Source organism: Castanea sativa, chromosome 6 (genome assembly GCF_040712315.1).
Source record: "Castanea sativa cultivar Marrone di Chiusa Pesio chromosome 6, ASM4071231v1".
NCBI classification, from domain to species: Eukaryota; Viridiplantae; Streptophyta; class Magnoliopsida; order Fagales; family Fagaceae; genus Castanea; species Castanea sativa.
This window is the reverse complement of record NC_134018.1, coordinates 20,305,412-20,377,500: the sequence shown is the minus strand read 5'-3', so window position 1 is coordinate 20,377,500 and position 72,089 is coordinate 20,305,412. Positions and strand designations below refer to the sequence as shown.

At 33.8% G+C, this 72,089-nt stretch overlaps 5 protein-coding genes and 1 long non-coding RNA gene across 6 annotated transcripts; 3 read left to right on the top strand and 3 right to left on the bottom strand.

Moving 5' to 3' along the window:
* The first annotated feature begins 14,568 nt into the window (after positions 1–14,568).
* LOC142639614 (expansin-A12) lies at positions 14,569–17,195 on the top strand. The gene is made up of 3 exons (XM_075813766.1): positions 14,569–14,716; positions 15,067–15,379; positions 16,759–17,195. Exons 1-3 carry the CDS (start codon positions 14,569–14,571, stop codon positions 17,069–17,071), a joined length of 774 nt encoding a protein of 257 aa, XP_075669881.1. The 3' UTR covers positions 17,072–17,195.
* A 4,105-nt stretch (positions 17,196–21,300) lies between these two features.
* LOC142638102 (pentatricopeptide repeat-containing protein At4g21705, mitochondrial-like) lies at positions 21,301–25,608 on the top strand. Its single transcript, XM_075812099.1, has 2 exons — positions 21,301–21,738; positions 24,124–25,608. Exons 1-2 carry the CDS (start codon positions 21,466–21,468, stop codon positions 25,381–25,383), a joined length of 1,533 nt encoding a protein of 510 aa, XP_075668214.1. The 5' UTR covers positions 21,301–21,465; the 3' UTR covers positions 25,384–25,608.
* A 1,391-nt stretch (positions 25,609–26,999) lies between these two features.
* Positions 27,000–35,078, top strand: LOC142640536 (uncharacterized). Its single transcript, XM_075814670.1, has 8 exons — positions 27,000–27,693; positions 27,917–27,962; positions 31,812–31,861; positions 32,196–32,237; positions 33,308–33,421; positions 34,400–34,478; positions 34,574–34,645; positions 34,732–35,078. The coding sequence occupies exons 1-8, from the start codon at positions 27,080–27,082 to the stop codon at positions 34,777–34,779; spliced, it is 1,065 nt and encodes a 354-aa protein (XP_075670785.1). The 5' UTR covers positions 27,000–27,079; the 3' UTR covers positions 34,780–35,078.
* Positions 35,079–38,367: 3,289 nt separating this feature from the next.
* On the bottom strand, positions 38,368–40,073 carry LOC142641068 (uncharacterized). The gene is made up of 2 exons (XR_012845309.1): positions 39,231–40,073; positions 38,368–38,641 (listed from the first exon to the last, which is right to left on the bottom strand). It is a non-coding gene; the product is annotated as an uncharacterized LOC142641068 (long non-coding RNA).
* A 12,582-nt stretch (positions 40,074–52,655) lies between these two features.
* Positions 52,656–56,068, bottom strand: LOC142639033 (F-box/FBD/LRR-repeat protein At4g26340-like; the record flags this gene model as incomplete). The annotated part of the gene is made up of 4 exons (XM_075813124.1): positions 52,656–53,062; positions 55,150–55,452; positions 55,544–55,684; positions 55,835–56,068. Coding segments are annotated over 3 exons (633 nt in total), but the record flags the coding sequence as incomplete, so codon positions are not given.
* An 11,847-nt stretch (positions 56,069–67,915) lies between these two features.
* Positions 67,916–68,674, bottom strand: LOC142639613 (uncharacterized). Its single transcript, XM_075813765.1, has one exon. It carries the CDS (start codon positions 68,672–68,674, stop codon positions 67,916–67,918), a length of 759 nt encoding a protein of 252 aa, XP_075669880.1.
* Between the last annotated feature and the right edge of the window lie 3,415 nt (positions 68,675–72,089).

Here is a 72,089-nt window from a genome sequence, read left to right as displayed (position 1 = left end):
TGGAGCCAATGTTGTTTTTTGTTTAATAATGAATCAATGCTATTTTCTGTGAATCTATGATTGTGATTTTGAGTTGTTATTTTCTTATTGAAAAATCGATAACCATGTGATGTTTGAGTTGTTTTTTTCTTTTTGTGACTGTGAATTAGTGATGTTGACTGAAATCGAACACCGACCGAAAAACTGACCGAAACCAAAACCGACGGTGTTTCAATTATTTTGGTCGGTTTCGGTTGACAACTTTGGAAACCGAAAATTTCGGTTTCGGTTGGCCAGTTAAAAAAAAACCGACCGAAACCGAACCGAAACACCCCTACCTTAAAGCCACCCATTAATTGGACCATTTATTTATTTATATGATATATTAACTATACTATTATTATTTTAATAAAAGTTTTTTTTGGAGAAAGCATAATAGTCTTTTTTTTAATATGTTTTATAATATAGATTAATTAATTTAATGACTTATAATAAAGGGAAGAAAAGCCATATCTAGGTCCCGTGTGCAAGACTTTTAGCAAACTATAAGAGCATTAGTATTAGTGGTACTAAAAAGCTAAATTGCTAGTTTTAGCACCACTAACTACAAAAATAGAAGTACATTATTGGAGCTAAATGTATATATTTTAGCTTCTCAGCTATAGCACACAACCATCTTTGGCTGTGTACTGTAGCTCAAAGGTTAAAAAAAAAAAAGTATTTTATTTTTGCATTCACACTGATAAAGATTATTTAAATCGTTTCTTTTCCTTTTCTCTTTTATTCTTGTTCCAAGCTCAGTGCTCATTTGGTACATGTGTTTAAAAACTGAAAATTGTTGTTTGAAAACATTTATGGAAATACATGTGGGTAAAAAAGTATGTGAAAATACGTGTAATGTTATTTAAAAACTGAAAATTGTTGTTTGAAAAAACAAATCAAACACCCCCTCAGTCTCTCTTTTCCCATTGCAAGTTCAGTCTCTCTTTCTCAGATTTCTCTCTTCCTCAACCTCGCCTGCCCAGCCGCCAACAGACCCATCTGACTGCCCAGCTCCGACCACCTCTTCCTCCACTAGCCACAAACCCAAGCCACCGGTACTCTTCTCCCTTTCATTTTTCTTTCTTTCTTCCTCCACTCCTCACTGGCCCAACTCCCCTAGCCTGCCCCATGCCAACCCATCTTGCCCTCTTTGCTAACCCAAGCCCAAGCCCCAAGTCCCAAGCTGACCCACGCTGATCCATCTCTGACTCATCTCGCCCTCTCTTCTCTTTGACCCATCTTGCCCTCTCCGACCCTTCTCGGCCTCTCTTCATTGTTTGGGTACCACCAATTTCTTCAAAACTTACTCGCTGATCTATAGGTGAGTTATCTCTATCTTCTTCATCATGTAATGCTTAGGGTTTTTGATTTGGGGTTTTTGCTTCTAGTTTGCTAGAATTGGAATGATAAATTTTCCATGTCAGTTGAAAATTTTCTACTTGCAGGGAATTTATATTTGTTGATTCTAATGATGAATTTGCAAGGAATTGGAATGATAAATTTTCTATTTGTCCTTCTCGCCAATTCTCTATTTGTTGATTCTAATTTATTACAATAAATGTCATGTGGGAAATTGTTTTGGGAATTATCTGTTTGTAGGGACGTTTATGTTTTTTTGTTTCTAATGTATTGGTGTAAATGTTAGTTTGGAAATTTTCTCTGTGTAGGGAAGTTTACATTTTTTTTTTTGCTTTTAATTTATTGTAGTACATGGTTAGTTTGAGAAATGTTCTGGGAATTTCCAGTTTGTATTGAAGTTTATGTTTTTGGTTTCTAATGTATTGTTGTAAATGTTAGTTTATGAATTTTTGGTGTGCAGGGAAGTTTATATTTTGTTGTTTCTAATTTATTAAAGTACATGATTATTTTGGGAAATGTTGTTTCTAGTTTGGGAAATGTTCATAGTATACATATATGCTTCATGTAAATGATTGTTGAGGGGATGATAGTTTACTCCAAGATTACTTCCTGATGATTGAGAAATTTTTTAGGCAAAAAAAAAAGTGTATATGTATATGTGCATGTGTGTATATATATATAATTTGGGATTAAAAAAATTATCGATACACTAGATGATTATTTGCTATTATGTGGCAGCGGTGGTGGTGGTGGCAGTGGCAGTGGCAATGGTGGTTTTGGTTGCGGTGGTTTTGATTGTTGTTTATTGTAGTGCATATGTTATTTTGTATTAGTTGATATATTTAATTTATCGTGTTGTTTATATTATTTTATTGTATTGAAAGTTTTTTAAAAAATCACTAATGTTGAATGTTTTGTAAAATGAGCAGGTAAAATAACTAAAGTAGTTTTTTGTGGTGCCAAATAATTAAATTTATAGCTCTACCAATGTGGATGCTTTGGACGTATGGAGCGGAGAGAAAAACTTTGCTTTAGAATTTATGCACACACAAAAAAAAACACTTTAATTTAGAAGGAAACTTGAAGTGTAACCCACGAGTAGGACTTGAGCAGATTGTAATCACAAATCTGTGAAAAAAAGAAAATCTTATCTTTAGACCGTAAACTTCTTAAAAAATTGGCCGGCTTGTAAACAAGAGGAAAAAAAGAGAGATGAAGATTATGTTTCTCCTCATACTAGTTAGTTTGAAGATAAATCTTTCAAATTATTTCTATATTTTTTTATTTGATGTGAATTTTGAAAATCTAACTGGTTAGACTACATTTTCTTTATGTTCTTAATATGCATGTCAAATTTCGTTCAAATTGGATGTTATTTACTACTCAATCAAAAAACTTATTTTTTATGCATAATTTTATATTATAAAAACTTATATTTAAATATTAAATTGATGACATAGCTATTAATCTTTGATTTTTTTGAAATTTTGTAAGCATGAAGGATATAATAAAAAACATGCAATCTAAAGATTTTCAAAATTCATGTTCAATAAAAAGATATAGGAATAGTTTGGAAGGTTTCTCTCTAAAATAAAATGGCAAATGTTGTGTTGCACAATAGATCTTTAGGTTTTGGTCTATGACGCTAACAAAGAACTGTTCCAATGTTGGCAACAACGGTTGGCGCCAATGCTGGTTAGAAATCCCTCACCAAGCTGGCCAATGAACACCCTAAATCCAATGCATGCTTTTGTAGTCGATTAAGTTGACAATTGCTAATTTATAGGGGATAATTCTTAATATAATTGTTGGGAAGATAAATACCATGAGGCAAGATTGTCAAAATCAGGATCCTACGTAGGATTGCGGAAGGTAGATAGGATCATAGATTGTAGGATCGAATCGTGAATCGTAAGATCCTACCCATTTTTAAATTTTAAGCAAAAAACACATTGATAGTGACTTTGTTGAGTAATCACGTAAAATATGAAGTCATCCATTAAAAAAAAAAGATTTGCATCATATAATGTAATTTGCATGCCTTACATTGTTACATCTATACTAACGAAACAAATATATTTAAGTTTTGACACAATGTATCTTAAAAATTTAGTACATGTTTAATTAGCAACTAAGTACCAAGATATTATCAACACATATTGAAAATATTTTCCAGTTTCTAAGTTCCAAATCCAAAATAAGTTAGACTAGTTAGCAAATGAAAATTAGATTATAATATGAAATCCAAAATAGAATTCCCATTTTAAGGTAAACTAGCTAATTATAAATATGAAATCCAAAAAGCAACATCATTGAGAGTGCTGAGAGGTGATGGATTTTGGGGTTCTTGAGAAGAGGCACAACTTTGGGATTGATGTTTCTAAATATTTAGATTTCTTTTTTTGTTTAAACTTTAAACTTAAGTATTGTTGGTTTTTTTTTTTTTTTTTGAGATTTTCTTTTGGCAAAGATGTAAATTTAGGACTTCAATTTGTTATTGGCCTATTGATAACTAGTTTGGCTTGTGAGTTTAGTTGGATTATCTTAGCCCAAACTAATCCCATCAAAGAAAAAAAAAACTCAAACCAAAAACACATGTTTGGTAGGATCGATAGAATCCTATACGATCCTACAAACGATCCTACCATTTTTACTGTTAAGACATATGTGATTGGATGTTAAGAACATATGTCAATATTTTATGTATTGACTAATCTTTTGACAAAACGCATTTTACTTGTAATTGGGTAGATCTAGAATGTGTTTAATGCTTTAAGAAATAAGGTTTCAAGTTTAAGTGTTAAAGCCATGCAAGTCTGTCCAAGAAATAAGTGAAGAAGTGTTGTTCATTAAAACTCGATATCTAGTATTTATCGAGGTTTAAAAGAGCTGTTTCAGCCCAAGGCTCGACAGCTGCTCTACAGATAGGGTATCTATTGAGATTTATGAAAAACAGATTTTCAATTCTGATTTTCATTCAATCCGTGATTATGTGTTTGAGCTTTCTTTTCTTACAACCCTAAACATATATAAAGATTATTTTAAGGGCCGTATCAGATTGCACAATCAAGAACACAATTGCACAAGAGTATAATTTCTCAAGTGTGACCGGAAACTTAGTTTGCCCTAGTTCTTGAAGAAGTTGCTGTGTTTGTACACCATAGGGTTTTGTGACCAAGCAACTTCGTGATTTTCATCGGTTGAAGAACAGAAGAACTTTGCAGCCAATATCCTTCTCAAGTTGGTAATAAAGTCGCGTACTGGGATCCGCGCATCTTTTGGTTAGTCACGTACTGGGAGCCGTGCAATACAAGGAGACATTATCACTACAGAACAAGTCAAATTGGGTATTGGGGTAGGGGTTCAACTGTAAGTTGGCATAAAATACTGGGATTCCTTTACTTGTAACCGTTTGTTTTGATAATAGTGGATTCTTAAGAGTGGTGACCTTAAAATCAACTAGTGGGGTTTTTGTCGTGTAGGTTTTCCCCATTCGTAAACAAATCATCATATCATTTAATTTCCGCTGCATATTTAGTAAGGTGAGATCGTAAAATTGTGCGATCCTATAATCCAAATCGCAATTTTGGAAACCATGCCTTGAGGTGCTTCTTTAAATAATTAATACTTGATACAAATGCGATCATATAAAGACACACTTGATACAAATGCCAAAAGGCTTAAATCCAATAAGTATGTGCTCAATTATGTTATATTAGTCACTCATTCTACCAATGGCGGCTCCAGGAATTTTCTTGAGAGGGGTCATTAGGAAACTTAAATTAAACAAATTTTAATAAAAAGAGAACTTGAATATATTGTGTTATTGAAAAAACAAAACACAAATACATGAAATTTTATAGTTTCTTTGTACAAGTTTTCATATTTTAAAATCGTCACATGGTAGTTTATTATCAATTGTCATTATCTATTGTTAATGTAGATGTGATCATTTTATTTTGTTAAGTTTGTATAACATTTTTATTTTTATGTAGTTGTCATTATTTAATTGTTATTGTTTTTTTTATATAAATTATTGACCTTATATTAATTATTGTCTCACATAACTAGACTCATCTATATATAAATAATACATTTAACAATCACTAACTTTACTATTTTTTTCTTGAATCACTAGTTTCATAACAAAAAGTTATCATAACATGATAAATATACACATGTAACAAATGTACACACATTCTCTCTCTCTCTCTCTCTCTCTCTCTCTCTCTCTCACACACACACACACACACACACATACACACATATATATAATATAAATTTATAATAAAGAGAGTCATTCAGAACTCACAAACACTCACATTTTACTCTTAGAGTCAGAGATACATAAAGAATCAGATAGAGAATAGAAATGAGAATGAGATTCAAGAGAAAAAGGAAGAGTGATTTGTGTTGTTAATTAGTTTTAGTACGAGCTGATCTATGTTGTTTGATTTTGAGCTAAATTGATTTGTGATCAAGGTGTGCAAAATTTAAGCCAAATTGTGTAAAAATAATTTCAAAAGCAATTAAATTAATAATAAACATTTGATATATATAAATATTTATTTTTTTTGAAGTCAAGGGGTTCATTTGAACCCCCTAAATTACAAGTGCAGTCACCCTTGCATTTTACTCATCATTATTCAATGTAGGACTTTACACATACATGTATACCCAACAGTAATAAATCACTGCCTCCTATTGTAAGACATTTGTAAAAACACTCTCTATAAATAGAAACTAACTTTTCATTGATTGAAAAATGAATACAATGAATGAATGAATACAAAAATCACTCTACCTATCCTTATATACATAGTTATGCACAAAACAGAATAACTACCTCTCCGGATTCTATGGAGAAAGTTGTTACAGCTAATCACTACAACTATGACATGTGTACATCCACTTGTAATCACTAGTCCACTTGGCATCATTCCTTGTATAGAGTGTATGATCTGATCATGATAAGGAATGGACTCCAACAAATCTTCTAAGTCTTCATCACTTAGGCTTGCATCTCTGTTTTGCTTTTGATGCTAAGATGCCTTATGTACTACACTCAATTGCAGGCTTTCCTGCTCCTGTGATGCATGTTGAGCTGCTCCCTGATGCACACTGCCCTACAACTCCCCCTGTCATTTAGTGCTAGTTTCATACTTTCATACTTGTTGCTACTAAAGACAAGCACTTGATGTAGCATTACTTTTAATACTCCCCCTCAAGAGCACATCTCTTGCTTCTCCATTATCCTTAGCATAATCTGGAAATTGAATCTTATGACTAAAAATATCAATCACTCCCAGTTTTGACAATAACCTTATAAAACTTTCAGCTCCAAGTGTCTTTATAAACATATCTGCTAATTGATTTTGTGTGGATACATAGAAGGTTTTAAGTGTACCATCCAAGATCTCATTTCTCACTATATGGTAGTCAACTTCAATGTGTTTTGACCTTTCATGAAAAACTGGATTTGCTAAGATATGTAATGTTGTCTGGTTGTCACAGTATATCAAGGCTAGTTTATCATGTGGTATGTGTAAATCCCTCAACAAATACAATAACCAAGTAATTTCACAAGTAGTTGTGGCCATAGACCTATACTCTGCTTCAGTAGAGCATCACCTAAAAAGACACAATAACCAGTTAGGGATTTCCTGGTGTCACAGAAGATTTTCAGCTGCAAATCAGACTCTACAAGGAAAAATACTCCTTTACCAGGTGTGCCTTTAAGGTATTGAAGGATCCTGGTGGCTGTTCTCATATGTGGAACCCTTGGTTGTGCCAAAAATTGGCTAAGCCTATGCACTGCATAGGTTATATCTAGTTTGCTCAAGGTTAAATACATTTACTTCCCAATTAATCTTCTGAATTTCCCAGCATCTTTAAGCAACTCTCCATCACCTTTGGACAGCTTTAGTTGTTGCTCCATTAGTGTTCTAGCTGGTTTGCAACCAATCATACCAGCTTCCTTAAGAACATCAAGAGCATACTTCCTTTGATTAATACTAATCCCTTTAGGGCTCCTAGCAATCTCAAGTCCTAGAAAATATTTGAGTGAACCAAGATCCTTGATTCCAAACTTCTGATCTAACACCTTCTTCAACTTGTCAACACAAGCTAAATCATTGCTTGTGATGACCATGTCATCCACATAGATCAGCAATGCAGTGAATTGAGAACCATTAGAGTGAACAAATAAAGAGTGATCTGCCTGTGATTGGACAAAACTAGGAGCTAAGATTGTGGAGGACAGCTTGGCATTCCATTGCCTATAACCTTGCTTGAGACCATAAAGAGACTTAACTAGCTTGCATACCATAGGACTTGTTGCAATAGAATCAGAATTGGACTCCCCCTTACTGTGATAACCAGGTGGTAAGACCATATAAACTTCTTCATCAAGATCACCACGTATAAAGGCATTATTGATGTCAAGTTCATGCAATGGCCATCCTTTTGCTTAAGCTAAGGCAATAAGAACTCTCACTGTAACTGTTTTGGCAACAAGAGAAAAAGTCTCTAAGAAATCAAGACCCTCTCTTAGTGTATAACCTTTAGTAACTAGCGTAGCCTTATATCTGTCCACACTACCATCTGCATGCAATTTGATCCTATACACCCATTTGCATCCAATAGGTTTCTTACCAGGAGGTAAGGGAGTTAAAACCCAAGTCTTAGTGGCTTCTAGGGCTTGAATCTCTCTGTCCATAGCCTCTCTCCACAAAGGATCAAGAAAAGATTGAGAGAAATATTGAGGAGTTGAAGGACCCCTACTAACAGTCATTAAGTAGGACTTGTATGTAGGATCCATATGGGAATATGTCAAGCAAGCTGAAATGTCATAAAGTGAGCCAAAAGGATGAGAAGTGGCAGCTATGCTTGGTGATGCAAGTGCTGCAGTACAAGCATAATCTTGCAAATACACTGGAGTTTTATGAACTCTAGTAGACTTTTTGATTGGTGATGGATCTGCAAGGGGGTTAGTAATAACAATAGGAACAGATTTTGGCAAGGAAATGGAATCATTAGACAAAATATCATGAGCAAAAGGTTTTGAAATAAGTTCAGGAAGACAAGGATGATCAGATATGGGAAAAAATTATGAAGAATCAAGTGGCACATTAGGTATACTAACAGGAGTAACAAAAGTACCCAAATCACCTTCAACAGTAGTATCAACCCTAAGAATAAAATGATTTGTAAAATCAGTAGCTTGAGCAGAAAAAGGAAAAACATTTTCATGTTAAATCACATCTCTAGAAGTGAAAACAGTATTAGTGTTCAAATTAAAAACATTATAACCCTTAACACCAAAGGGATAGCCTAAGAAAATGCATTTCCTAGCTCTACGAGCAAATTTAGATCTATTGTTTAAAAGAGTAGAGGCATACCAAAGACAGCCAAACACTCTCAAATGATCATAAGTTGGCTTGAAACAAAAAAGCATCTCAAAAGGAGTTTTATTTGACAAAACTGAAGAAGGGGTTCAGTTGGTCAAGTAAACAGCAGTCATGATGCAATGCCCCCAAAATTTAAAAGGATTATTAGACTGAAATTTGAGAGCCCTTGCCACATTTGAAATATGTTGGTGTTTCCTTTCAACAATGGCATTTTGTTGAGGGTTTTGAACACAACTAAGTTGATTTAGTATGCCTTTTTTAGCAAAAAAATCAGAGATAAAGAATTCAGTACCATTATCTGTTCTAATGGTTTTAATCTTCTTAGAAAATTGTGTTTCAAAAATAGTGCAAAATTGCTCTAAAGTGGATTGTGTTTGAGACTTATGCTTGAGCAAATAAACCCAAGTACACCTTGAGCAATCACCCACAATGGTTAAAAAGAACTTGCAGCCAGCAACAGTAGGAATAGAAAAGGGACCCCACAAATCACAATGAATCAAATCAAAACATGCATTTGAAATATGAGTACTTATAGCAAAGGGTAACCTTTTGTACTTGGCCAATGGAAAATTTTCACAATTGAACACTTTATTAGCATTTTCAATATGTACATTAGTGTTCCTTATCAAGGCCAACTTGGCATTTGACAAATGCCCTAATCTAGAATGCCAAATTTCCTGGCTGAACAACAATATTTACAACAAAATTAACATAACTAGCAGAAGAAAAACAAGTAGATGAGGTTGATACACTTGCTTGCAGTAGATAAAGCCTTTGACCTCCCTACCCAGACCAATTGTGTTCCAATGAGCAAGGTCCTGGATGAAACACATGTTGCCAAAGAAAATTAGACAACAAAGAGTTGTTTTAGACAATTGACTAACAGAAAGAAGATTAAAACTGAATAATGGAACACACAATACATTGGTAAGAATGAGGTTTTCTGAAATCCTAACAGTTCCTACATGTGTGACTAAGGTTGTTTCACCATTAGGCAAATTAACAAAGGTGTTTACAGTAGCTACAATAGTAGTAAAACATGATAAAGAATGCACAATGTGGTCTGTGGCACCTGTGTCAATCACCCAATCTGACCTATTAAAAGCATTCCTATCTACAATATTGGCTGAGAAAACTAAATGCTTTAGACTAGAAAGAAAAAGTATATAAGGATTTGTACTTGACATTAAAGCAGCATTGGTATTAAGATTGGGTGAACCAGAAGTACCCACCACATTAGATGCCATACCAGTCAGCCCTTCCACACTAGTATACATGCAAGAAGAACTTACACTTGCAGCATGAGATGCATCCCCAAAACCAGCTCTTGAATTAGTGCTTCCAGAGTTGAGAAAGGCTAGAAGTTGCTCACATTGTGTCTTGGAAATAGGACATTGATTTGTGGCAACCATGGCTTTGTTTGCTCCATTGACAGAATTACATGAAGCTTGATTAACACCAATCTTCCCTTTAGGCTTATAACTAGGAGGGTACCCATGCAATTTATAGCATTTATCAATTGTATGCCCTTGCATGTTGCAATGTGTGCAAAAGGCCTCTCCTTCCTACCATTTCCTTTGTTCCAATTAGAATTGGAGTTTCCTTTGGAATTAGTGTACATAGCCATAGTATTTGACTGAGAAGATCTAGTAGCTCCATGACCAATATGCTTGTGAGATTCTTCTTGAAGCACCAAAGAGTAAACTCTGCTCATTGAAGGAAATGACTCTAACATGAGAATTTGACTTCTTAGAGTCTCATGATTCTCGTTCAAGCCCATCAAAAACCTCATGACATAGGCCTTTTCATGCGAAGCATTCAAGATTTTCATTGCTCCACAAGAACATTCAGGAAGAGGCTCAAAATTCAATAATTGATCCCACAATCTTTTGAACTTTGTGTAATACTCAGTGATTGACATGTGGTTTTGAGACATGTGAGAAATTTCCTTCTATAAATCATACACCTTAGGACCATTACCTTGTGAAAACACATGCTGCAACTCCAGCCACATCTCTCTCGTTGTTTTGCAATACATGATGTTGCTATAGACATCAACATGCATGGAGTTGATCAACCATGAAAGAACCATTCTATTGCAGCTTTCCCAATCCTCATACAGAGGTGAATCAACATCTGCCTTCTAAATCTTGCCATTAATGAAGCCAATTTTCTTCTTGGCAGTGAGCGCAAGGACCATTGCTCTGGACCAAGACTGATAATTGCGCATTCCAAGCAATGGTTGAGTGACAAGTGTGTTTCCTGTATTCTCATTGGAACTGAGAAAATATGGATTAGGCACATTAGAATCACCATTGGAGTTTGCATTTGCATGCGTGGATTGTGCATTATGTGAATTTGAGGGAACATCAGTTTCTGAGGACACCATTGAAGGACCTCGAAGCTGAGAAGAAATTGAAAGAGAGAGAAGATTCTAGAGAGAATAATCGGGCTCTAATACCATGTAAAAATACTCTCTCTAAATAGAAACTAACTTTTCATTGAATGAAAAATGAATACAATGAATGAATGAATACAAAAATCACTCTACCTATCCTTATATACACAGCTACGCACAAAACAAAATAACTACATCTCCAGATTCTATGGATAAAGTTGTTACAACTAATCACTACCGTTAAGCACTACCTAGCTATGACACGTGTACATCCACTTGTAATCACTAGTTCACTTGGCATCATTCCTTGTATAGATTGTATGATCTGATCGTGATAAGGAATGGACTCCAACAAATCTTCTAAGTCTTCATCACTTAGGCTTGCATCTCTGTACATTTTGCTTTCGATGCTGAGATGCCTTATGTACTGCACTCAATTGCAAGCTTTCCTGCTCCTGTGATGCATGCTGAGCTGCTCCCTGATGCACATTGCCCTGCAACTCCCCCTGTCATTTAGTGCTAGTTTCATACTTGCATACTTGTTGCTGCTGAAGACAAGCACTTGATGTAGCATTACTTTTAACAACATTGAAAAAGACATAAGGAGATTCGAGAGGACAATTAATAAAAAGTTAATCAATAATCTAGTTTGACTTAAGAGTAAGAAGGTTTGAGATTTCTGCCAAAACATTTCAGAGCGAACAAGATAGACTGTGAGATCATGCCAATTGCCAAGCCAGTCTTATTAGTTATTAGCTATTAGCATGCTATTTCCAGGAAACGGGAGGGTAACATAATTGACCAGCCATGGTTTACGCCATCATTCAAGTCTTATAAAGTATAAACTTATTCAAGAAACGAATCTCAAAGTAAAAGTTGCACTTAATTTCTTGTTCAGGAGTTCTTTAAAAGTTTACAAGGTAGATCAGGTTAATTTGTAGTGGGCTAGCTCTATCTCAATGTGCCTTGCTAGAAATATTGCTATTAATTTTCTTCCAAAGTCTACTAGCATTACAGGAAATCAATGACGTTGCTTTTCAATTCCCATGGGATTGTAAAAATTAAAATGCATATAATCACAAAAGAAAAATAGTTAATAAGAATCGGGGACTATCGTTCTATAGTCTATATGATTTCAGAATAATATGTCAATATTGGGTACCTCTTCTTCCAAGATATATAAACATTAATAGAAATCAAGGATGCCATCTTTCTTGAAAGCATCAACTGAAGTTTTTCTATCAGAGCAAAATAAGTCATTATTGTAAACCCTAATTTTAACCCCCCAAAATTTGAAAAGTAAGTCACATTCCTTATGGTAAAATTGAAATAAAATATCGAAGATATATCAATGTTGAGACTTCGATAAGATATTGTAGTGAAAAATTTCATAATTAAGTTTACTCAATGGTCATTAAATGTCATTTTTACAAGGACAGCTTTGAGGAAGTTTCATTTATAACTAGATCATAAGTGTTATTCCATCATTTTTTTTTTTAAAGTTCCATTGCAAGCCTTTCTTTTCTTGTGTTTTCTGAAAATAATTTAAAAAGTTTATTATAAGCTAAAGTTATCAAATTAGAAATGCGTCTCTCCTTAATATATAAAAACATTTTGGAAAGTAACGATATGCTGGTCCATAAGAGAGGGTGGAAGGGTTGCACACGCAAGTTACAACTTTTAAAGAAAGAAACTCTATATATTTGTAGACTCCAATTAATTAAGAGAGTCCATATATCTCTAAATTTTTCCAAAACAAAGTAATGAAACAAATCAAATTCCCATTTTTATAAAACGCGTTTTTCTCCCATCCTGTTGAAAGTAGAGAAAGAATTTGAGACAATGAGAAAGCTGGTGCATGTGAATGTGTTTCCTAGTGCAATCTGTACATTAATTCAACCGTCGGTGTTATCCACGTATTGGCCTCTTCTTTCGGTCACACATACGTATGCCATATGGAAAAGCAGTGAACTGTCTTAAAAAGGATTTTTTTAGAAAGAAAAAAAAAATTATATATTATTGTGAAGGAAAATTAATGGGACATATTGCTGCAGTTATCTTTTTAAATTAGACTGGGATTGGATTGGAAGGTTACATAATGGCTCGGCGTTAATTTCTTCAAGTTTTGAACGAAACAATGAGAGACTAGGACTCACATTGTCAAATTACTTAGGAAGATCGGCATGAGTTTAACTGTGACAAGGATTACAATTTTTTATGCCATTTTACATGTACCTCTTGCCTTCTCTCTTATCTTCCAACAACGAACTTTTTCTTTGCATTTAATCCAGCTACACTAGAGTTGAAAAAAGAAAAATTATCTTAGCCTCCTCTTGAAATATAAGGACATGGTAATGATCGCAAAAGTTTGGTAAAAATGATTCCATTTTAAATCCCTTTTTTTTTTTTTTCTTTTCCTAAACATTTTTTTATTTAAGCATTTATACCCACCTAGTTTTTGGACAAATCAAGCAACTCAATAGAAAAAGAAAAAAAAAAAAAAAAGATCATCAATAAGGAGAATTAGGAATTTTTATTTCTTAGGAAGGATATGTTAGCTTAGTCCACAAATTAAATATGTCAACTCAAAATCAAAATAAGAAATTCTTGGTACCTGTTGTATATATACTAATCACAAAACTTAGGAGCTGTTGTTTTGTACAATATTCGAAGACAGGTTAGTGTAATTTCTATATAAAAAAAATAACTTGAGATGTATTGTATCTAGCCATAGCAGCATGCTAGCTAAGTAGCAATACAACAAATTATTGTTATAATCTTCGGGGTCCATTTTAGACAAAATGGAATGGAAACATCTATGGAAATTAAATTAAAGGAAATATTGAAGCTGCTACTCTGGCCGATAGCTAGGAACATATTGGCTCTGCTAAAATTGTTATGAATAGCAGGTGGATCCAAGTAGACACAATCTGAACAACATGTACTATGCAATGCAATCAACAACAAAAAATCTCTAGAGAGTACGTAGCGTTTTCCTTCCCGCTACAATAAGTAGCATTTTCCTTTCAATATGGTATTGACGTACGAAGTACGAATCACCGACTTCCAACATATAGAACAAAACCATCACATGCACCAGCTCTCACAATGTCTCAAACTGTCGAGTGTCAACCCACCCGTACGATGTCATTCCGTACTTTATAGGACGTGAAGAAACGCGTTCTTTGAAAATCTGATATTATTGTATCTGTAATTTAATCATTCCCTTTTATTAGATAAAGTGTATATATATATATATATATATATATATATATATATATATATATATCTTATAGTAATCACCGACAACCGCGTTCTTAATCTATAAGAGCAGGCTCTTTCTTCAAGGATTTTAAGTGTGTTTGAACTTTGAACAGCTAAATGGGGTCTGCAAAAATTCCTTCGGTTTTCCTTTTGTGCCTTGTTTTCCTTGTTACTGTGGATTTCAAGGGCATCAACGGTCAAGTAAACAATTGGCTTAACGGCCATGCTACTTTCTATGGAGCCAATCAGAACCCCACTACCCTTGGTAAGTCACATTTTGAGTATATATATAAATACTAGGTAACACAAAAGTTGGCAATGCCTGTAAATTAATTTTAGATTGATATTTGGATATATATATAACTAGCATCACTTCAGTTCTATCACTTGTTTCATATCTCTTTCATTGGTTACAACTTAATAAGCCGTCTTTTGTAAGTCCAACCTGTGTGTTTCACTCACAAGCATATTGCATTTAAAAACAGAACACCCGTATGCAAACCAAATTTCTTCTTCTATTTTAGGTTGTGAGTTTCTACTATTTCTCAGTAGTCTTCAATTGAGTATATATCATGTCTCAGAATTATTTAAATTTGAAACATTGATCTTAATATATAGGTGGAGCTTGTGGCTATGATAACACTTTTCACGCTGGGTTTGGAGTGAATACAGCTGCTGTTAGTGGTACACTTTTCAGAAGTGGTGAGGCATGTGGTGCTTGCTACCAAGTGATGTGCAACTACAGGCTTGATCCTAAGTGGTGCCTTCCGCGCCGCATTATGTCAGTGACCGCCACCAATTTCTGTCCTCCAAATAACAATGGAGGGTGGTGTGATCCCCCTCACGATCATTTTGACATGTCCATGTCTGCTTTCTTTCGCATTGCACGACAGGGCAATGAAGGCATTGTTCCTGTACTGTATAAAAGGTAAAAACAATTAATGACTAGAGCTTCATTCATGTTGAACAATATTTTTCATTAATTAAATACAATGTGTTTTACAACCGTGCACTCCTAACATAATCGTTACTCTACAAGCATAAGTGCTTGTAGAGTATAAGGAGCAGCCGAAGTTCAAGTTTTCAAAATAAAACTTTACATACATAAATACTTATATTAGACTAGAGTAAAATTTATATCTTGTAAAAAAAGAAAAAAAACTTTTAGTGAAAGAGAAAGATTCTATCTTTGAAGGGTCTTTTAAGCTTAACAGCCAGCTAACATTCACCTTAGAGTGCAATAGATATTAAGAAACCATAGCATTTGATTATAACCTCAATTGTATTGAAAGAAAAAAAAAATTAAACTAGAAAATAAACCTATAAAAAAAAACAATAAATGTGATGTGTAAAAAAAATGCAATTATGCAAAGTTTTTTTTTTTTTTTTTTGAGGTTCTTGCAAAGTTGGTCGTAGGGAACATGATCTTCAATATTTCATTTAAAATGGAGAGAGGATCTATTTCATGATTAAGATTATATTTCATGAATCTAATAATGTATAAAATCTTCTTTTCATTTAAAATATTAAATGACATAGCATTGACTATTTCTTTAAATTCATAATAATATTTACTCTACATTTTAGATTTGTATTTAAATACTTGTAACATTTAAATGAATTCGAGAGATGAATGAAATTATATGTTTTACTTAAGTGTCATGATTAATACTCTGGCAAAAATTTACATTTTAAAAGCAAGTTAAAATACAAATTGAACCTATAGTTTAAGGTAGATTGAAACAAATTAATCCATATAATTTAAAACGTAACAAATGAAAATGTGAGGTTTTTAAATTATTAAACTAAACACATAACATTTAAGTGAAATAAAATTGAATTTGAGGTTTAATATATGTTAAGAGTTTAATTTGTTTAATTTTTTTAACAAAAATATCTCACAAAGGTTTAATTACATTTAACATTTAGGTACATTTGGTGCAAAGGTTGAATAGTTACTATAGGATTTAATGTCTTATTTAAAAAAATTAGAATTTAATTTATACCTTACAAACATAAGTGTTTTTCATACTCCTAATTTTTAGGGTCTAAAATGTAATTTTCTAAATATAAAATATATTGAATATGATAAACTGAATTCAGCAAATATAATAATCCCTTTAAACCACTTTAAAAGAAGGAAACTAGTCTTCTACAACCACACATTTTATTACAACTTGATAATATATGCTTGTATAGATATCCATCATTTATAGTCACACATATTAAAATTGAGGTACGAAAGTTATGTTCATATACTTTCTCTTGTATCTAATATACTGAATTACGATGTGTAAATAATTGAAGGGTCTCATGCAAAAGGAGAGGCGGAGTTCGTTTCACCTTGAAGGGACAATCAAATTTCAACATGGTGATGATTTCTAATGTTGGCGGTAGTGGTGACGTGAAGGCTGTATGGATAACAGGTTCCAATTTAAGAAGTTGGGTTCCCATGCACAGGAATTGGGGTGCAAACTGGCAAAGTAGCATCGATCTTCGAGGCCAAAAACTGTCATTTAAGCTCAATTTGGTTGACGGAAAAACTCTACAATTTTCCAATGTTGTTCCTTCGACATGGAAGTTTGGGCAGACATTTTCTTCCCAAAACCAGTTCTCTTAATTCGTTGCACCTTTGTGACACTAACATGTCCAAGAACAAATAGCTTTTTGATGGTTCAAGGACATCTATTACATTATTTTAGTGAAATTGAGGACAACGACATTTATGGAAGTCATTGTACCATGCATGATTTGTTTAATTATTTTGCTTGTAATTCACATATGTATAGCTCCCAAAATCAGGAGCTAGTGATATTTGTAATTTCATTTTTCCCTAAATATAAGTTAAAGAGATAGAGTAATTAATTCTTGATTGAATATCAATATGTTGGGCAGGTTTTTTTTTTTTTTATAAATATTTTTGCAATATCTCATTCATTTTAGCTTCAATCTGGTCCAATGAGTAATCGCTTTAAATGTGAGTTTGGATAGCGCGTTTGCACATTTTCAGTGTGTCTGCGTTTTTTTTAGGCCCTGTGCACTGTTCACGGGACCCGCAAGTATGAAAAAATACAAATCTAACTTTAAAACTGAGTTCCACGGCATTATTCACACCTTTAATATTTATTTTACTATAGTGTTTTCAGTTTTCAGCAATAAGCGGTATCCAAACAGACTTTAAAAGGAATTTCATTAACTTTTATATGGATATCAATTTATTCTAATGGAATGTTCTAATATCGAAGATAAACAAAATATGGAATATTTCTATAAAAAAAAAATTTATATGACTCATATTTTATAATTTTTTCATATAGCGCAACCAAAATTATGAATAAGAATAATTATTCCATTACAAAATTTTTTTTCTCAATAATAAAAATTACTATTCATATCATAATTTTCATTCGGGAAATGAAATGTGCCCTAAGAAATCTTTATATAGGCTACACAAAAGACAAAAAATTGAGGCCCACATTGATAACAGGGCCATACATTTCATTTATACGTAGACAATGTCGCATTATTGTAGTGCAAGAAGGGTGAAAAAAAAATAGCACACACATTTGTAATCAATACAATTTTGAGCCGGACTCTAGCCTATGACACATAAAATAGCACACATATTTCGCAAAGAGCAAGATTTAAGTATAGTACTTAGGTGTTGTTCATTTCTCTCTTAAAATTCTATCATTTGATTTTTTTTTTTCATGAATTGAAGTATATTTTTCAAGTTACATTTAGAAGTATACTTAAGCAACTCTTCAAATAAATCCATGCACACACATTTTCTAATAAAATTATATGAATATGCCTAAGTCCTAATGCATTTAAAGCTAACAATGATATACTTTGTTAGTTTGAAGGTAGAGAATATATTTGAGCGATGGAACCATAAAAAAATGTATGAAATAATTTACCTATATTAATGAGGAGGATGAAACTAGAATAACGTTGATGAACTTTAGATTATTAGCCATTTTCCCTTTCTAACTAATGCATAATTGGAATGAGCTTTAATTTTGTTTGTTTGTTTGTTTAGACCCCTTAAAGCAGGTTGTTTAATTTTATATATTAATCAAGTAATTACTTAGTTTAATTATGAGATCTAGGTTAAACAAAGAGAGGTCATATCATGCACAACAACAGAAAAAATAAAAAACACACTAATATGATCACCTAGGAAAACCAATGAAACAAACCTTCTTAAGGTAAAAACCTGAAGAGGATTTGACCTAACTATCCTCAAGGTAAAACAAATCCACTACAAGAATTGAAACTTTTACAAAAGATTTAACCCTAAATCTATTGTTACCTCTAGTAGTAACTTACTGACACGACCACGTACAAGTTCTGAATCCACAGACTCCTCACTTGGATTTGCTAGACACAAACTCCCATGTTTGTGACTTTGAGATCATACTAAAAGGTTTTAGATCACAACTTGTTGATCTTGTAACAACTAGATTCCACTAGCACTTGATTGTAGATCTTGTTCCGGTAGACACTTGTAGAGTTAAAAGGTATAAAACCTCTCAGATCTCACAAAAGTAACTCACAGGTCTTCCCAGAGTCTTCAAAACGTAATTAGGGTTTTCCTTTTATATTTATAAGTGTTGGACTGAAACCTTAAACATTTTTGCGAGCTTGGGCCTGATTTAAAATTCTGCAAAAATTATTTTTCTATGATATTCAATTGGTCGAACCTTATTCTTCGATTGGTCTAGTTTCACATAATTTCAATTCTTTTTATTGCAACTTGAATATTCTTGAGTATTGACTTGAAACACTTTGAGCAATGTCTAACACCTATCATAGACATATTTTTGTTCTTGGTTTGCCAACGTATACAAATTGAGACTCTAAACATTTAATCCTAAATCTTTAAATCCTAACAATCTTCCCATTTGGCAATCCATGACAAAACACACATATATATGAATTGCTCAACCCAAGAATTAGCCCAACTTACAAAGTGTTGCCCAAATATAATTCCATCACAATCCACTAACTATTAACTGCTAGAATAGACAGCAATTGAGAAAGAATTAACCTGTAAATTCTTGCAACACTCAAAACAAACCATAAATACATGTGTAAAAATTATAGTAGAAATCCAAAATTTAAAAACTAAACTTGAATTTACAAAACATAAAAAGATAGACAGATATATCAAATGATTGATCATCAAATAAAACATCATAGTCATCATAGTCAATCATAAACCATCAATGTTTATGGAACAAGAACAATAGAAGAAAATATACATAAAAAATGATATACATCACATCATCAACTAAACTACTCCCCCTAAATACAAAAACTCTCTAACTCTCCCCCTAAGTACAAGAGCAAGAAAATATCTAAACCTACCCCTCCTTTTTGTTGCATACTACCAAAGGCAACCATCAAGAATCAGCGGGTAGAGGAGGTGGAAATGCACTCCTATACTCAGCAAAATTAGCTCTCAAGGTAGCAACCTCAGTGAGTAGCTCATTAATAAGCTGTCCATGTGCTACCTGAGTGGTCATAAAAGTCTCCATCATGGCACGAAGTGAAAGAGAAGGAGTAATTGTAAGATCAACAGTATCAGTATCACTAGCAGGTTCTACAACAGCCGTAGGATCCACATTAATCTCCTCAACAGTAGGCTAATCACTGGAAGTAGGAGCAACAGTAGAAGCTTCCCCTCTTGGTCGCTTTGAAGTCCCAGTGCTTGGTTCAACACACTTCATCTGAATTTGTTGCTGTCTAAGAAAAGTGGTTCTTATAGGGTAGTGATATGAACTAACTCTAAAGAAGGAAAGTCAGATAACCTTAGAAAGTTCAACACCCTATAACATTGGAAAGAACTACCTATGTGCTTTAGATGTACTCCTAAAAGCCTTAACAATTGTTAGAATAAATAGGGAAGGAAAACACATGGACCTGTTATAAAAGGCATAAAGAAAAGCACATTTGTCTAAAGGAATGGTGTGAATGTGAGAAATAGGAAAGATGTTATGACATACTATCCTAAAGAAAAGATAGATAAGCTCAGTCAAGTCACTTGAGTTTATCCTCGGTTTAGATCCCCTAGTGACTGATTTTCCACAAAGTAAAGACATCACATTATCAACAGGAGGAGACTCAGTGTATGGATATGTAGGTCTACATACAAGAGGTACATCATACATTTCTTTTCCATTCTATTTCATTAATTTCTATTCCATTTCATTTAATTCATTTATCAACTCTATAATAAGGGCTAAGATATAAGGAGGAGAGGAAATATACTATGAAGTAGAAATGATATCAAGGATTTAAAAGGACGATAAGTAATATTATATCATCTAAACTTTTTAGTAAATTAATATTTTGAAAATTTTATCATTATGTTATATGTTTTTTTTTTGTGGTAAATCACGTCAAATTTCATATCAATAAGATATTAGTAACTATTTAATCTGCAAACAACATAACTTTAAAATATAAAAACATTTTATAGAGATGAAATAATTATCTATATTATTATTTAAGGGGCTTCTGAGCCATTTAAGTCATGGTCTATAAATAAAACTCCAAGATTTTAGGTAGATTAAAAAAAATAATTTTTTCTTTTTCCACCACATCTCTCCATATCCCATAAAATTAGCAACCTCTCTTTACAATTTGTTTTTTTTTTTTGGAGATTATATCAACTTGGATTTATTATTGATAGAGTTGAAGAGGTAAAAAAAAAAAAAAAAAAAGATGAGAGGGAAAAAAAAGGGAGAGATATGTTTTTTTTTGTTTTTTTGTTTTTTTTGTTTTAATATAAGAACCTGTTTTTCTGGGTTAGAAAATTGATATGAACATTATTTCAATTAAAAAAAAAAATGAAAGAGCTGACCAAAGGCAAAGAGGCCCTAAACCCTAAAGGCCTAAACCCTTTTCGACACAAGGCAAAAATCCTATCCTAAACTAAAACCCTCCTCAATCCGAGGTAAACTGTTAAACCCCACACACAAATTCTGGAAAAATTTCTTTCATTCCATGACATCAAAAATGATGTTCGCAATCCTGAACAGGTCCCGAGACCTCACAACTAATGCAATCCTAATAGTAAGATCTTACAACACTGGAAAGCATGGTACCACTAGCAGAAGAAACCTCTTCTCAAGAATTTGTCCTATGGGGGACCCTTCCTTCAGTGTAGTTCCAGTTCTTGATCAGTGGGTGCAAGAAGGCAACAAAGTCAAGAGCCTTGAGCTCCAGCGCATTGTGCGCGACCTCCGAGCTCGCAGGCGGTACAACCAAGCTCTCGAGGTCAGTTTATTTTCTGGGTAATGCTCTGTTTGGTTGCTGAGTAAATTATTATTATTTTTTCAAATGTAGCTTGAGGGTTTTGTTGTAGCTGCTTTGGAAATGTTGAACAAAAGGAAAGATACTCTGGGTTTTTTTTTGAAATGCTTGTTTGGTTTTGATTGAATGATGGAAAATTTGCTTCAATAATGGTAAAGAGTTGTATTGCTCACAGTTGAGAAGGTTCTCTGTTTGGCTGTAGAGAAAAGGCGGAAAAAGAGCTAAACAAAGAAAGAATGGGTTTGGTGTATTATTTGGGTTTTGGGCAAATGAGGAACTCTTCATCAAAAGGGCTAGGTCAGATTAAGAGAACCTTTTGTTTTTCCTGGCTGCAAAAGATGAAATTTATAAGAGGGTTGAAATTTATATAATCTCCTTTGCTAAGATCTTCTAAGCAAATTGTGGTGGGTGATGGGTTTTTGAGTTGCCAGGAAATATATATATGATAATTTGTGCTTGACATTTAGATAAGCAAGTGTTCATGAGCTTGTACAAAGGCAGAAATAAATCCTATATTAGTGGCTTGGACTCCATTGGTGTCTATTTTTGGTTTCTGAAGTTATTTTGATGATTCAGGGAAATGTGTTGAAACTTAAAAGAAATGCATTTTGATTGGCATATCAGAATATTGGTGCGTTTTGAAATGAAATTATGCTAAGAAATGAAACTTATCTTTTCTAGGGTTCATTATGGCAAAGTGAATTTCTTTTGTTGGGTTGTAGCTTTCTGATCCCCATTCAAGTCTGGCTGAACTACAAAACTCCAAAAATGTTTGCCTACAAGAGGAAGTATCCAATTAAGAGTCATTGTATATGACAGTTTAACATGATTTTTGTTGGTAACTTACAGATGCTAGTGAGATGTAAACCCACAATCTCACCCTTAAAATCAGAGTAAATGAGTCGAGGAATACTAGTGTGGAAAAAGGAATGGATTGATGTGCATATTTTTGACTGACTTGTTTAAAGCTGGTAGATGCATCTGTTTAGTCTTGGTGCAATATACCTTTTTAAGTATCCATATGATGTCAGATTCAAGGTTGGTTCTTTGGACCCACACAGAAATCTTTCTCCATTTATTGAATCTCTAATTTGAACCATATATTGCTTGACATGGATCTTCTAGCTTTGGTTAGTTGACTGAAATCTTCTTGACACAGCAAATACTGAAAGTAAGGGTGTGTCCATAATCCCTGAAAATCTGATCCTACAGATAGTGGGACTCGGAGGTGTCATGTGGATTAGTAACTTTACATTTTGGATTTGTAAACTTTCTTTTGCTCTCAGACCTGTATGTGAATTTCAATCAAGAATTGTGTTCCTCATCAAATTCTCTCTATTTCCTACCTTTTCCATTGCTGACGATTTCATAGGCTCTTCTGGAGTTGTTTGATCTGGGAAGGGATGGAGTACTCTGATTGTAAATTTTCCGGCATCTCTATAATAAGCTAGAATATCAAGAAGAGCATACCTGCTCATTTTAGAGCATAAACAATTTCTTGAGTTCTCTTTCACGTGCAGGAATGTATAACAGAAGGAATGGTGTTCAGCATTGGCATCAAGCTATATTTTTGTGGCCTCTTGCTAGGCACCAAGAGGGCAGATTAAAATAGCAAAATTTGTACGATTAGGATCCTTGTGTGTGTGTGTGTATTCTTAATGCTTTTTTACATAGGTTGATTATTCTGTCTAGTCATAGAAACTTCATCTTGGAATAAGATACTAGCAATGCCAGTTGGTGCATTTGTGGGATGACCTCCATAAATATTTAAAACAATTAGTATATTATATGTCTATCTTAAGTGATTACATTTTTTTTTTTTTTTTAATTTGCAAAATCTACTATAAAGAGTTATTGAAAAATAAATGATTATTGCTGTCATTCCATGGCTTACTGAAAGGAGAAAAATTTCCAGATTTGAGTGAATTTGTGAGAGCGGCGGTAAAATTAATCTTCCAGCCAATGTTAACTGTTTTTCAATAATATATTCAACATGTATGACGCTAGTAACCTTTAAAAATGAGATTTTGAAAGTTTTTCTGCTTCTGGCTTAAGGCTTGGTGCATCTTACATCCACATTTGAGGATGATTTCTCGCTCGTAGATGCATTCATAACCACCCCCACCCCCCAAAAAAAAGGAAAACACCAGCAATACACACACAGTATATATATAGTGTCCTCTCCTGTATTTCTACCTAAACTCTTTTATTAGATTTATATCATGCTTCTCTCCTAACTCTTCCTTTTTCTTTTTTCTGATTAATTTTCGAACTTTGAAATGCCTAGGAGATCTGTGGTTTTTTGTTTGTCATGGTAGTTGAAGTCACCATGTTAATCCTCTGCTGCAGGTTTCAGAGTGGGTGAGTAGCAAGGGACTCTGCTCATTCTCACCAGGTGATCAGGCTGTGCAGTTAGATCTGATTGGTAGAGTTCGTGGGCTGGATTCTGCAGAAAACTACTTTAATAACTTGAGTGATCAAGACAAAATTTACAAAATTTATGGTGCTCTTTTAAATTGTTATGTCAGGGAAGGCAATGTTGACAAGTCCCTCTCTCACTTGCAGAAGATGAAAGACATAGGTTTTACTTTCAGTCCTCTCATCTACAACGATATCATGTGCCTATATACAAACACTGGCCAGATTGAGAAAGTCCCTGATGTCTTATCAGAAATGAAGGAGAATGGTGTCTCCCCTGACCATTTTAGCTATAAAATTTGCATAAATTCATATGGTGCAAGATCTGATCTTAAAAGCATGGAGAAAGTTTTAGAAGAAATGGAGAGCATACCCCACATCTCTATGGACTGGACCACTTATTCAATGGTGGCCAACTATTGCATCAAAGCAAGTATGCGTGAGAAAGCTCTAATGCACCTGAAAAAATGTGAGGAAAAGGTAAATAAAGATGCACTTGGCTACAATAATCTAATTTCACTCTATGCAAGTCTTGGAAATAAAGATGAGATGATGAGGTTGTGGGGACTTGAAAAATCCAACTGTAAGAAGCAAATCAACAGGGATTATATAACCATGCTGGGTTCTCTAGTGAAGCTTGGGGAGTTCGAAGAAACTGAAAAGTTGCTTGAGGAGTGGGAGTCATCCTGCCACTGTTATGATTTCCGCGTGCCAAACATTCTCCTTATTGGGTATTGTCAGAAGGGACTGATTGAAAAAGCTGAAACTATACTTCGAGATAAAGTCAATAAAGGGAAGACTCCAATCCCAAATAGTTGGGCAATTCTTGCAGCAGGCTATGTGGATAAGCAGAATATGGAGAAGGCTTTTGAATGCATGAAGGAAGCTTTGGCTGTACGGGCAGAAAATAAAGGGTGGCGGCCTAAAGTTACACTGATTTCAAGCATATTGAATTGGCTTGGTGATAATGGAGGCATTGAAGAAGTTGAAGCTTTTCTGGGCTCTTTGAAGACTATTGTTCCATTGGACAGGGAAATGTACCACGTTTTGTTCAAGGCATATATCAGGGGTGGGAAAGAAGTGGATGGGCTTTTAGAGAGCATGAAAGCTGACAAAATAGATCAAAATGAGGAAACAGATAGTATTCTAAACTCAAGACAGGGAAAACCTAAAATGGTGCATGGCTTTTGATGGATGCTTTTGCTTGATTATGGCATATTGATCTGCAATTATAGTGCACACTTCAAAATACTTTTAGCTGTTGTGATCAGTTCTAAGATTCAGCGAGCAGTTTGAACTACTAGTATTTGTGAAAATTAAGTTTTTGAATGCCACACTCAAAATATGAAACAATATGCCACTCATGTCAAAAACTTTATTCTGATTATTGATATTCTCTTTTCCTTTGTTTCCCTACGATTTTATATAATATATGCTTACACGACACTCGAAATATTTTTTCTAACATTTGCCTAGTTTATAGTGATTCTAAATATAGAATGGAAACAATGTTAGGATTTGATTTGCAATATGTAAAATGCCTTGTGCATTCAAGTGGTTTTGAATTAGTCTCTTAATGTTGAGGGCATATATATGAAACAGAACAATTGGTTGAAATGACATCTTATTTTGAGGTTATTCTAGATGAAAATATAATTTGAAAAATATGTATTTGGGCTCCATTCATATAAATGGTTGTAGACTTGTAGTATCAAAACCTGAAGAGGTACAGTGTCATATCTGAAAATAGGAGGGGACTTTTGACATCAAAATGACTTAATTAAATTTTTCATAAATTTTATTCATTCAATGTGATTTGTTAGATGACAAGTGTTAATCTGCATGGTTCACAAAATATTGGCTCTTCTTCTTTATCATCTATTACAAAATAATTTCCACTAGCAAAAATCTTAATTTTTAGACCAAACATCTTTTTACAAAAGATTTCATCTGGTTTTTAAGGTCTATCGGTTTTGTAATAAATATAGGATTATGTCATCTATCCAATTATCTCCCCGTTAGGTAGGAAATTATTTGTCCAAGCATTAATTTGTTGAGGAAAAACCGATCTAATTTATGGCCCGTTTAGAGAGAGAGGAGAAGGAGGGAGAGTGAAGGAGAGTAGAGTAGAGTTGGCTTAAAATAGACTAAATTTAAGCTAAATTTACTCTATTCTACACTACTTCCTCTCCCTCTTTCTCAATCCAAACGGGCCATTAGAGTTATTGATATATGATGGTCGATCATTGAAGAAAAATTCCAATCGAGTATAATAGGCATCAATCAAAAGTTCTCTCACAAGATAAGGTGCTTCATTAGTGGGTTTTCATATATATATATATATATATATGTATGTATGTATGTATATATATATATATATATATATATATATATATATATATATATATAGAGTTTAATTTGTTAAAATTAAAAAGTCAATATATAATTTTTTGGGATTTATTTATTAACTAAGAAGTACGGGTCCAAATGTTGTCCATTGAGCACTCGCAAGAAATGTCTAGTTGCAAAATATGACACACATATTTTACATAAACAAAATTTGGACATTCATTATATTTTCAAAAACTTCTACAATCACTACATTTTTTTTTTAACTCTTTTGAAAAAAGAGTAGCCCACGAAGAGGTGGGCTGATCTATATTTTGAGATCAAAGGATTCATTCAATTCTGGGCTTAGCTGTTTCTAAAAAAAAGAAAACATTTGGGCCTAGTTTTAGACGTAACGCATATCTTAACCTTCATCCCAGATACATCAAATCCGAAACCAATATAAATAGCTCCATCACTGTCCCATATCTGCTTCGTAGCTCGTATTCCCTTCCCTCTCTCACTGTAAAATAAAAAATCTTCAAAACCAAAAACGAAAATGGCAAAAGATCGAAACGGTGCGCTGCCAGAGAAGCGAGCAAATGAGGAAGAAGAAGAAGAAGAAGAAGAAACCGAAGCTCCGTCGAAGAGAAAATCCAGGAAAGAGCGAGAGCATTCCGGTACCGATTCAGATTCCGGTTCCGGAGAAGAGAGAAAAGGCGTTAAGTCTCGAAGAAAAGCGCGGGAAAGATCCGATTCGGAGGAGGAAGAGGATGTGAGTAAAAAGCACGGGAAAAGCGAGAGGAGAAAGAAGAGGAAATCGCGAAGGCGGTACAGTAGCGAAGAGGATTCGAGTTCGGGTTCGGATTCTGAGTCGGAGTATTCTGATTCGGAGTCGGATCAGGACAGTGGTTCGGATTCGGAGGCGGAGAGTGAGAGCGAGAGAGAGAGGAGGAGGAGGAAGAAGAGGAGAGGGAGAGAGGATGAGGAGAGAGAAAGGAGAAGGAGAAGGAAAGAGAAAGAGAGGAGGAGGAGGAAGAGAGAGAAAGAAGAAGAGAGAAAGAGGAGAGAGAAACGTAAGAAGAAGAAGAAGGAGAAGAAAGAGAGAGGGAAGAAGGGAGCGGTGACGAACTCGTGGGGGAAGTATGGGATTATCAGAGAAACCGATATGTGGTAAGTCACTGGTTAGGGCTTGTGTTTGTGTTTGGTTGCTGAGAAATTATTTAGGAGCATTGGCTGTGGAGAGAATAAATGCATGGCAATTTTTCTTTCGGAAAACGAGAAATAAGAATAATATGAAGATTTCGATTGTATTTTTCTTGTTAGCCACTAATTATTCAATTTTGTGTGAAATAAATTGACTGTTTTTGTTTATATGATACTTTGTACTTTGTAGGAACAAACGGCCAGAGTTCACTGCATGGTTGGCAGAAGTAAAACAGGTATTCCATCTCTCACAATTTCACCATCTCGTAGCATGTTCAAGACATATCATTTTCCTTAGCCATTATCATTAATAACGGGTATATGTAAACTAGTGATAATTTTGCATAGAATCAATTATTCACCTGTAAAAACTTGAATTCCCTCTGCTTTTTAAATTTTAACTTTCAATGTGATAATTGCTGTGAGTGTGTGTGTGTGTGAGAGAGAGAGAGAGAGAGAGATGAAGGAAGCATGGAGGCGGGGCACACAAAAATATGGAAATGGTAGAGACATAGCAAATTATTAGTTATCATAGTATAGTATATGATAAAAGTTGGGTCATAGAGGTTGTGGTTGTGCCAAATTTCCATCTCTGAGGGGAGTGGCTACACTTTCTTTGTGCCAAGGCCCAAGTGGCTAACGTTGGTTATAGGCATATTATAAAGTATTCATGATAAAATCAGATGGAGATTAAATTCAATAAGGAATTGGTGTAAAACCTCATCTTTACTCCGTTGAAATATTTCCGCATCATAATTTTTTAAATTGATGAATAGGTATTTCTACACACTATCACAAATCTAATAAAAGCCTTTTTACCCTATAGTTATAAAATTCCATGCTAAAATTAGGGGGAAAAAAGAAGAAGGAAATTGGTGAAAAAGAAAAAGATATTCTTTAATAATATTGCCGAACAGCTGGAGATGCCACCCATATGCCCCTAAGATCTAATTTGGACCTCCACCAATAGGTGAAATCCTTATCTATAGTTTGGTGCCCAGGAATTTTTTTTTTTGATGACATAGGAGATCTTCACTCAGATTAGTTGTACATCGCAGAGCATACTGTACAACAATCCTCACTATTAATCAAACCCAGAAATTGAAACAGGAAAACAAGAATTGTTTGCAACTTATGGCAATGGGTTTCTCAAACCAAAATATTTATATTAACATGTAGGTCCAGTCAAAGTCCAATTTCTCTGCCTCTATCTACTGCATTGTGTACCTAAATACTCCTCTTCCACATTCTTTACTTCAAGCAAACTAATGGTGACTGCAATTTTGGTATGTCTTTGTAAATTCAATAATCTTTAAATTACTTTTAATCCTATCCAGTGAATGGCAAGACACACACATGGAGGTCAGGTACAGCCTGCTTCTCCAAATCTAGGAAATCCTTTTATATGATAACCACAAAACCTAAAAGGGGATGATTAGGGTGTCAATGCAGCTTCTGTAGCAAAGTTGTTAGTACTTTTTTTTTTTTGATAAACATTTTATTAGTAGTGTTTCTTGTTCTTCTTCACCCATGGTGTTTTTTTTTTTTGGCCCTTTTTTATTTTTACAAAAGAATTTTATAATTACATGGTGAAAAGGTTTTTATTAGAGCTTTGATTGTGTGGAAATACTTATTCATCTAATTGAAAAAATCTGATGTGAAAATATTATATTGGAGGTGTAAAGATGAGGTTTTACACTGAATCCTTATTGAGTTTAATCTCAATTATATATTATTTAAGCTTATGTCCAACCGTATAAGACAAGAGCCTTCAACTAGTTCTATATTTTTAGGTTAAAGATAACCATAAAAATATTCGAAAACACGTAGAAAATATTCAAAAACAGTAATGGATAGCAAAGAAATAGATTGATCAGCTTAAAATAGAATTGGTGAGAAGAGAAGAGAGTCAAATTGTGAAATAGAGAGTCAACCAAAGATAATAGACTAATCAAGAGTACTTTATAGTTTATTCAACCTACCTACTTACTACTTGTCTTTTTTTTCCCCCATTTCCATGGGAGTAGCTTGCTGCATGCATAAGTTATATAGAGAGGTTTCTTGTGGGGTGGACTTGGAACTGAGTTTAAGTATCAACTAGTGCATTGGAGTAAAGTCTGTGAAACACTCCAGAGTGGCAATTTGGGTACCAGAAATTTAGTTGAGCTCAACAAGGCTGTGTTGGGGAATGGGCTCTAGGGATATGCATGTGAGAAGGAGGCCTTGTGGCGGAACGTGGTGGATCAGAAATATGGCAGTGTGTGTTTGTTGGGGGGGGGGGGAGTTGGAGGGTGGGGGCTTGGTCCTCTAACGAGCTCTGAGGTTTGCATGGGGTTAGCCTCTGGAAGAACATAGGGGGTAGGATGCAATTATTTGGAACATGATTCCTCATTGTCTAATGTGGGGTATTTTGGGGGACAAAATGCTTGGATTTTTGAAGGAACCGAAAGTTCAACTCAAGGCCTGAAACTAGCTTTTCTCTGTACTTGGGTGGACAATGGCTTTTTGTGTTTTCACTTTTAACTCCTTACCTGCTTTGCTTAATAGTTGTACTTTTCATGCACCGTAGTTTTGTTTGGTTTCATGTTTACCTCAGCACACTTCCTGTGTGCTTTGGTTCTTTGTAGTTGATTATTTTCTTTCAATGAAGTTTTATTATTAAAAAAAAAAAACATATGGGGCAGGATGGGATACTTTTCTAAGGTTCAGTAGTTTTAGTGTGGGTGATGGCACCTGCATAAAGTTTTGGCATGACTCTTGGTCTGGAGGATAACTATTGAGGGAGACATTCCCAAAAGTATTTTTGAATAGCATGTGATACAAGAGGCATCAGTGGCTGATCATTAGATCATTTTGGGGGAGTCCCATCATTGGGATATTAGTTTTGTTACAACAGTATAGTTGTATAGGATTTGGAACTGGAATTCCTTGTAACCTTTATGGTCTAATTTACTCCAGTCAGATATGATGAAGTGGAGTGGACTCACATCTTTACACCCTTCAACCCAATCTTCCTTTTCTTCGAAAAATTTGTGGAAGCCTAAACTCCCAAGTAAGGGGGCCTGAGGAAAAATCCTGACTGTTGATATTTTCAGGAAGCGGTGGGTGATGGTTATATACTGGTGTTGTATGTGTAAGCTGGTAGTTGGCTGGGGAAACTACGAATCTTCTACTTATTTACTGCCCTATTGCTCAAGAGCTTTGGAGTATAGTATTTGTTTTGTTTGGGGTCCAGCAGGTAATGTTGAGGGGTGTGGTGGAGCTTCTAGCAAGTTGGCAAGGCAGGTTTTATAGAAGCGGCAATAGTGTGATTCAAATGTGATCCCTCACTGTCTCATATGGTGTCTTTAGTGTGAGAGATGCTAGAATGTTCGAGGGACCTGAGAAATCCGTTCTAGATGGACCAGATCTCAATTTTTCATTCCTCAAATCTATATTTGAGTGGATTAATGTGTCCAATTTATTTTCATTTGAGATTCACGAGAGTTTTTCTTTTTGTGCTTAATGTTGGTGTACTTTTTGTACCCATCATGTGTACATGGGTGGGGCCCCTTTGTCTTTATTGAATTATTATTATTTTTTTTTTGATTCCTGTTAATGGTTTTCCTTAGGGTACTTGTTAATGGACAATTTTATGAAAGTTTTGATACTATTTTTATGGGAAATATAAAAAGCTATTAAAAAAATCAGTTACTGTTTTCTTTTCCCATAAAAAGTTTCTAAAAATATTTCCTAAACTATTGCTCTTAGGGAATCTGTTAACTTTTCCCTATTTTTTATTAAAGAAGAAAAAGAACAAAGAGAGAGAGAGAGAGAGAGAGAGAGAGAGAGAGAGCATAAAGCATGCAGGCACATCCACACCATTTGATTGGATCTACTGGTGCTTGGATCTACCATCCAATTGATCATGGGGTAAGAGATAGCATATATGCATGCAGGCATGTACACCATTTGATTTTGCCCTGTTTGTGCTTCATAGGATGAAAGACATAAGAGTTGCATTACTTTTATGCTTTATATGTATTCTTTTTTCAAATTGGTCGTATGCTTAGGATGTGATAATTGTTTTTGATATTTCTTTGCAGGTGAACCTTGAAAGTTTGCCTAATTGGGAAGAGAAGCAGATGTTTAAACAGTAAGTACACAAAAATGTTGATTGGATTGAGTTAAGCTCTAAAAGAAACTTTTTTTTTTTTTCTTTTTAAAGAATTTGTAAAATTAATTATTTTTTTCCTCTTATCTTCTGAATTGAGTAAAAATGTTTAGCCAATAAGCTCTAGCTCAAATGGCACCTGCTATCCTTGTGAGTGCAAGGTGGAGGGATGATGTCATAGGTTCAAGCCCATAGGGGTGTGTGTTACTTACCAATAAATAAATTTTTGCAAAAGAACTTTAGTATTGTATAAATGTTTAATGTTTATTACCTATCCAAAAAAGAAAGAAAGTCTAATGCCTCTTTGTTCTGGCAGATTCATGGAGGATCACAATACAGCTACTTTTCCTTCCAAAAAGTGAGCTTCTTTGCTGTTAGTTAAATAGTCTCTTGTTTTTCATTCTTTTGTGCAGAGTTGTAACTTAATTAGTCTTTCTCTTTTTTATTAGTAGTAGTTTGAGGTTCATTGACTCTGGTTCTGTTAGGCTTATCTCAAATTTTCCTGGATATGAGTAGTCTTTTCTCTGTTGAAGGTGTATCTTTCCCTGTAGTCAAAGTGTTATTTGTCAATCCCTGTTTTCATTAGTGAAACTGGCAAAAGGGAGGAAATCAAGGCCGAAGCGTGACTCGGTATGTAGAAAAGTACAAGCATATGGACAGGTCATTGAGAGCATAGGCAAGAGCGAGCGTATAGGCTTTGAACCAATAATAAAGGAGATCTGGTTGGGGGAGGGAAAAGTGAGGAGACCTGTGCTTATTGGAGACTGGAACTAGGTTGTGGGTACTTTTACATTAAGGAGTAAATTGTGAAATTATAACAGATGGTGCCCATTGGGTAGATTTTATTATTATTGTTATCATCATCATCATCATCATCATGGTTCTTCATCTACATAAGTACTTGAAAATAGGCCCAAATCAGTGATAAAAATGTGGCAGTCCTTTATTTATTTTAGTCTATATCATAAAATGCACATGGTTGATGAACTAAGGGGTATACACCTTTTAATTTATTGCCAGGATGAAATAAAGAGAAGATTTTAGGACTCATTTGTTATCAGTTCCATGGTTTACTCCAAAGGGCCTTGCCTTGGTAAGGTTCCACATCATCAAAAAAAAGAAAGAAAGAAGATTTTAGGATTTAATTTCATATATTTAGTTGATGTTATACGGTCTTATCTATTTTAGAGAGTAGTGCTAATTGCTTGTTTGACACTCTCGTTGATATCTTAACCTTATACAAGGTTTTGCATTATAAATCAGTCCATCCAGTTTACGTCTTATCTATTTTAGAGAGTAGTGCTAATCGCTTATTTGACACTCATGTTGATATCTTCACCTTATACAAGGTTTTGCATTATAAATCAGTCCATCCAGTTTACCAACTATTAATAAGCCAATGAATTCTTTCAATGTTTGTGGTTTCAGGTATTACAACCTTGATGCCTATTACAGACGTAAAATGGAAAAGGAACAGATGAAAGGTTTTAAAAAAGTACAGCAGAAAGAACGTACTATCTTCGATGATGAAGAACAGCGTCGGTATGTTTCAGTGTTATTTGAATCAATCATGAAGCAAAGAGCCTGGCATCCTAGTAGTTCTGTGATTTTGTCTTGTTTGATCTGATGAAGAAAGGATTCTTGTTTTTAATTTTAATCACCCTCTTCATTTGTTCATATTCATCTGTCTCAAATCAAATAGCTAAAGCATGACAAAAACAGCATCAAACCAGTTAGGTATTGAGAATTTTCAACCAGTGCTAATTTTAAGTGCTACTTTGTTACTCTTATCAGTCAACTTTTTTGCCCTAAATTTCTGGCAAATTTTTTAATGTAATTGTTATTATTATTGCATCTTTATTAGAATGTCTTGTTATTTCTGAAATTAAATGAGAACCTTATTTGGAATTTTATATCCTAAAAAGTTGACCATCCTTTCATATTTAGCATTGAGAGAACAGCTTTTTCCTTCAGATTTTGTTCGTACTGTCGAATAAATTTACCTTACAGAGTCTTTATCAAGAGAGTATTAACATTCATCTGAAAAGGTATTATTAAGTATTTTTATTGTGTGATTTTGGTATTATTCAGTATTTTGACTTGTGTGATTTTATCTGTATGCTTTAATAATTGGTCTTGGTGAATTGTTTTAAAAAGGGACTGTTCAAATAACCAGAACAGGGAGAGTTTGAAGGTTTCATATTTAAAAAATGACGGAAGGTGCTATGGTTCTTCCTCTATAAAACTTAGAAGTTTTAAGGAGAAGTGTTGTAATAAAGTTAAAGAAGGTTAAATGATAAGTTGTAGAGACTGTTCAGTATCTGATGGCAACTGCCTGGCTCATTCAGTTGGCATAGTTTAATTTATGGGAATTGGACATGTAACTATTTTGCTTATTTTCAAATTACATAGGTTTGGCTTTTACTGTGCTTAGATTTTTATTTTTTATATTTATTTTTTTTAAATGTCAAGAAAAAATTAGCTCTCTTAACCTGGACTCTAATTATTTCTGCTATTCAGGCAAGAACTAATGCGAGAACGTGAAAAGCACAAGGAAGAACAGGTGGTAGCTTTAAAGATGTCAATGCAGGGTGGAATGGTTAGTTTCCAATTGATTACTTAAATTCTAATTTACTTGACCCATCACTTGATGGCAAATCATGCTATATCACTTTGTTTCCATTTGGATTCCAGGCGCAAGCAATGAAAGAGCAAGCTCAGCTGAGGGAGGAGATGGCTTACCAGTACAAAATTGGAAATTTTGAGGTGAGTATGATAAACTTGATCTGCCCCTACTTTGTGTTTTCCAATCATCTTGATTCAATATATTGAGGTCGTTACCACTGTTATAGGCTGCTGCCGCCATTCAGAGAAAATTGGATCCAGATGTTGCTATGTAAAGATCGGTGGCCATGTTTTGGGAAAATAGCACGTGTCATGTTTTTCACATTGCATTTGCATAATGAAATATGTAACGTGCAAAGGGGGTACCACTTATATTGAAGTAGAAAACATTATTGAAGTATCCTGTATCGAAAAGCTACCCAGATTCATGTTATATTCGAGGCTGTAAAATTTTGTTTTTAGTTGGTATTTATTTCAGGAGGGTTGAGTTTGTGTTTTGTTTTGCGTTCCTGCTAATTTGCAGGTTATATTGTAATATTTGTCATTTTCTTTTAAATAATTTCTCCTTTTTCCATACTTCTAGAATCGCTTGCAATATTGCAGAAAATCAAAGCAAACCAACTTGACAAGCAATCTTTTACATTGAAAGCATGGTTTTCAAATTAGAGATTCAATAGTAGGGGTGTCAATGTTCGATCCAACCCGCGAACATGACACGAATCCAACACGGGTTTTTTCGGATTAGAGTTGGGCCTTAATGGGTTTGGGTCATAAACGGGTCGATCCGAAAGTGATGCGATAAGAAACGTGTCATAAACAGGTCAACCTGTATAATCCGCAATAGACACGTTTGACACGCCAATTTATTTGTGTCAACTCAAAATGACCTACTTAACATAACCCGTTTAACTCGTATAACAAATAAATATTCATTTTATTTTAGATTTGTCAAATACCTTTTATATCCAACATATATTTTAAATTTAAAAAGAAAAGTTAGTAATTACAAAAATTTATAAGGGATATAATTGAAAATTGAAAATTGAAACTTTACAAACCCTAGATCTCTAAACCCTACAAACCCTAAATTTCTAACACTTCTTATAAATATCTTCTTCTTTTTAATTTCGGCCGTACTACTCTTCTCACACCCAATTCTCAAACTCAAAGTGTCAACTCACAAATCGATTATTGCTCTGTCTCTCTCTCTCTCTAAAGTGTATGCACTTCCTTTGGAGTGTAACGAACTTATTTCTAGATGAATGTTATATTTTTGTTGAACTATATTATTTTGAAAGTGGGTTGAAGACTTAAAATGTATGCACTACTTTTGGGATGTAAAAAAAATTATTTCTAGATGGATATTATATTTAATGTTATGCAAGTTGAAATGGGTTATGTTACATTTGTATCAACCCAATATGATTCGTTTATTAAGCATGTCAAATGGGTTGGGTCAGGTCAACCCGCCTTATTAACAGATCGGGTTAGGGTTGAAAGGTCATGACACGATTATTAAATAGGTAGGATTAGGGTTGAGCCATTTAGTCGAATATCCATACCTCGACACGACACAAACTCGACACGTTAACCCGAATTGACACCCCTATTCAATACAATGATTGTGGAATGGGTTTACACAAGTTGGTTGTTTTCGTACTAGCTGGCTGAGGTATTTCTTACTGGTCACCAAACCGGCACCAATATATTTCGCTTGAAAAACAGGCCTGTTTTTCCTTGTACCAATCATTCCAGTTTGTTTAGGCAACTTTGGCCGATTTTTTTTTTTGGTGGCAAGACCAGTACAAACTCAAGTGTTTTCTTCTTTCTTGCTTGACTCTTCTCCTTTTTTGTGTTTTCTCGGCCGGTTACTTCTTCAGTGTTTTCTACTTCTGTTTTCTAGGCCCGTTTAAGGTTCTCTTTCTTTTTAATTTTTTGTAGAAGGGCACAGTGTAATTGAAAGTGGTTGGTGTGTGCCATACTGCCACTGCAATGGCAGCTAATCCCACCTTTCTAGCCTGCATATTCGTGGAACTCAATCTCATTAAGTTGATCATTTGGAGCAAAGTTTGGCGCATGCTTGCCGATGGCCTTCCCCACTGAAACAAGAGTGGGTCTTTACCAACTTAAAAATATTAGATTTTAGGGTATGGGTTTGTCTTTTGTCTTTTTATTTATTTTTTATTTTTTTAATATTTAATAAAACATTATACAGTGCTGACTGTTGTGAATATTTTTAATTAGATTGATTATAAATTATTTTTATTAAGAAAATTCTTAGTTTACATTTTACTAGCAATGTAAGATTTACATTAGAAATTAAACAAATAAATGTGTATAACATTATACATATTTGTCTAGTCTATATTGTAAAATTTACTACTATATTTATTTTATTTATCAAAAAAAAAAGAAAAAAGTAAGATTTACCTTTTTTTATTTAAAAAAATTATTACCTTGATTATAAATTTGTAAAAATATCACTATTTTTCTTGTTTTATTATCTTATAAGTAGATGGGTATATATATATTTTTTAATTATTGGGCTAACATTATAATTTTAAGTTCTTAAAAAAAAAGATGGGTTTAGTTAAACGACAAATACATGAGTCCGTTTGGAAATACTTTATTTAGCTTTTTACTGAAAACTATTTGCTAAAAGTATGCTAAAATATACTTGTACTTTGAAAAATATTTGAAAAAGTGAAGTTTAAAAAAGTTGTATATAAAAACTAAAAATTAAAAGTTAAAAGCTGAAGTTGATATCGAACAGACTTTTAGTATATCCAGTAGCTTGTAGAATATTTAGTAAATCCAAATTAATATGAGTAATATCCACTAGTCATGACAAGTAATGGAGGTGCCACGTTGATGTAATGAAGTTGCCACTTATAACCCCAAGAATTATTTGTGATAGTCCATATATAGTCGTGAAAGATTGATTAAAAAAGAAAAATTTTCTGTCTTTCTTTCAACATTTAATTTCGGAGGTCACACTTCGAATAAAAACATTGAATTATGTTACCATTTCACTTGTCATAATCGGGCAACAAATTGAGTGAGCCAGATTCTAAAATTCCAGCCATATAAAGAGGTAACAAAGCCTATTTATGAACATCTCTTTTTCAATAATAATTAAAATAAAATCGCTTGATTCAAAAAGCAAACATACTTATCCTATGGAACAATTTCTTTGACATGGAGGTCAGAGTGCTTCAGATAATCGATCCTCTCTCTCTCAAAGTTAGTTGCTAAGTACCAGTTATAGATTAATAACTCAGAGTACTTAAGATAGTTGATCCTCTCTCTCTCTCTCTCTCTCTCTCTCTCTCTCTCTCTCAAAATTAGTTGCTAAGTACATCCTCAACTGTAATCCGTTAAAACATCAAAATCCTCAACACTCCTCTTTTTCAACGGTAAGTAGACAAGTGAGTTTCACCATACCAAGTTTAAGTTTAAACTTAAACTTTAAGTCTTGTGTGTTGCATGCTACATGTGTGTGTATATGCATGAAAAAATATTTGAATTTAATACTTATTGTAGAAAATAGGTGGTATGGTTTTACCTCTGTTTAGCTAATTTTTGTTATAATTCTTTCGTGTAGTGTGTGTATATATGTATGAAAAATTATTTGAATTTAATATTTATTGTAGAAAAGAGGCAGTGTAGAGTGCCTTGGGAACATTGCTAGTTTTTCAAGAATAATTTTCTTTGTTAAACTCAGTACCCCAAATCCTAAATTTTGCTGTCTTCAAGACTAGGTCTCCTCTTGAATATATCTCACAAATTCAACTTCATGTTTCAATCCTCCGTATTGATTAAGTGTCCGTTTGAGATTTCTTTATTTTGTAAAAATTGAAAACTTTTTGCTGAAAGTGCCGTAGATAAAAATAAAAGTTCACTGAAGTAGTACAGAATAATACCAAAAAATACAGTGGAACCTATGAACAATAGCAAAAATAAGCTAAATAGTAAAATAAGTTAACAAAAATAATCTATGCAAATGGACGTTAAAAATAAAATTTTTAAGGTGCGATAAAAAACAAGTAACGAGGATCATCATCCAGTGGCTTCATCAAGCAAAACCAATCTTCAAAGTCATCAGTGGCGCCTCCATGAATTTTTCTTAGGATGTTCCTTAAAAAATATAAATTATACAAACTAATAAAAATAGAAATTCATATATTGACGACAACAACAATAAAAAAACAAGCAAATACATAAAATTTACAATTGTTTTTTACGAGTTTTAATATTTTGAAATCGTTGCATGATAGTCTCATTATTAATGCAACAAGCTATATCTCTTTTAATGTATACAACCAAGCAATCATTCATCCACTAAATGTAGAACAAATTATGGAGCAAAATTTAATTTTATTGGTATAAAAAAAACTGCGAGTGTACTCAAAATTTTTTTTTAAGGGTAGACAAATAAATTTTTTTAAATTATTATATATATTAAAAAAATTTCAGGTCTGGTCCCAAACCAACCTGATCTTAAGGTGGCGCCGCACCTGAAAGTCGTCATAATACTGATGACAAGTTGACAACATACACAGTAGATCATAGGTGTAAGTTTGGGGAAGATTAATTAAAAATATCCTCTGATTAAGTTAACTGACCGAACGTTTTCTCTTGAGGTTTTAATATATGTACTATAATCCTACCAATATTCACCAATTAAAAACAAAGAAAACATCAGAAAAGTTCAAGGATCTCTTACCTTTTCGCCACCAGGAAGCCTGAATACCCTGTTTACATATCCAATCTTATCTTCAATGGTCCAGTCCTCGTCAAGTACGTATATTTCAAATCTGATCAGACCGTCCCTGAGTATTGTGATGCAGAATCATTAGCTTCTAGGGTCAACCGGTCAAGCTCAACTTTACATTTCAATTTGCAAGAGGAAAAAGGAAAAAAAGACATCAGTCGCAATAACACGAAAAGTTATCCAACAAAGGAAATCTTCGTGATCGCCATTAAGGTAAATCTGGAGATGTAGCTGTTGGACATTACGGGGTATGGAAGTGTGGATCCATATGTCAAGAAAGAAAGTGTCACAACTCACAACGAGAATAGCTTTTTGGAGGAACGGTGCTATGCGTATGTGGAGAGCCAAAACTAGCTTCTGAATTCTGATGTATGATCGAGGTGGTGGAGTGTTCCAGAGGAGCTTCCACCTGCTCGACAAAATGGTTGCGGCGATGGCCTTTTCGGTTGGAAGGAAGGAAAGAAAGGCCGTCGCCACAAGCATTTTGTCGAGCGGGTGAGATAAATCATAAAATGGAAAAGGAGAAAGGCCATTTGGAGAAGAGGGTCAGGTAGATTGCTCAGCAACACGTACGCCGCAACAATGTTAGGGTTTGCTGGAGCTAATAATGAAGTTAGAGATGGAGGTTTTCTTTCTTTTTATAGTGTTTGCTATAGCTTAAGGTTTAGACTTGTAGGTTTAGAGTTCAGACTTACTGGTGGGAAAGTTAGATAAATGTTAAAAGGTAAAGTCACTTTTTTTTTTTCGCAGTGAAGGTCGTCATTAGAATGATTATGGCACTGGAATGATTATGGACAGGAATGAATTTTTCTTTTTGGAAAGGTTATTTAGCTTAGCCTCCGCTCATATGCTCATGTTTAGACAATTGTTAATATCCTATTATAAGAAAGTTTTCATATCATTTTTATAAAAAAAATTATATATATTATTTGTTATTTATTTATTTTTTACTTTTTTCATAAAAGTTTTCATAAAATGGTTTCTTAGAAAATGTTCTTAGGGTATTCGTTAACTTCTCTTTTTAAGCTATACAGTCCGTTTAATGATAATTTATCCTCTATTACTATGCCCAAGACATCAATTGATTTTTTCTATAGGCGAGTTAATTTGAACTTCAACTCTTTTTTTTTTGAAAATATTTTTTTTTGAAAATATTTTTTTTTTACAAGATAGAATTTTTACTCTAACCTAATTTAAGTGTCTATGTGTGTGAAACTCCCTCTTAGAGACTTGAACGGCCTTTGCCTCCCACATCCCACAAACACTTATACTTATGGAGTGACTACCGCACCAAGGATATGCGGTGGTAAACTTCAAATCTTTATTCCTCATAGGACTTGTTTGAATTAAATGACCATTTAGTTTAAATCTCTTATTTAATATTGACCAAAGATTTTAATAAAGGGTAAATTGCAAATTACTTTCCTAAATTTTGGGAGTATTTAGATTTTACACATTAAAATTTTAGAATTTGGATTTTACCTCCAACTACCCGCAAACTTTAGGGAGTAAAATCTAAATTCTAAAATATCACTGTGTAAAATCTAAACACCTGCAAACTTTGGGAGGTAAAATTTAAATTTTGAAACTTCAAAGTGTAAAATCCAAACATTTCCAAATTTTGAGGTATAATCTATAATTTAGCCTTTAGTAAGTTCTTATTTGAAGCTTAGCGAACTAGTTTTAACTGACAAAGAAAGTACAAAAAAGAAAATATGAAAAAAAAAAAACCCATAGTTTTATTATTGAAACACGTTAAATCCTAGTCTTTTTAATGGGACGCATTAAACTTTAGACTTTCATAGATATCAATAATCAATTATATGTGTGAGGCTGGGATTTGTTTAGGTTTTTCAAGGCACATTTATGAAGGTTTGGGGTTTATTTATTTATTTGATAGGAAAAGTTTGGGATTCAAATTTAAATTATCCTATTAGAAAATGAGGTTTAATGTCTCCTTACCATAGAATTATGGTGTTCTTTTTTATAAAAATAACAATTAAAAAAAGAGTTATTACAAAGATATTTAAAAATTGATTTGAAAATGAATTTGAATAATGTCATTTCAAAATGCGCTGACGTATTAGTGTATTAGTTTATAAATTTTATATAAGCTTTTACAATATCTCTAATATCACTATTAAAAAAAAAAAAAAAATTTAAGTCAAAATGTGACATTTTGGGTGTGGCTTAAAATCGAGTTACATTTTTTTTTTTTGGGGGTAAATTTCATTAATTACCCTTGAGGTTTGGGCAAATATCAAGGAGATCTAAAAGATTTCAAAACTGACCACTTTAGTCCCTAAAGACAACTTTGTCCCTAAACACCATTAGCCCCCTGTTAACTTCTCTCTCTTCCCGGTAACTCTCTCTTCCTTCATCATGAATGTCCCTGGTGGCAGTCCATCAAATAGGAAAGTCATTGAATTTTGGTGGAAACAAAATTCTTAAGAGGAATCCCACAACTAGTATAGCTAAGTCAACCACACTGTAGGACTGGGACTAGATAAATCTCACCTTCGTCCCTCTCATCCTTCTTCTCTCATTAGTCCACTTTGTCCCCTCTCTCTCTCTTTCTAACCTTAGATCTTTTCTCTCCTCAATTCACTCATCCCTCTATCTCTCTAACATTAGATCAGCCACAACCACCACCTCAGCAACAAAACCCAAATCCAAAAATCCCAGCAACCACCCCCACTACAAATCTACCTATATAAGAAATCCATCACCGCCACTGGCCTCAAAACCCAACCAAATCCAATGCAACAAAACTCAAATCCTTCAACAAAATTCAAATCCCAAAAAACCTATAGTAAACCCACCACCACCACCAGCCACAAACCCAAAAACCCACAACAAACCCACCACACATCAGAATCCACCACCACCAAAACACCCACAACAAACCAAAACCCAGCACCGGCAACCAACAATCATAGCCTAGAACCACAACACCACAATCCACTACTGTGAAAAGAAGAAAGAGACAATGAAAGGGTGGGCAGAGAGAGGAGAGTGGGTTGGGTTTGAGAGAGAGAGAGAGAGATGAGAGGGAGAAGAGAGGTCTGACTTCTAAGGGAGAAAGAAAGGAACTAGAGAGAGAGAGAGAGAGAGAGAGAGAGAGAGAGAGAGAGGTGGGAGAAAGTAAAATGAGTAACGAAGGCTAACAGAATTAGGATTAAATTGTCTTTAGGATTAAAGTGGTCAATTTTGAAATGTCATGGACCTGATTGGCATTAGCCAAAACCTCAGGGGGTGTGAATGAAATTTACCTTTTTTTATTTTTTTTATTTTTTTATAGAAACAGAGTTACATGTTAAAGTAGATAACTAGTAAAGATGCAGTTGTGTTTTAAGACATTAACTAAACATTTAATTAGTCATTCTTCTCTATAAAAAGAGAAATGAAAAAAAAAAAATGCACATTTGCCCTGCTTGCATATTCTACTAAATGACATCTTTACTATCGGCTCTACAATAAGGTAAATTACACAGTCACATAAGTCCCAAGTGGAAAAACATCCCCAAATTTTAACTAATATGATTATTTATTTCATTGTAATAGTATTAATTAATCCCAAATTTTAGCCAATAAATAAAATAATAATTTTATCAAATGAAATCATGAAAAAAAAAAGGAAAAGAAATGTTACGTCCACAACATTTTTATCACAAATCCTAAGTGACAAGTTGTTATTAATTTTTGTTGGTGGAAAAAAGTAATTTTTGTGGTGGGTTCAAATTAGAATTAAACAACTTAATACCAATGATTTATTATAAAAATGTTATGAATGTAGATCTCTAAAAACAAATTCCACAACATTTTTCACAATATTTGAGTTATCAAACTTTTAGTAATTTTCATCTAAGTCCACCACTATAATTATGTTTTTACTTGTTACTATCAATTTGCAACATTAACAAGTGTGAAAAGTTTTGTCAATTTTTTTGTCTCTATAGACTTTCTCAAAATAAAAAATAAAAAATAAAAAATTTGCATGGGTCATAAGATCTGCTCTAGATCTTAGACTCTTTTTCTTTTGTATGTGATAGTTTTAGAGTGTTAGACTCATTATCTCCCACACTATATGCTTCTCATTCAAACAGAGCATTGAAAAATGAATAATTTATTTACTCTTTTCAAATGTGTCAGAAACCTGGTGGTTCCTAATTATGAATAAGAATTGTAAGGGAATTGACTTAATTGAGGTAATTACCTCCATAGAGAAAGAAAGAAACTAAGAGAGAAAGATGCACTAATGCACTAAGAAATTGGGTTATTCTTCCATGATGAAAATGTGATTACAAATAAGTATTTGTTGAACCCTAAAACTATTCTATTGACCCACATAGCCTTATCCTAATGGTCTTATTATTCCCCATGTGTATTCTAACATGTATTGATAATTCTAAGATGTATTAAATGTGATTAACATGTTTGGAATTGTAACTAACTATCTAACCAACTAACTAACTAAATGCAATATTACAACAATTATTATCTATATACCTATAAAGGTTCCTGGTGATGAACTGAAAACAAAGCAACTCCAATTTGTCCATGGGAGTCGTATAGGGCTAAAAGGCAAGAATGACTATACCCTGTGAGACAGTCGTCCATAAACAAGTGGGTCGTCCAAAAGGGTCATCCATAAGAAAGGCACATGGACGACCCCCCAACACTTGCGAAAATCCCAGGGAAGTTTATCTACACGAACTAGTAAATTGAACCACGTGTTATTATTTCAAGGCATGAGTAAGATCTCGGTTCATCACTGCATCTTCTAACTGACTACTTAACTTCTAATGACAGTTATAGAAGAAATATAACTCCTATAGTGGTTGTGGAAGTTATCCTTGAACCCTCTAACCTCCTCAAATATAGGGGAAGTTACAAATCAGATAACCGTTTTAAGAGCACACTATATAAACACCCATTTAGACCAGATAAAGGTAAGTTCTGAACAATTCCTAAAAAGTTGGAATTCTAGAATAAAAGAAAGAAAGAAACTAACTTTTGCATCGAAGGGTCCTTGGCTTACCTCAGTTACCTTTGATCGCGTTTTCTTTTTTCAGGCCTTCCAATCAATCGCTAGCCCTTTAAAACCCGAAACATTCAGCCTACTGATTTTCTTTGCATCATCAGTTCCTAACATTTCTCTTCATTTCAAAACTCTTTGACCACGAGGTGTTGTTGTGAAATGACTTATTCATTAGGGGAAACTAGCCACTAACCCAATAAGCCAAAGCATATTGGCCGTTGATTACGAACAACACTAAAGCAATTAATCACAGCTCATGACATAGGAGCATAATGCAAAGCAGTCATATTAAACTTAACCTTCAGCAATATAGAACTCAATTTCTTATTAGAATTGTGATAATCTCGGCTATTGTTAGGAATGCTATAAGTATATGGATAATAATTGTTGCAGATTTAGGTAGTTAGTTAGTTAGTTACAATTTCAAGCATGGTAATCACATTTAGCATATATTGGAATTATTAATGCACATGGAGAATAAAATGACCATTAGGATAATTAAGGTCATGTGAGCCAATAGAATAGTTTTATGGTTCTATAAATACTTACTTGTAATCACATTTCCATCATTGAAGAATAAAAAAAATCATTGCTTAATGCATCTCTCTCTCTCTCTCTCTCTCAATATTTTTCTATGGAGGATGACTAGCTCGAATTAAGTCAATTTCTCTACAATTTCCACCAACCCCCCTATAATTCCTATCCATTTTCATTAGGAACCACCAGGTTCCTAACAAGTGGTATCAGAGCCATTCATCCTAAAGTCGTGGCTGAAACTAAATTTACAATACTTCTAGACGAAGCTATTTCCAACTTTCAAGAAGTTCAGAAATAACTTAGTATTATTTTGAAGAAATTATTTGATGCAGAAACAAGAAGACAACAACCCTAAACACCTCGGTCCAATGAGAATCATACATCAAGCAATGCTCTAGCCATAACTTTTCCAAAATCAATCAAGGTTGATTTTCCTAGGTTCCAAGGTGAAGAACATGCTACTTGGGTTTATAAAGCAAACTAATACTTCAACCAATACAAGATTCCAGATCATGAAAAGCTTCCAATGACCTATTTTCACATGGATGGGGAAGCATTAGTGTGGTTCAAAGATGATGAAGATATTGGCTTATTTGTTAGTTGGGATGCCTTTGTTCAAGCACTACAAGTCAAATTTGGATCTACTGCTTATGACAATCTATTGAAGGCTACTATTCAAAAACCACCTGTTCTTGTGAGTAATTCAATGCTCATTGGAGTTAGCCAAACTCATGTTTCACCAAATGGGTTTGTTTATATAATCAAGAATGAAGATGTAAACTTACCACACATTCACGTTGGGGGCCAAATCTTGTTGCTTAGTGGCTATCACAAAGCCAAGGAACTAGATGTTTCTTTTCTTGGTGATAGTTGGGGATAAATGATGGATTCCATATCTATTAGGAACCCGATGATTCCTAACGGGATGGATAAGAATTATAAGGGACTTTATGGGAATTGTAGAAAAATTGAATTGATTCGAGGTAGTTATCCTCTATAGAGAAATATTAAGAGAGATTAAGAGAGAGAGAGAGAGAGAGAGAGAGATGCACTAAGCAATAAGTTGGATTATTCTTCAATGATGGAAGTGTGATTACAATTAGGTGTTTATAGAACCATAAAACTATTCTATTGGCCCACATAACTTTATTGTAATGGTTCTATTATTCCCCATATGCATTAATAATTCCAACATGTGTTAAATGTGATTAACATGCTTGGATTTGTAACTAACTAACTAAATCTACAACAATTATTATCCAAATGCTTATAGCATTTCTAGCATTTCTAACATTTCCTTTCCCATGAAAACACCTTGCCCATAAAGTGTTGTTGTGAAATTACACTTTATGAGGGGAAACCGGCCACTAGACTAATACTCCAAAGACATCGTGATCACCCTACTCACTCTTGATAAGCTAGTAATTGGACAACAATCAATCACCCTTCGTCTTCTACATCGTTTTGAACTTGGATGGGTAGGTGACATATGTGGGCCTAAAATTTCTCTTTGCTTGTCAATGCTAGCATTCTCTAACACAAATATATTTTTACAAATGGATCAAGATCACTCTTTTCAATGCCCTCTGAAAGCTTGGATTTGTGTTAAAAACACAAGAGCTGTTTAGACCATAAATTAATAAATTATGGCTCGGTTGATTTTACTCTAACTTAAATTAAGTGCGGAATAGAGTAAGTGTAAGTGAACAAACAAAATAACTACTTTAAGCCATATTCATCAAATCATAGCAGCAAAATGAAAGCTAAAAGAGTAGGGAAGAGAAATAGAAGCACAAGATAACATGCCAATGTGTTATTGAAGAGGAAACCGAAGAACTCGGTGAAAAACCTCTCCACCTTCCTCCAAGCGGTAAATCGATTCACTAAACAATAAGTTGGGATACACGAATAGTAAGAGACCCTCCAAGCCTAATCTATCCAATGTATCTAAGCCCTCCAAGCTCCTACTCCAACAAGGCTTCTCGGAATCGTGTCTTGTCTAGCTCTCCGGATCCCGCAATACGCCCGATTGCATCCGCCAAGCCTCATCGGCTTCTTTTGGCAAATCTTTAAAGCTTCCCTAGCTCCAAAACACTCTCTACACTTTGAAAAGGTGTGGGTTGTGTTTGGTTACAAATCTCCTCTCAAGGTATGATAATGGGAGAGGGAAGGAGAAGAGGCTACAATGATTTCTCATTAAGAATGAGTAGCTCTCTCTCTAAAAGATGGGTACGTGTGTTGTAGAAAACCTATCTAGGGTTTTTCTTTCTAAAATGGTCTCTCATACTTTTGTGGGTAATGAGGGTATATATAGTATAGGTGAAGGGAAAGAAAGTCACACTTAAAAATCTTTCAAGCAGAGAGTTTCGTGAGTATCTTGCGAGAATGCCTTACCCGCGAGACACTTGCAAAATCCTCCATGTTGGCATGACTTTTTAGCTTCTAGCATGTGCTTCTCACATGGTTCTTTCGCGGGTTAGCTTCTAGCGAGACACTCACGAAATTCACTGATTCTTCTTTTGATGCTCGATTCTTACACCCTTTACTTTATAGTGTGATACCAATGGACCTAACAAGTCCAAATCATCTTCAATACGAAAATATTCAATGTCTTCATTGATGGGATCATAAACTCATTGATATTGGAAGGCAAATATTGCTTTCTTGAACCATTCTTCATAGATGGAGGGAAAGAAACAGAGTTGTATAGCGACGTTTTTTAGAAAACGTTGCTAAGCACTCATTCTTTAGCGGCGTTTTTCAAAAACGTCACAGTATACCACTTATAGCGGTGAATTTAAAAGCGTCGCTAAAAAAAATGCCGCCTAAACCTAGATTTTTTTTGTAGTGGTACTTCTAGTGCTTAAGTACCCAAGTTGGATAGTTCACATCCGTAGGCTCTAATACTTTTACTGCTCAACCATATCTCCTTAAGTCCATCAACTAATATAGCTTGTGCACGTCCAATGAAACTATCAATAGTGTAACTCCCTAATTGGTTGTGAACATGCTTTGTCTTGCTACAAGTGTGATCACCTAAACAATCAACATTGATTGGTAGAACTTCCACAAGAGTTGGCAATGTCTTGCAATTTAACAGCAGCACCTTATGACCATTCAGGGTCTCTTGCAAGAGCTGATCATCTTGACTTCGAGTGGCATCAACCACCAAAACTTCATCAACCTTTGCATGATTTTGATTAGCCACATATTCACTGTTGCTTTCAAAATCGAAGGCATGTTTCGTTGATTCAAGAATTTGTAACTTGTCACTTGTATCTTCAAGAAGCTGTAACTCTTTTTCGGACATGTTTTCAAGATCCTCTTGCAATCTTGAAAGTTCTTCTTTCATGGCCTTTTTATGTTCAGCCAAGGCCTTGACCTTCTCTAAAATAGCATTGTTAGATTCGTACAAAGCCTTGACATTTTCTGAAACTTTGTTCACCATTTACCGTAATTCTTTCCAAAATTCTCTTTGGTCACATTCATTCATCTCAAGATCGACGGCTCTAGAACCACTTCTTAGGAACCCAGTGGTTCCTAATGAGAATGAATAGGAACTGTAGGGGAATTGGTAAAATTCAAGGTATTCACCTCCATAGAGAAAGAAAGAGATTAAGAGAAAAAATGCATTAATGCACTAAGAAATTGGTTTATTCTTTTATGATGGAAATGTGATTACAAGTAGGTATTTATAGAATCATAAAACTATTTTATTGGCCCACATGACCTTATCCTAATGGTCCTATTATTCTCCATATATATTAATAATTCCAATATGTGTTAAATGTGATTAACATGTTTGGAATTGTAACTAGCTAAATGTAATATTTTAACAATTATTATCTATATACCTAAAGAGGTTTCTAACAAAATGATATTTATTTCAAAGGTTTTAAAAGATGAAAAAAATTCAAAGATGTTTTCTTAAATGGACATATATAAAAGATAAAGCTAATTATCATGAAAGCCTAAATTAGGGGTGGCAAAATCTGACACGACCCGCGAATCCGACACGACTAATTCGTTAATAAACAAGTAATGGATTGAGGCTAAACGGGTTCGGGTTATATTCGGGTTGACATGACTAACCCGTTTAATAAACAGGTTGGGTTCGTGTTCAACACACGAACTCGTCTAACTCGTTTAGCTTATAAAGTTATTAATTATTTTGATATTATTACTTAATTTATGGTTGTTTTTATATGTTTATTACTATATTTATAGTTGTAATTGTATTTTAATTATATATACATGGAAATTGATAAATATTATATTGGTTAAGTATGACTTATTTATTAAATAGATTATAAAAAGAGTCATTTGTATTGACTTTTACATAACTTGTTAATTAAACGAGTTAAACGTGTTGGGTCGGGTTGACTTGTTTAATAAACATATCGTTTGTGGGTTGAAGATTCTTGACATGTTTAGAAAACAAGTCGGGTTCGGGTCAACCCATATAGCCGAATAGTCATGACTCGACATGACACGACACGATACAGCACGACACGAACCCGACCCGTGAACACGAATTGCCACCCCTAGCCCAAATAACATCTACGACAATTTTAATTGGCCCTTTTAAGGTTGTGTTTCTTTTATTTTGACAAACGAGGCTATGTTTCTAATAGTATAGTTAGTATGTGACATTTGTTTTATAGAGTTTCAACATGTAGCGTCACTTTTGTGATATATTTTGTTTTTTTTATCATCAAATCAAAACACCAATTGGTTTTTAGTGTAGGCGAAAATTGAACCCCAAATCTCTTATTCAACCATCAGAAACTTTACTAGTTGTGACACTTCTTTCAGCATTTTACATAAAAAATGTTTCAAATATAATTGAATATGTTATTATTCAAAAACACTTGTTTTTTTTTTCCAAACATTAGATAAATTATTAACATGATGACTCTGGAAATCACTCTTAGCTTTTTAGTGTTAGTGTCCATTTGACATAATTAATTTTGCCAATTTATTTTATTATTCAACTTATTTTTGTTACTATTCATGGGTCCCACTACACTTTTTGGTACTATTCATGAGTCACATTATACTATTTCAGCTAATTTTTACCTTTATTTATAGTACTTTCAACTAATTTTTAGTTTTAGTGTTATTTTATTTTGGGAAAAGGATTTGTTGCAAACTAAGTTATAGCAGCTCTTATAAAAATGCACACATGTCAATGTATCTCAAATAAACACATATCCAAGATTATATTTAAATGAAAATTTCCTGGTCAAGACTGAATTTTTTACCAAATGAATACTTGACATGTGTACATTTTGCAGGAGTTGCAAATCCTTGGCCTTTTAATTTTGCGGTCTGACATAGCCATTTTTGTATATTTAATAAAATTTGAAACTGTTGGAGTGTATTACCAAATATTTGTAAGACCTAATTAATAATGGATAATAATCACTAGATGTTGCTCATATTAAAACCTTTTAATGAATACAAATTCTTTGTACCACTTTTTGTGTTCTACCAATCAAAACTTGCCATGTATTTAATTTTTCTCCATTTTAAGCTTTAGCTATTCTATAAGGAAAATTAAAAAAAAAATTATGGTAAGTTTTGATTGGTAAAACATAAAGTAGAATACAAAAAGTTGTATAGAGAATTTGTATTCATATAACTAGATGATGTCCCGGGCGATGTGCGGATTACTCTATAATTTCATTTAAAATCATTTATATATATATATATATATATAATACTTAATTCATAATTAATTTTTTTTTAAAATTGTTGAATACTTTGAAACTTGATTTTCTTAATTCATAATTAATTTTTTTTTAAAATTGTATAACATTACAAGAATATAATAAATTATAATATTTACAGTTAAAAGTTGATTTCATTTTTTTAATAGATTAAATGATTTTAAAATCTATTAATAAGAATTTAAAGCATAAAATACTTTATATCCTAAAATTACATTACTTTAAGCAACCCCTCAAACACTTAGTCAACTACTCTATTCTCACAACCAAATATAGAGATCTTAATCACAAACACTCTATTCATTCTTTCAATGAAATTAAGGAAATCATTTGTAAGTATCAACATAGAGAACATTATTATAAAAAGAGAAACTGACCCAAAAAAGTGGAAAATATTTTGAAATCATCATCGATTCTTATTTTTATTTCTATGGCTCATACGGTACAAAATAGCATTAAAAAAACTTACAAAGAAACCTACAAATTATGAGTTCTAACACAAAATAAAAAAATAAAAAAATCTAACTTCATAAATAATCAATTAGAACGGTTCTTTTTCTTTAGTTCTAAAACAAAATACATTTACGACTGTCCCAATTCTAAGATCCCAAACATCCAAAGACTTAAAGCGAATCAAAACCTTCACAAAATCCGACTTCAACGTCAAAACTGTAATCTCCCATCATTGAATAAAAAATGAAAGCTTCATTCCTTGGACGTAGCCTACTTATATGTGTTAGAATCAAACGGTACTGTAATGTTGGAGTTATGTAGGTGTTGTTGGAAGGCTGAAGGCAAATGACATCATTTTTTGTCTCACTGTATTTGAGATGGGATTTCTTGAAAGGTTGTGGGCATGTGTATACAAAGGAGTATAAGTGAAAAGGGTGAATGGCAATGAAAATAATTTTTTGTGTGAGAGAGAGGAAAAGTTTTGAGATATTGAACTAAATGAAGCAAATAGTAGTGTTAAAGTATTGAATAAAAAATGTAATACAAAATAGTTTTAAAACATTGAACTAAAGGAAATACAGAATCATTATTTATATATTTGTTTTTATCTTTGATGTAGCTTAAAAATATTCCAATTCTCTTCATAAAGTACGCTGCATGGTAATACTTTAAGCTCTTAAGGTCTACTTTTATATATATATATATAGACACACACATATAGTCTATAGACTAATAAATTGACTAGAAAAAGGTGTTAAGAAAAGAATCGTTTTAGCTCACATTCCTCAGACGCTCACGCTTCGTTCAAACTCCTTTTCTTGTGGAGGATCTAACTTCACCAGGGAGTCATGCTTACCTTCTCATTTTGTTTTTTTATCTTTGAATATAATGCTAGTGGTTCTTGAGAGTTTTGTAGATGATTTTATCCACATTTAATATGTGAATCTTTGTTTAAGTTTTTCATCAATCACTTGTTTCCGATTGCCCAAAAGTATGCATTTGCCATTGGTTAGAATGTAGTCACTATTACACACGCATCAAGCATACAATAGGGAAAACATTCTTGAGGACTGCGACATTTTAGTGAAATTTTTAGAGATGCCTGTGAAGTAGAAGAAGCTTGGACAAAAAGCTGACAAGTTCGTTCCATTCAACTTGATTAGCTTCAATGAATTCATTCCTTATCATCGTGTATAACACCGACTTCATTGTCTGTAAACCTAGTTCATCAAAGCGGGTCGACTATCCAACCATGGATTTTATCCTCCCAAAATCTAATTTTGAAGTCATGATTCCATTTGAAGGAATCAATTGTTTTTCAGCACCTCAAATGCATGTGACTAACAGAAACAATACTCATTTTTAGCTAGAACTGGAAAATTTTAAGGGAATAAGGCTACCTAGATAGTCAGTTCTCACATCCAATCTTGAGGTTTCAAGGGTATCCCTAACTCAATACTGAACATAAATAATATAAAGTTAAAAGACATTATTTGCTACTTAGTTGTCACAAATCAACTGCTAATAAGGGCATAGGATAGCTTGAGAGAGTTCTAGGTTAATATGATGTTTGGGGACAATCAGTTCCCTTGTTAAGGAGCTGAGAGCATGTGATTGCACAAAAGTATTCCTTTACTCATTGTTACAAGCTAGATTCTACATCCACTTTTACATCTGCATCAAGTATCCAATAAAACATGGGAAGCTTTTATACTCCCTTGAAAGTTTAGTGATATGTTCTGCAAATTTGTACTAGCACAAGATTCAACTAGCCTACTTGGAACATAAATGATCAAGGATAACTTCAGCATGGATACTGTAAACATTCTACATACATTACTAGTAATAAAGTTGTTCCACTTGAGATTAATACTAATGCTAATATAAGACTTTTTAATCCTTTTCTCAGTAAGAGAGAAAACAAACATACAATTTCATTGACCACATATTTTATTGATATTGACCTGTGCTTGTAGATTGTAAAGAGACCATAAACTCCATACCCCAGTTCTGTTGATTATCTGCAGGGCAAGATTGTAATGATTTAGCTGCATAAAAGAACAAAAGAAAACAAAGTACATTTTTGGAAACACTCATTTGAAAAAGAATAAAACAACCATCAGCTACAAGCAAATGCAAAATGGTGTTGTGCATTATGTATTAGGATATTAACCATGGCCTCATCATCCTAATATGTATCTCATCACACAACAAGAAACTTCCAACGTTGCTGAACAGGATAACCATATTCTCATTGATACAAAATTATACATCATAGAAAATTAACACCAATACTAGTCAAGTGCATCCTCTGTCCAAAAAACCTTAGAAGCAAGCTAGAGTAGTAACAACCCACACAACACCAATGTGATGAGATAGCAGACCCCAATAAGAGACTGGTACGCATACATGATCATGAGAACTTGCAATAGTGAAGATGTTGAACATAATCAATAACTAAAAAAGAGTTTATCTAACTGTAATTAACAAAGAAGTAGAGCAGGCCTAGAAAGACCATGAAAGCTTTCTAACATCATTAGATGTATTTAAGCCAATAGTTAAAAGGAACATGTCAGTTGACGAAGTAAAGGAGACTATGCCTCCAGATAGAATAAAATAAAGGAAAAAAATATATGTGATAAACTTGTTGGAAAATATGGCTAAATAAACAAATTTTGATTCAACAATATAAACCCTAAAAAATTAGCAATGATAAAAATAGATAGTTAAAGTTAGAAAGATCTCACAAACTATAGAATCAAGCAAATAACATTATCCTTAAAGGTAGATTTGTGCCTCCCGGAGTAAAACTCGGTGCAAATGGCTCTCTTGGCCACACAACTCCTCAAAATTAAACTATAGTAATTTCTTCAAGTTGGACACACACCCAAGCAATTTAGCTCTAAGACTATAAAAATTTAGCACTAAGACTTTGCTGTTCTTTTTGTAGTGTGATAAAGTAATTCCATGTGGTATTATTTGTGTGTAAACTGTAAATTTTGTAACCCTTAATCCCCATAGGGTTTTTTAGTGTAACACACAACCACCATATGATACTATTTGATGTGAAAATGTAGTTCTAAATATTTACATGTGTCATCGTATAAGCAACTCATTATATATTTTCGTGGATGTTTAACTGTTGAACATAAAACAATACTTGACGATTGTTAAGTGTTACACTCAAAACTCTAGAGTGTGAGAAATCACACGAGATTGTGTGTACTTTTCTAATCTATTAAAGAAGCACTTTCTCTAAATATATAATTTTTTTTATTACAATAAAAAATGGAAGTAACTCAACTTTTAATGCAGTAACTTCTATACGTTGAGAGCTTGTGGCATAAATAAAGAGGAATAAGTTGAGATGGACAAGGGGGTGGACAAGAAGCATCAATGAATAAGAGTATACCATCTAATAAACAAGATTGAAAGGATTTTTAGGTGTTGGCCAACAAATACTTTAGCCAAAATTGAGTAGAACTGATATGATACTCTTTTATACTGTGCATTTAGGAGCCTTAGAACCACTTATCCTATTCGTATAGAAGCCTCCTAATAGAAACATAAAAACTTTACAGTTGTGTTTAAAGTGCTTTTTAAAGTTTAAACAGCTCAAAAATGGTACCTCAAGAACCTTTTCCTCGAGAATCCAACTGTTCATTAATAATCAAAGAACTTGCAATTATTTAACAAATACAACCAATAATAGGGCTAAAGCTCCAGAAGAGATTTAACTCTAAGATCTTACACTATAATTTCTTCCTCACAAGAAGTTCATCTTACTACATTTAATCCCTATGGAAGTACATAATGTACGTCATTGCTGCATATGTAGCTTATACACATTACATAAGGCAAATGGAACTTCGCACATGATCATAACTAGTTATAGATGTGTCATGTTTGAAAAGGACAGTGAGTTGTTTTACTTAAGACAGAAACTGGTGAAGATTGATTAATAAAAACTTACCTAAGACAGACACTTTGAAAGAACAATTTTTGAGCTCCCACTTTCAATAAAAATGTTCAATTATTTACCATTTACCACCTAAAGTGGTATATTATAAGCGCAGATATTTGTAACGTACCTTCAAATTTAGTATACCTCAGTCAAAGTCATAATAAGTGTTGGCATCCTCAATGCTGAACCTCAACTGTAAGTAGACGTGGTTGAGGACCTTGGGAATATTGATACTTCCTCAATAACACTTTCCTTTAATGCAGTATCACAAACACTAATTGTTGCCGTCTTCAAAACCCTTGCTTCCTTTAGAATATATTTTACAAATTCAACTTCATATTTTGATCCTTCATACTGATTAAATCTAAAAGTTGTAAGTTGCGATGATACATAACCAGGACCATCGAATAGCTCCATGGAGCATAACTGGTTTGTTCTGCTATAAAGCTGAAGGCATCAAAGTTCATTAATTAAAAAGATTCAGTAGACTATAAATATTATTATACTTCAAGGGAAATCTCTGATTAAGTTAACTAACCTTATCAATCACAAGAACTTCTAACTTAGGACTCACTCGGAGCAAGGCTTGTAGCACATGCCAGTTAGATTTTTGAAGTGTAAGGTTCAATCGGACCAAATTTTTGAACCTGGAAGGATAAATAGAACCAAAGTCGACGCACTGCATGGGAAGATTATATACACAACAACATCAAATCTTGAACTAGAAATTTTGATCAATTTAATAGATCATGAAATTGAGGCATACAGTCATAACAATATTCATCAATTAAAAACAAAGAAAACATCAGAAAATGTGAAGGACTCTAACCTGTTTTTTACCAGGATATAATGTAAGGTATTTAGCCTTATTTAGTGCTTTAAGAAGCCTGAATACCCTATCCGCATAACCTATCTGATATTCAACTAAATTGGCTAGTTTTTCAAGAAAAACGACGTGGCGCAAATCGCCATCAAAATGGAAGCACTCACTAGCTGGGGTGCATATCGCAAGTTTGTAATCAGGAAGGCTGGGTTTAAAGGTTAGAAATTGGAGACATAAATATTACAGCGTAGGTACCTTTATCTCAAATCTGATTAGACCGCTCCGACTATCACTGCAAAGTTTTAAATCTTGGAGGACTGGGCAGCCACTGAGGAGTCTTTGGACACAGTCACCATTGCGAAAAAAAACGTGAACCAGACGCAGATCCTTTAGGCTCGGGAATTCAAAGGATGAAGGAGGATCAACCGCAATTCCATTTCATAATTCCAGAATCACTACTGTTTTGCAGGAAAAAAAAGCTTTGGGGCAACACGAAAAGTTCCCCACGGTAAAATTCGTCCTTGATAAACCCATCAAGGCAAATGTCAAGTTGGAGTTGTTGGACGTCACGCGCTATGGCAGTGAGGATCCAAGTTTCAAGATGTAAAGGGTCACAACGAGAATGGCATGTGAGGCAAAAATCTCGGAGGACTGGTGCTTTGTTTAGAGCCAAAACTCTGGAAACAGTATGTGTAAAAAAGCTTACCGATTGCGTGCGATTATTACTATCCAAACACTGGCTCTGGCTGACCGATAATTGAGTGTCGAGGTCGAGTGCTGGGACCTGAGTCCAGAGGGGCTTTTGTCGACACTTTTATTGCTCGATCTAAGTACTCGAAAAAAGCGATTCAAAATTTAGGCCAAAATTTCACTATTATTTTAGTCCTTATCTTATGTTATAGTATTATTATGGTTGCAGTGAATTTGAACTAAGTTATTTTTAACTTACATATTAACAATAATTTGAAAATAATATCAATTAAATTGACTGGCGCTAAAATATATAAATTAAATTGACAGTGATCCTAACATGTAAATAGTATTTTTGCACAAATTTTACTATTAAAATTAGTTGAAGTTTCTTGTTTTGCTCTATTTTCCTCATAAACTTATATTATATAATGAGTAGTTATTACTACGTAATTTTAGAATTCCCATCTAACATATCGAGTAAAAGTGTTTGTATTTAAATTATAACTGAAACAGTTTAGAGATTTGTGTTTGTAAATCTTAAAAAAAAAAAATACCAGGTTATTGTTCTCGTTATTGTTTTATATAATACAAGTAAAGAAATAAAGTAATACATTCTCTTTATAAAAAGCAAAAGTTGTGATTTTTGTCTTGATCGGTGTTTACAATAATAGGGAGGACAAAGCTTTACTCCAAATAAGTTTGGAACTATCTTCTCTACCCATGTGACGATTCATAAAACCATCACATGCATTATTTGCACAAATCAAATGACTCATAAAAAAAAGTATATGATTTAAAGTACACCAGGATGACATTTTTCAACTGCCACATGGTAGGTTCAAGGAAGTTTCTTTTGAATTGGTTTTGAGGAAACCTTCTTCCTAATAGGGAGGAGGAATCTAATCATGATTCTTCTAATAAAAGAGAGTAAACTATACCACTTAATTAAAAAGATCATGACAAAAAATTCAATGTTTTTTTAAGTGGAATCTTTACTAAGAAGTAAAAATTAAATGTAGTAATAGTTTGACAAATTATACATTTACCTAAAAAATAGAGACTCTCTTAGCATGTGTGTGAGCGCGTGCTCAAATGTTAGTTTACGTAACTTATTTTTTAAAATTTAATTGCATGGGTTTTGATAGTTGTTTCCTATTATCAGGTTGATTATTTGGATAATACCTCAATTTATAGTCTTGGGAACTAAGAGGATTTTTAGTTGGTGTTGTTCTTCACTACTTGATAATCAGATTATTTGTTGTGGCTTTTGTTGTCGATAATTAGATTTAATTAATTTTCACAAAGCCGTAATTTCTTTTGTAATATGGACATATATGAACTCACACTGGAAATAGGATTTGTGCTTAATTGAAGTAAAAAAAAAAAATTAATAGTATTAATTTCTTAAATCACCAAGAATACAATTTGAGAAGTTCACCTATTTTCTAAGTTTAATATCAAGTAACGTAATTTTTATTGGTGCATCTATTATTTTTTTTAACCCAAGCCCAAAAGTGTAATGAATGGAAACTATTCCTTTTAGATTTTGAACTTTCTAATGACAAAAAAGATACATTGCTCATAGAGCATCTTGTGGGATTCACTAAAAAAGAAACCATAGGAAACTAACCATAATTGTAGGAAAGAGTCTCACAATTATCATTTTTGTTAAATGAGAGTTATCAAGTTTTATTAGAAAAAATCCTAAGAGTTAGCCACTTTGTCCTAAAAGGTATTCAATTAGTACACATGCATCCATAACAAAAATTTCAATTGCTAAAAAGGCTCTCACGTTGTCAATTGATTTTGTTTTTAATTTTTTTAAATGGTAGTTATGAAGTTGTATTTAATGGTAGCCACTTAGCACACAACCAAAACTAAAGTTTACAAATGCTCAAAACTCACATTGTCAATTTTTTTTTTTTTTTAAATGTTAGATATGTAGTTATAAAGTTTCCTAAAAGATAGGCACTTAGAACACATCCATAACTAGAGTTTTTTTTTTTTTTTTTTTTTTTTTTTTTTTTTTTTTTTTTTTTTTTTTTTTATAGAGAATTTTAACCTATGGCGCCCGCTCCTGATGGACTTTATCATTAAACCAAGACACCAATTGGTTTGTGGTGTAGGCGGGGATTGAACCCCAGATCTCTTATTCAACTATTAGAGACTTTACCAGTTGAGCTAACTGGAACCCACCATCCATAACTAAAGTTTAGGATGCTTAAAAAGCCAGCAAAAAAAAAAAAAAAAAAAACACACACACACACACAAAGAAATTTTCTCAAAGAGATGAGATTGAGCAAAATGAAGCTAAAGTTTAACTGTTTCAATTAATTGAAAACTTAGTGTTACACAAATTGATAAATATAGGCATAGGCATGGTTTTGAAATTCGGACCGTTCAATGAACCGTAAAAAGAAGAGGTTCAAAGATTTTGAGGTTGGACCAAGGTCGAATCATGATGACGTCATAATTAATTTAATAATTATTTAAAAAATAAAAAATATATTAAATTAGTAAAAATAGAAATTTTAACTAAAATAAGGATAAATAATTTTTTTTTGAGAGAGAAGGATAAATAATTTTATATGTATATTCACTAAACATTTTGGTTGGTGCTCTTAAATCATAACAAATCTCATTTGACTACCCAATAATATTTATTTTCAATTTTATGAAATTGGTCTGTCTGCCCATGGCCAAAGCCTATTTGACAACCCAATCAAAAAAAGTTTTATGGCCAAGCCCATTTGAATAGGCCACCATTTATGAATTAAAAAAAAAAAATCCTATAACATGCCCGCCTATTCTTTTTTTGACTGAACAAATAGAATCATTTATTAAATGAAAAAGTAATACAAGTCCATGGCTACACCAGGCTGATCAGCTAGCCTAAGCCCGTCGACAAGACATACACTATTAAAATACAATTCAAAATATCTACCTAGGATGCCTATTTAAAAATGAGTTAAATATAAAAGCTAGAAGTGCTTGACAGTAAAGCATGTGGTTGACAGTACAGCAAAAATTTTAGTGGCTGAGTTGAAGCAGCAAAAAAGGAGACTCCAGTTCATCAAAAAAAAAAAAGGAGACTCCGTTTACCAAAAAAGAAGAAGACTCTAGCGGGGAAAATGCAAAACCAGTTACAAGGATTTATTTTATTTTATTTATTTATTTTACAAAAAGGATAGCTAAGAGGGCTTCTATGTGATAAGTTGTTATTGGTTCTAATGTGATTTCACAATTTAAATTACTTTTTTGTCTACTCATAACAACTAATAACAACTTGCCACTTAGAATTTGTTGTAAAAGTGTAGTAAAAATGTTGTAAGTATAACATTATTCAAACAATAATGAGGTTGGATGAGTTTTAAAAAGAGAATCTGAAAATTTGGTGAAGATAAAAAATTGGTTCGGTCAAATTTCATGTTAAGAGAGTTTTTTTTTTTTTTTAAAGGAAAAGATAATGATGTCTAGTAGTCTATATTGTGCCATTGGAACAATCTTCTCTACCCATGTGACGATTCATAAAACCATCACATGCATTATTTGCATAAATCAAATGACTCATAAAAAAAGTATATGATTTAAAGTACACTATGATGACTTCTTTCAACTGCCATATGGTAGGTTCAAGGAAGTTTCTTTTAAACTAGTATAGAAGAAAACTTTTTACTAATAAGGAGGAGGAATCTAATCATGATTCTTCTAATAAGAGAGAGTAAACTATGTAACTTAATTAAAAAGCTCATAGCGAAAAATTGAATGTTTTATTAAATGAAATCTTTACCAAGAAGTAAAAATTAAATGTAGTAATAGTTTGCAAAATGATATATTTTCTATTAAAATAGAGTAATAAAAGATGAATAATTTATAATGGACATATATGAACTCGCACTGGAAATTGGATTAAAGCTTAATTGAAGTCAAAAAACAAAAATTAATAGTATCAATTTCTTAAATCACCAAGAATATAGTTTGAGAAGTTCACCTATTCTCTAAGTTTAATATCAAGCGACGTAATTTTATTTAGTGCGTCTATTTTTTTTTGAACCCAAGCCCAAAAGTTTAATGAATGGAAGCTATTCCTTTTAGATTTTCAACTTTCTAAGGACAGAAAAGATATACAGCTCATAGAGCATCTTGTGGGATTCATTAAAAAAGAAACTATAGGAAACTAACCATAATCGTAGGAAAGAGTCTCACAATTATCATTTCTGTTAAATGAGAGTTATACTTATCAATTTTTTTTTATTTTTTATTTTTTAAAAATCCTAAGAGGTAGCCACTTATTCCTAAAAGGTAGTCAATTAGTACACATCCCTAACAAAAATTGCAACTGCGAAAAAGGCTCTCACGTAGTCAGCTGTTTTTTATTTATTTATTTATTTATTTTAATTTTTTTTTAAATGGTAGCTATGAAGTTATATTTAATGGTAGTCACTTAGCACACAACCAAAACTAAAGTTTAAAATGCTAAAAACTCACGTTGTGAAATTTTTTAAATGTTAGATATGTTGTTATAAAGTATCCTAAAATATAAGCACTTAAAACACATCCATAACTAAAGTTTAGGATGCTTAAAAAGCCACCCAAAAAAAAAAAAAACTCACTAAGAAAGTTTTTCAGCGTTAGCATCTACTATTAAATCACCAATAAATTCTCTGATTTAAAATATGTATTTTCTTTTTAAAAAAAGAATTGCAATGAAATGCACAACAAATGAAAATATTAAATTTCATACGAAAGAGATGGTATTGAGAAAAATGAAGCTAAAGTTTAACCGTTTCAATTAACTGAAAATTTAGTGTTACACAAATTGATAAATATAGGCATAGGTAGGATGTTTACAAAAAAAAAAAAAAAGGTTTTTAACAACCACTTGATAGATTGACTACCAATTTATTTGAATCATACTATAATTTTCGTAAAGTCTCTCACCTGAATTTATACAATGTGTCTGTTATGCAATCTACCAAAATTGTTGAAATGTCACCCTAAAAAATAAAGACAAAAATAAAAATAAAGGGTAAGGCTTAAATATAAGAAAACTAACAAACATCAAGAAGAAAAAGAATAGGAGGAAGAGAGAGCACCACTTAGAACACATTCAAAAAGACGTAAAATTCATAAATACAATTCTAATCACAAACATTAAATAACCACACTTTAGAGGCTAGTAAAAATAGAAGGCTAGTAACGCATAATTTGATGTTTGTTGAAATTTATTAGTAAAAAAATTTCAAACCTGATCGATAACCATGAAAAAAAAAAGACAAAAATATACCTCCATCGATTCAAACCATATGAAACAATTGGAGAGAGAATGTGGGTGGCACATACCTCCATTAGTTCAAACCACATGTTAGTGATAGGGAAAATAATGGAATCAATTAGAGAAAATATTAAACACTCATCAAACAGACCCAAAAAAAAAAAAAAAAAACAAAAAAAAACAAAAAAAACAAAAGATAAGATAATGATATTGGAAGGATAATGATAACAATGTAAGAAAACCAAATACAAAAAAGCAAATACTGAAGAGCAACTCATAAAAGTAAAAGAAAATCTAATTTGTTGTAGGTTCCCTCCTTGCAGCAAAGGAAAGCAAACGTACCAAATTCAACAAAGTAATGTAAGCCTTTAGAAATAATGAAGAAAAGGCAGAGTAATGTACAAAATTCAATAGAAACCAATTGTGAAAATCTCATCAATAGACAAGTTGCAGTGGTTGTGATTAAAAAGTATTAGAAAGCTGTTGATTTGTTTTTTTTTAATTAAAAAAAATAAAATAGAAAAGAGCAAGTACATTGACATACACATATCATTCAGAATGAACAAATTTGAGCAGGAGCAAATAGAAAAGATGATGATAATGGTGGAAAGAAGATTAACATAGGCTTGAGAGAATTGTGAGAACTGCGGAAGAAACAAACTGAATTTGAAAACCAATTGTGAGTGCGGTCCTATTTTGTAGACAGTATTTTTTGTGTGAGTTAAAAAAGTATTTTTACAAAGTTTTTCTCTTACTTAAAAGTAGTATAAGGAAAAAAGAAAGAAAGAAAGAGTATGAGGGGTTTTTGTGGGTTATTGGGAGAGGTAAGCTATGAGGGTTATTTTATTTTATTTATTTATTTTTTAAAGAAAAGATAATTAAGAGAGCTTTTTTTTATTTATTTTTTATTTTATATCGAAACAGTAAGAGAGGTGCTACATCTACACAATTTTCACAAAAAATCATAATTTAAATTATTTTTTTGCTCACTCATAACAACCTGCCACTTAGAATTTGTTGTGAAAGTATTACAAAAATGTTGTAGATTAACATTTTTCAAACAATAATAAGGTTGGATGAGTTTTAAAAAGAGAATCCGAAAATTTTGCAAAGAAAAAAAAAATAGTACAGTCAAATTTCATGTTAAGAGTGTTTTCTATTTTTAAGTAAAAGATAATGATGTCTAGCTGTCTACATTGTGTCATTGTGGATGAGTTTAAAAAATAAAATTCTAAAATTTTGCTAAAAGATTGTGTAACTGCTTGGTAGTGGGGTTGTACTGGTTTTCAGACTTGACCGTTTAATGAACCATAAAAGAGAGGTTCAAAGTTTTTGAGGTTAGACCGAAATTAAATTGAGGAATATAAGTAAATATACTAATTAAATTAGTACAAAATAGAAAAATGAACTAAAATAATACAATTAAAACTATAAATCTATATTTTAGTGATGTATAATGTATCCACTTTAAGCCCAAATATGAAATATCTACCCAATAACAATAATAACCATTTTTTTTTATAAAAAGAAAATTATAAGCATCTATTTGTACCGGGGACAAGTGGGCAAAAAAGATGATATGATGAAATATCATATTAATGTGGGGCTCAAGACTTTGTAAGAAACAAAGCTCAGACTCATCTTTCCAATGCTCATGTGACTAGCTCACAAACCTAAAAAAGCAATACAAACAAAAGCAAAGGAACGACTATAGAAGCTGATAGAAGCTGGTATCTAGTGAAGCGATTCCAAGGAGAAGAAGAAAATAAGGGTGGTAGCTATATATATATATATATATATATATATATATATATATATATATATATATATTTTTTTTTTTTTTTTCTCTTTCACAATTTCTTTTTCCTTTTATTCAAATTCTTTACTAGATATATGTTTTCTAGCCAAAATATAGTATATATTTATGTACGACAATGTTCAATGTTTACTAAATATAGTATATATTTTTCTTGCCAAAAAAAAAAAAAACCATGCAAACCCTAAATACCGGTCACGGTTCTCCAAACCATACGATCAAACTACAGTTCCATGTTTTTTTTCACATAAAAAAGTTCTTAGAATTAAAAAAATTGTTGTGAGAGATTCATGATTAACCGGGTCAGACCGAATAGTCCGGTCCAGATCTGAGAACCATTTGTGGATGAGTTTAAAATATAAAATCCTAAATTGTGTAACTGGTTGGTAATGGGGTTGTACGTGGATTTTTTTATTTATTTTTAATTTAGCTATTAAATTTCCTTATATATAAGTGTAATAGTAATATGATATATTAGGGTATTTTATTCAATAATAGTCAATAATAATAGTAAAGCTTTCCCAAATATATATAGAGATACTAATAAAAAAACTGCCACCTCAATATTTGTGAAAGTGGCTGTTTATAATAATATTAATATTAAACTGTAAATTTTGTAACCCTTAATCCCCATAGGGTTTTTTAGTGTAACACACAACCACCATATGATACTATTTGATGTGAAAATGTAGTTCTAAATATTTACATGTGTCATCGCATAAACAACTCACCATATATTTTTGTGGATGTTTAACTGTTGAACATAAAATAATACTAGACGATTGTTAAGCGTTACACTCAAAACTCTAGAGTGTGAGAAACCACATGGCATTTTGTGTACTCCAAAGGGTGAGAAACGAAAAGACATTAGAGTGTGAGAAACGAAAAATATTTGATGTAAAATGTAGCTCTAAACAGCCAAAATATCACTAAAACTTCCATCAAACGAAAAGACACAATTGTTCAAATTTTTAAATGTACACGTGACATTAATCTATGTAGTCACGTGGCGCAATGAGGAGAGATCAACAAAAAATCAAACATTTCGGCTATTATTATTATTATTATTTTTTAAAAGCAAAATCAATATCATTTAATTAGAAAGAGAAATAGAATCCAAATGCAAGGCTTCTAAGGCTGGGGATGGAGAATCTTTCAACCAAACAATATCCTCACCTAAATGCTTAGCACTACGACTGATACTAATAAATTCTACATGTCGCAAACCTCCAGCCAACCAACAAATGTCGTCATAGATATTTCCCAAGTGGGACAAATCTGATCGGGCTGAAGTAATAGAGTTCATGACAGTTGTATTGTCCCCTTCCACAATGAAGTCTGAAAAACCCACATCCACTACAAATTCCAGAGCTTTCCTACACGCCAATACCTCTGCCTCTTCACTGTTCGGAACAGCACCACCCTTCGACGACAAAGCTGCAATAACCTGACCCCTATCATTCCAAATTATAACCCCAACACCTGAAGCTGGCAAGTCCGCAAAGATTGCCGCGTCAAAATTAAGCTTGTATACTTGCCCCTTGGGTAGCTGCCATGTCTGTGAGCGCCCATTGGAACCAGGTACCATTAGCTGCATTCGTGCCTCTTTAAACTCCCTTAGAAGACTGCCAGCTCTTGCATTTAGCCTACCAAGCTCCTGCAAAATCCCTCCATGGAAAACCAGGTTGCGTTGGTTCCAAATGAGCCACGCTTGGACCAGAAAAAACTCAAAATCCTCCTAGGTTAGCTTGTGCATCAGATTCTCAAATAGCTGCATCACACCACATTGATTAGTCAAACCCTTCTGCAAAATTTGAATTGGACATCCAGCCCACACATCCTGATCAGCCCCACACTCCCACAAAGCATGTATAGATGTTTCCGAAAAATAGTTGCAGATTGGACATGAATCATCCTCGATAATCCGTCGTTGCCGCAGCTTCTCATTAGTCGGTAAGATGTTGTGACAAGCACGCTAGCCAAAAGCTTTAATTTTATTTGGAATGTGAAGCTTCCAAATCCTTGCCTAAACCATGCTGCTTGACATCGGACCTGACCCTTCCCCCACCTGGCTAGCTTCTCATAGCAACCTCCTCGCAACATAGTACTCGTACTTCACCGAATACCTTCCATGTTTATTATGTAGCCAAACCAAAACATCAGGCACACAACGTCGACTTAGAGGAATCCTATAAATAGCCTCGGCATCAAATCCATTAAATACCGCATCTATCAAACCACGATCCCATTGAAAGTTTGACCAATCTATCAAATCCGACACTCACCACTCCTCATCAACTTCATGTGGTGGGACTAGAATTTTGTTTGTTGGATGGCAGGGAAGCCACATATCTGTCAGAACCCGAATAGGGGATCCAGTGCCCACTCTCCAATAACAGCCTTTCCTTAAAATAGGTTGAGCCGCTAGAAGACTTTTCCAAACATATGAGAGCTATGTGGATTATCAGCAGCCTCCAAAAAGGAACATCAAGGAAAATATTTTGCCTTGAAGCACCTGTAGAGAGAAGAGATTCTTGATCATTCAACATCCTCCACCCTTGCTTCGCTAGTATAGCGAGATTGAAACTTCGAATATCTCTGAATCCCATTCCCCCTTCCTTCTTTGGCTGAACAAGAGACTCCCAACTCTTCCAATGTATCTTCTTTTCATTACCACACAAACTCCACCAAAACCTAGCGCACATCACATTTAATTCATCACAGAGTTTCACTGGTAATTGAAACACTCCCATTGTATAGGTAGAAATTGATTGGGCCACGACTTTTATCAGAACTTTCTTCCCAACTCTAGATAGCAACTTCCCTTTCCACCCCTGAATTTTCTTCCCGACCCTCTCCTTAAGAAATGAAAAAGCTTGATATTTGGACCCACCAATTAAAGCGGGCAGCCCCAGATAATATTCAAATTTGTCTACTTCCTTTACTCCTAACACATGTGTGATCCATTCTCTTTGTGCCCCCGTTGTATTGCTACTAAAGAGCACATAAGATTTTTCTAAGTTGATACATTGACCAGAAGCCACTGCATACAATTCTAATACTTTTGAGATCACCTGCACTTCTTCCTATTTAGTTTGAAAAAACAAAATAGAATCATCAACAAAAAGCAAGTGGAAAATAGTAGGGGATGTCCGACTAATGGCAATACTGTGAAGCCGACCATTCACCTCTTCCTTGGCCAACAATATTGTGAAAGCCTCTGCACATATCAAGAATAAATAGGGGATAGAGGGTCACCCTGGCGAATCCCCCTTGTAGGTTGAAAATTACCAAAGGCCTTACCATTAATATGAACTGAGAACGAGGAAGTAGTGACACAACTCATAACCCGATCAATCCACTCTTGAGGAAAGCCCAGCTTAAGCATCATGCCCTTTAGAAAAGACCACTCAATCTTGTCATATGTCTTACTAATGTCTAGCTTCAATGCAAGAACACCTTTTTTACCCTTCCTCCTGCTATGCATGGTATGCAAAGTTTCATATGCAACAAGCACATTATTTGTAATCAAACGGCCAGGCACAAAAGCACTCTGGGTGGGGGAAATTAATTGGGGAAGAATCACCTTCAATCTGTTAGTCAAGACCCTAGAAATAATTTTATAAATAACATTACACAGGCTAATAGGTCTGTAATCTGACATTTTCTCCAGATACTTTTCTTTAGGGATGAGAACAATATGAGTATAATTTATATCAATCAACATATTACCATTATTCAAAAAATCCAAAACCGCATGAGTCACATCAGTACCAACAATATGCCAAAATTTTTGATAAAAAAGAGCATTCATACCATCCGGTCCAGGAGCTTCTGTTGGTCCCATTTGGAAAAACGCCGTCTTCACCTCATCAACACTAAACTCATTGGATAAAACATTACGCATATCTGGAGACATCTTATCAGAGACTGCATAAAGGCATTCCTCCATCTAGTCACACCTACTCGAAGAAAAAATATCCTCAAAATAATTTACTGCCACCTTTACTATATCCTCAATCTCATCAACCCACACACCCTCTGGAGTTTTAATTCCCTGAATGAAATTTCTACGCCGCCTTTGTGAGGCCTTTGAGTGGACAAATTTAGTGTTCTTATCCCCAGACTTTAGCCAAGACAAGCGGGAGCGCTATGCCCAGTATATTTCTTGCTTAAGGAGGAGATCATCGAGCTATATACTTACTGGCACAAAGTCAGATTTGGTTGCCTCGGTTTGATCACAAACATTCAACCTTTCAAGCATTTTTTTAGTCTCCTAATCTTAGCCACCTGAGGAGTTGTCCTAGTCACAATGCAAAATTTTATTGTTGATACCAACCAAAGAAGCCCCTCCACCCCCTGATCGCCCCCAAGCTTCTCCAACTAAGTCCTCACACTCCTCAGAGAGTAGCCATACCTCTTCAAACTTAAAACCCCGAGCAACACGTCCTTGGAGTCTATTATCCTTTCCTATCTGCAAAAGTAATGGCATATGGTCTGAAGCATGAGAAAATTCATGGGACACCGAGCATTCCGAGAATGCATCTAACCACTCCTTATTTGCAACAGCACGATCAAGCCGTTCTCTAGTATTTGCTGCACCTGGTCGCTTGTTATTCCATGTGAACTTATATCCCCGAAAACCCAAATTAATTAGTTGACAAGACTCCAAGGCATCCCCGAACTCCTCCATATGTTTTTCCTGTGGCGGATGATTGCTCAGCTTTTCCAATGAATGTAAATAAGCATTAAAGTCACCAATGCAGCACCATGGACCAGTCACTAGCGAAGAAAGATGCTTCAAAAGAGCCCAAGATTTGTGTTTCTGACATGATTTCAGCCAACCATAAAACCCGGTTAAAAACCATTGAAATCCAGTATCCTCGACGACCTTCGCCAAGACATGATTCTCCGTATAATTAATCACTTCCAACCTTACATCCTCCTTCCAAATCAGCGCTAAACCACCACCCGAATCAGGTTTCTTCACAAGGAATTTGTTCGGATAGGCTAGGTCTCGACAATGTTTCATAAACCTATCTCTATCAAGTCTTGTTTCCATGAGAAAACATACATTGAGAGTTTGATCCCTCACTAAATCGTGAAGGCTTTAAACTGTCCAAGATTTCCCAAGCCCTTGGTAGTTCCAACTTAGCAGCCTCATTGTGCTCGGCAAGGGTGTTCTGTCACCCCCGCCGCTTCAAATAATTGAGAGCCATCCCCAGACTTAACTCTCTTCTCTGCCTACTTTTCACCCCTATCAAACACATCCTACTACGTTCTTTGGCTACATCTCTTGCCCAAAATAGACTTTGCTCCCTCTTTTAATAAATCCATGGGTGCAAAGTCCTTACGTGTGAACCTAGTCCATTTACTTTTCTTGTCTACTCCTTGAGGCCCAATAGCTCCATTCTCATTTGTAGGCCCAGTAAAGACCCCAAGCCCGTCCCTACTTGGACTCAAATTCTTAGCACTTGACGTAATCCCATCCACCCCTTCCATCTCTGCAGACTTCTCTCCATGATACTCAAGATTTGGCAACAAAATTTCTGGAATAACCTTGAGATTTACGATATTACCTTCAACATGTGTATCCGTACAAACCCTAGGGAATACGTCACCACCACCACCATCATCCATCTCTGCTGCCCAACCACTCCCTTGCTGTGAATGGGCAATCCTCTCCTCAGTGCCATGATCAGCCTCACCCCAATACTTATCTCTACTACTTAGTGAACGTGCTCGAATACCAGTTGCCTTCAACCATTCCCCATATTGGCACTTCGCTTCCCCAACATTCTTAGTTGACGCAAAGTATTGAGCACAATGCTTAAGGTCATGCCCAAGCAATCCGCAATAATGGCAAAACAGAGCAAGTTTCTCATATTTAAATGTAACCCAAGTCTTCTACCCATTCAATCCTACCAAAAAAGCTCCTCTCCGAATAGGTTTAGATAAAGGGAGTGCAACCTTAACACTTATAAAAAAATTTGGGATGTCCTGTTTCTGCCTATTCTCCACCTCCTCCACCACACCTAAAAGTCCCTCCCCCGCTTCGGCGACAGTCGGAGAGACCATGTTGAATGGTGCCCCCTAGATTTGTACCCAAAAGGAAGCTGAATCAAACGTAACGTTACCAGCAGTTATCCCGGGTTTCCATCAAACTAACAATAAAACTTGATTGTCGAAGGCCCATGGTCCACCTCTTAACACCCTATCCATGTCAAATTCTGAGTTAAATTTGAACTGAAACAGATTTGCCCCGACTTCTACAACTTGTACCTGATTCTCCAAGCCCCATGCATGTTTAAGAGTTCCTTGAGCAGCCTGCTTGTTGAAAGGCTTACACGTGAGAAACTTCCCAATCAACTCTGATAACAACTTTCAATCTCTTCCTTCCGTCCTTCATCCAAAATAGAGATAAATCTCTTTCCTCTGTGGTCAACTTCATGTTCTCCAAAATATTTATCACGTCGTCCGCCATTATCCAAGGAAAGTTGTCATCGAAAAAACAAAGAAAAGTCAAGCCCTTAGTATAAACTAAGGGTGGGAGATCCTCGTACGCAAACGAGAGGATCCCCTTCCTCAAAATCCCATGTGGTTTCTCACACATTAGAGTACACTCTAGGATCTCCTTCCTTATGTGGTTTCTCTCCTTCCTAAAAAGCCCAATAGAAACCCACTATACCCACAAACCAATAGAGATCTCCTTCCTCAGACCCTATTTCTCCCGTTCCTCTTCTCCTTTCCCGTTTCACCCACAACCACCACAACTCAATCGGCAGCAGCAGCACCACCACCTACAACAACCGCAAACTCTCTGGATTGAAGAAGAGCCTTTCTCTTCTCACAGTGTATCTGAGTTCCTTCCTTCGTTGCCTATCTGAGTTCCTTCCTTTATGTCTTCCTCTCCTCACAGTGTATAAATACTGATAGAATGTGGCTGCTTTAGTTGAGGTATCTCCAAATCTCAAGTTCTTTTTGTGCTCCATTCTTTTGCTTGATGATTTTTGTTTTCCTTATTACATTTTGTTATATGGATTGGTAGTAATGGTTTGCTACTTGGTTTTGAACACACAACTCAGTTTCTGAGATTATAAGGAAGACAAACACACATTCAAAATTGAATCTTTATTATTGGTTTGAGAGTTTGGGTCTTTGATAGAGATATAATTGATTAGTTTTTAAACAGAGAGAGAGAGAGAGAGAGAGAGAGAGAGAGAGAAAAGCCTAGGAAAATTGATACGGATATGAACTCTTTAAGTCTTATCTATATCTCTACGATGTTTTTGTAATTCATGGGTTTAATGTAGTGTGCTTTGGCAAATCAAAGAATTGTGGGTCAACTTTCATCCGAAACATTGTATCTTGCCACAAGCTGTTCAGTTTTATTTCCAAAATATAATGTAAAAGTTAGTCTTTTATAAAGCCATAGTACTTTCCTAGGTTCTATTATTTTTATACTTTCCTTCCTATCGTTTTTCTTTTCTATGTCTTATTTTTATGCTCAAGGGAGGTTTTAATTTATGAAATAAGCTATAGGTGGAATTAATACCCAATTAGTTGTGGTGAAATTGTACTTCTGGCTTAGGCAATCATGCCCACTAACCGATTGGAAATAACTTGGAATGTAAATGTTCAAAGCCTTGTTGTTTTGCAACTTATTTTTTGGAATCCAGGTAGGACAGGCTTAGCAAAGGAGCAAACATTGTAATTGTTTGTTCAATTAGAAATAACAATGAATTGCTTTGCTGTGGTGTGGATGATTGTTTTGATTCCTGTGGTTTTTAAAGACAGAGCTCTGTCTTTTGGTTCAATTCTGAAAAACTCTACAGAAAAACCGCCAATATTGTCACATGCTGTATTTTAAAACTACAACCATAGTGTCATGTTTTGTCACCAATTGCTTTTTTTTTTTTTTTTTAGCACATTCATTTCTTATTATGCTTTGTGTTTTTGTTTCTTCAATTAGAAATAAAAATGAATTGGCTTTATCACTGTTGGTGGGGCATCACACCATCACTACAAATATATATAAAGGGCATTTTGTAAATTTAGTTATTTTTTTAATACTTTGAACCAAATTCTCATGTTGCAGTTGTTTTATGGTTAGAATTGTTTGATACATATGTTTGATCGCTAGATACTCTTTTTTTTTTTTTTTTTTTTTTGGTAAACAATTTCCACACCATGCTGTTGTTGATTAGTCATAAATTTAATTAAGCTATTTGTATCTTAGCGAGAATTTATTTTCATGTTATGTGGTTCCATTAGACACTTTATACTTTGGATGATATTTTGGCATATGAAAGAAAACATTGCTTTACAATTCTATCAAATTACTCTCAGTTCTTGGTCTGCAAAAGTTTGTGTCTTCCTCACTCATTTTAAGGGCTTTAATCATCTAATATAATGCTATGAAACATATGTCTTTGTTTTTTAAATTTAATGTAGTTGTGAATTTTTAATTCATTCAT

Coding starts and splice junctions, on each gene's coding strand:
- LOC142639614 (XM_075813766.1), top strand. CDS start 14,569: ATGGGGTCTGCAAAAATTCCTTCGGTTTTCCTTTTGTGCCTTGTTTTC. Junction 14,717..15,066: donor TCAGAACCCCACTACCCTTG/GTAAGTCACATT, acceptor GATCTTAATATA/TAGGTGGAGCTTGTGGCTAT. Junction 15,380..16,758: donor GTTCCTGTACTGTATAAAAG/GTAAAAACAATT, acceptor AAATAATTGAAG/GGTCTCATGCAAAAGGAGAG.
- LOC142638102 (XM_075812099.1), top strand. CDS start 21,466: ATGACATCAAAAATGATGTTCGCAATCCTGAACAGGTCCCGAGACCTC. Junction 21,739..24,123: donor GGTACAACCAAGCTCTCGAG/GTCAGTTTATTT, acceptor CCTCTGCTGCAG/GTTTCAGAGTGGGTGAGTAG.
- LOC142640536 (XM_075814670.1), top strand. CDS start 27,080: ATGGCAAAAGATCGAAACGGTGCGCTGCCAGAGAAGCGAGCAAATGAG. Junction 27,694..27,916: donor ATCAGAGAAACCGATATGTG/GTAAGTCACTGG, acceptor TGTACTTTGTAG/GAACAAACGGCCAGAGTTCA. Junction 31,862..32,195: donor GAGAAGCAGATGTTTAAACA/GTAAGTACACAA, acceptor TTGTTCTGGCAG/ATTCATGGAGGATCACAATA.
- LOC142639613 (XM_075813765.1), bottom strand. CDS start 68,674: ATGGAAACAAGACTTGATAGAGATAGGTTTATGAAACATTGTCGAGAC.